The following is a 72,089-nucleotide window of genomic DNA, read 5'->3' as shown; positions in this document are numbered from 1 at the left end:
CCATCATAAGGAAATAAATAATAATTACAGAAACTGCAAAAGCTAATCAAATATCCTAAAATTTTTGCAATATTTTAGCTGACAACATTTCATCCTCACATGAAAACAAAGTCTGGCATGTAAACAAAGACCAGAGAACAAATCAAACGCTATTCTTCTTATTAGTTGTCCTCTGATACGATACCGTTTGAATGAGTAGGCTGATGAGCTGGAGTAGTACGGTAATTGCCAGCTAATCTAACCTCCAGCTAACTGACTTCCACATGCAAACATTTATCCTCGCAAACTAGCTATCTCACAACGGCTCAGCTGTTTTTCCTGCTCTTCAACTATGTGGACAGCTTGCTCCAGCTCATTAGCTTGCTTATTCAAACGGTATCGTATCATCCTCCATTGAAAAGCAGATGTCTATAAAATTTTAGGAAAAGTAATAATAATAATAATAATAATAATAATAATAATGTGATTTTACACATTTGCACGTGAGATATTATGATTTAATTTTTTATAAATTTAGACATCATTTATTTTATGAATAATATTTTTTTTAAATATTTTTTTAATTTTTTAATATTTGAGCATTCAGATAAATGAGTTAATAAAAAGTGTTTTCTTGGTCAAAGAAAAAATTAAATCATTTTTAACGAGATGATTTTTTCTTTTTAAAAGAGAAAAATATTTTTAATGGAGAGTATTTTTTATTTTATCAATTTTAATAATTTTATAAAGATATAAAAATATTTATATATACATTATATAAATACATTGCAACATTTTAATTAAATAATGAAAAATATTTTCATAAAAAATATTTTTTTAGAAAATATTTTTCATATATAAATTATTTTTCATAAAATAAATATAGTCTTACTTTATTAGTAAATATAGCTCAAACTATTAATTATTTTAAATGATGTTGACGTAACAAGAACATGACGCTAACACAGCAATATATGAGCATTAAGTTAGCTCCACGATATTCACCATATAAGCATCGTGTTTACTCCACTTATTCATCATTTTAGCACCATTTAAAAGTGACTCACGATTTAGACCATATTTACTAACGAAGTAAAACATAATCTATTAGATTGATCAAAATTAAACTATGATTCTTTACGTGTCAAAATGCAAAATCACAGAATATATATATATTTTTATTTATCTCCAAAATTTTTAAGCAACTGGATTCAAAAAATTCCAACTGATGCTGTCAAGGCAATTTGATTAATTAAGTCATTTGTCATTTTAACTAGATATTCATGAGACCTGGTATGCTTTGCTGGGTCAACACTCAACAGTTGTTCAAGGCTACCTGTCTCCAGGAAGTGGCTTCTACACTCAACAGTTGTTCAAGGCTACCTGTCTCCAGGAAGTGGCTTCTAGGACACAGTCTCATCCATTTTCAGAACAATATCCACCAGTCTCATTCCTAAAAACATGGTTTTAAATGTTATTCACCTCTCGTGTTTTTTATTCACACTCTTGCATACACCTATCTCCCTCCAGCGAACACCTGTCTCCTCCCAAAATAACCCTTTGAGCTGCTAGAACCTTGCTGCCATTAAATTTCATCACACCCATTTCAAATTTCTTCCTCAAAATCTATCAAACTCTATTCCATGCTAGTTGTTTAAGTTAATTATTAACAAAGAATATAAATAATAAATTTAAAGTGTTTTTTTAGTGTATTTATGCTTATCAATTAGTTAGCACAGAAACAGAAAAAGTGAGGTTTAAAATAACATAGAGAAAAATAGCATGAAAGAATTCACAAGTTTTGAATATTAATGCGGACCTATGTTTAAAAGAGTTGAACAACGGAAGAAATCTATATTGACAATCCAATTAGTTTGAGATTAAAACTTTATTATTATTATTATTATTTATAAATACACATTAATTTTTTACATTTTGTATATATTTTTAGTAAATTTATGTACCGTTAGGCTATTAACTAAACGACCGCAATCATTATTGCAGTTACAATCTTTATTTAAATTCTTGATGACCAAAGGAATCGTTTTCAAATTGCAAAGTCTCGAAATTCAAACGAAATTTAAAAAGGAAAAAAAATTGCAGAGCCCCAGTTGGAAAGTTTATAATTGACAACTTAGAGAGTAGTTGTCGTGCCAACTAAAGAAATGGAGACAGAATGCACATGAGGTTTAACCATCTCACTTGAATAACAATGGCCAAACCTCAGCAAAAGCAAAACTCCAGTGGAAGAACAACCTCTTCATGTTACCACTGAAATATACAACACATCACTAGAACCTAGAGTATTAAAATGACACCGTACATGTCTTAAATCCTCATCAACTATGAACGAACATGGCCACGAGTCACTCAGGAAACATTGAGAATTTGAATGACTTATTGATGGACTAATATGGTACATCAAGCATACAAAGACTAGCATAGCCTGCATGTAATCACAACCTAATCATTTGAGCATATGCAGAACATAGAGACATAATCAGCTTGAAAACAAATATATTTGATCTGTCTCGCCTTGAATTCCGTCAAAAGAAATTGTCATACACTTCATTTATCCGATATATAAGGTAGAAGCAAAGAGCAATCGCCATAGTCCACCTATAAATAGGTTTCAAGTGCTACCCCTGTATCCCCATATCAGTGTACATGATCTTTGCATATAGATGCTATGTTACATGAATATATATGGTTGTCTTAAAATTTCAGCTTATCCACTCAAATGAATTGGATGAAAAACAAATTAATACATATATTACACTTCATAAGCCTATTTTAATATAATGACCAATTGATATCTGCATCAATAGATCAATAATAATGAGAATATTTACCCATATTCTACCAGTGCAGTGTAGGGCAAGGGCGTGAGGCGAAATATCATCCATTAGAATTATATAAAATGCACCAGGTAATGCCCAGGAAAGATGGTGGAGTCACAATGGTTTCACTTAAGTACTACCTCCTTAGACAGCATTTCCTAGACATGCACTTCATACAATCCTAATAGAATCAAATCACTGGTAAGTACCGTCTTCCCATAACACTACCACAGTACTAAGGATTTATGCCACGAAGGCATAGATAGACAGGAGTCGCCACCCGGGTAATAACCGGGACATATTCAGTGTTTCTTTCGAGGGTCATGGATGGCAACTTACTCCTTGCAGAGTTTCCACAACCGTCATTACCATAGCCCAATGTCTAGGTTCGGGATAGTGGGTGCGTAAGGGGAAGGTGTTAGACACCCCTTACGCCTGGTCTAACCTCGTTAATTCGAGTGCCAGTCCTCTACTAATGTTTCTAGAAGTCTTGTTTATTATTCCTTTATTAAACTTTATCCTAAAAAATGCAATTCTAATCCTACACATGCAAGTAATTCACAAAAAGGGTTGTTGTTTACACACAATTTTCATGCACAAGTAATTCCTATATATGGGGTTGCTAATTATTTAAATGATATTTACCAGATGACTAAAATTAATTTATTATGGGGAATTTAATTTACAAACAAATTCAATTTCAAATAACCCTATGTTTCTATTTAACCTAAATAATTAATTTTCACCAAGTTATCCTAAGGATAATTGAACTAAGTTAATTATGTACATGTGTAATTTATTCTAATTTCACATAAGTCCCAAACAATCACAACCTAATAAAGATTTCTAACATGCAAATTTATTTTACAATTACCAAGTATTAAATTAAATTTATTTTACATGTCAATATTAGTTTAATTTACAAACAAGATTAATTTTAATTTACAAAGTATTTATTTAAATTAATTACATGCAAAAGTCAGTTAAATTAAAAACAAAGTTATTTTTAATTTACCAAATGAAAGTTCTATTATTACTACAATTTCATGCCAATGGTTATTCGAGAAGTTTAGAGCTACTTACTTGTTGGTAAATGCAGTTGCCATTGGGGCAAGCTACCCTTAAAAAAGGGTCTTCTCTTCTAGTATGGCAATGATATCCCTGGCTTACTCCCGTTTAGCTCCATATAAGGTCCGCGCAAATGCCCTCTTTGGTACTTATCTTAGGGCTACTTACCAATTTTGTTTGTAATAAAAAGTAAAGAAAATAAAGAAAAATAATAAAAGTACGAGAGATAGAAACTAAACATGTGCAGAGTTGTGTATCCCCCTCAAATTAAATATGATTACATGATCTATATGAACATATAAAATAAATTGAAGACAAAGAGCATAGAATTAAAATATTGCGTGGCATAGATCTTGAAAAGAAAACAATAAAAACTGACCTTCCAGAAATCTTGTATGAAAATCTTCTTGAAAAAAAAAAAAAGGAAGAACTCAAAGAGTCTTAAATATCTCTAAATTTCTTATAGCTCTGAATTTTCTCTTCCTCTTTCCTCCCATCATCCCTTCTTCCCTTCTCTAGTAGGGTACTTATAGGGTTTTGGGAGAGAGGTGTGATAGGGTTTGGAGTCTTAGGATGATAAAGTTTAGATGACTTAAACAACTACAATTGCAGAATTCAAATAAGACTGGGATATGGGTGAGGTGTTTCAACCAATAGGAAGACAAGAAAAAATGGAAGGCACCAATAGGGAATGAGGAAGAGGTGTGGTAGGATTTGGAGTCTTAGGGTGATAAAGTTTAGATGACTTAAACAACTACGATTGCAGAATTCGAATAAGACTGGGATATGGGTGAGGTGTTTCAACCAATAGGAAGACAGAAAAAAATGGAAGGCACCAATAGGGAATGAGGAAGAGGTGTGGTAGGATTTGGAGTCTTAGAGTGATAAAGTTTAGATGACTTAAATAACTACGATTACAGAATTCGAATAAAACTGGGATATGGGTGAGGTGTTTCAACCAATAGGAAGACAGGAAAAAATGGAAGACACCAATAGGGAGTGAGGAAGAGAGTGGGGCCAAGGAGGAGAGAGATATTTTATTATTTTAATTTTCAGAAAATAATTAAATGGGTCCCATTTAAAATTTCTAACTAGGCTTTCTTAGGCTCATGGAGCCCAATTAAACTTAATTAGATCCATTTAAGAACTACCCATATTAAATTTAAACAAAATAAAATTTTATTTAAATTTAATTAAATTAATTTCTCCAAAACTTTATTATTATTTTTATTTTTTCAAGATCAAGCCACGGAATTAATAATTCAGCTCCATGCCTCCAATTACATCTTATAGTCATATAATTTTTCATCATCGGGTTTCCCACGGCCTCAATGCACATACTCATCACAAAATAAGGGTCTACAGTTTGCCCCTCACTTTGGCGAAAGCTGAAATCAATGCGAAAGCACTGCTCAAGTTTCGTCAAAGTGAAACTCAAATTTCTAATAACTATAAAACATTGGCTATGAGGATCAAGTATATCTTGCTCGGTCGACATACTCTATGTTATGAGACTAGCTACGGTCTCATAACAGTAATAATTGTGTCATGTGAAAAATGAGTATATCTTGCTTTGTCGATACACTCTGCGTTATAAGACTAGCTACGGTCTCATAACAGTGATAACTGTGTCATGTGAAAATTGAGTGCATCTTGCTCTGTCGATACACTCTGTGTCATGAGACTAGCTACGGTTTCATGACAATGGCAACTGTGTGATTTGAAATGTTGTGGATTCGTATTTAGGACCGCAGTCCTAAACTACCTACGTATCCTCCTCATTATCCTGAGGAAGAATCAGACCCACTTGTAGTTCGACACTTGAAACTGTGGTGATGCATGTTCTTCTACGCCTTACACACCTACAGGTGACATGTTAATGCGTGTTCTTCTACGCCTTACACAACTATGCCATATGCCCTAAACAACGTCTAAGGACTTACCAAAAAATATCTGTCATGAAATGTTGTGGGTTCGTATTTAGGACCGCAGTCCTAAACTACCTACGTATCCCCCTCGCTATGCTGAGGAAGAATCGCACCCCGCCCCGTAGTTCGACAATTGAAACTGTGGTAATGCATGTTATTCTACGCCTTACACACCCACAGGTGACATGTTGATGCACATTCTTCTATGCCTTACACAACTATGTCATATGCCCTAAACAACGTCTAAGGACTTACCAAAAAATATCTGTCATGATTTGAAAAATTTAGAATGATTGGGTCTCAAAATTCTCTCTGATTTTTATGTTTCCTGTATGCTACTTCCTATCATGGGCATGTTGATTTTGCTAGAGATTCTAAAAAAACTTAGTCCTCTGGGGGACCTCTTTTTACAAAAACTTTCTTATAACCTCAAAATTTTTTAGAAGAACTGTTCACCAAAAAAGACTTCCTCAAGGTCACAATACAATTTCCCTCTGATTTTTCTTTTTCTTCTCTCCCCCATGCTTCATTATTCTACTGCTATTTCAAAACTTTTCTGCCTTGACTCCTTTATCTTCCATGAACTCAATTCTTTGTGCTCTAACTTTTGCCTGAAATGCTCTTTCAAGTTTTCATTTCAGCGAGCTTGCTTTAACTTTTGCCTAAGCGGCCCTTTCGGGTTTTCCACTTAGCGAGCTCTCTTTTTTCTTTTCTTTTTCTTGTTCTTTTTCTCTTTTTTTTTTTTTTTGAAATTAGACAATCACCAGGATATTCATATCAAGCACCTATTCTATCATGCTCATAAGGCAATAGGTTAAATTAAAACAATGCAGTTCAATTACTTAATCTTTTGATGTATCCTTCAAGACACAAACATTCACAATCATAATTAAATAAAACCTATTCCTGGTTAATGCAATAAAAACTTCTTTATTTATTCAAGTACACCATTACTCCCTCTTACATTTAGTTTTGCCAAATTTCTAACCTTCCAAAGTTAGAAATAAGCTTTATAACCTGCCAAATGGCCTTTTCAGGTTTTCCATCCAGATCTTCTCTCATCTCTCCTTTTGCCTAGACTGCCTTTTGCAGGTTTTCAATCTAGCATTTTGTCTTTTCTTTTCTTTTTTTTTCTTTGACCCTTACTTTTGCCTAGACCATCTTTTGTAAGTTTTCAGCCTAGCGGGCCTATCTCACACAAAGTACCATTTGAGCTTGTCTAAGTTGACTGGTTCTTGAAATTCATTCCCATCCAGGTCTGATATTCTTACAGCACCTCTTAACAATATCTTTTTGACTATGTATGGACCATCCCAGTTTGGCTTAAACTTTTCTCTTGGATCAAAAGGGATGGGCCGAGCTTGTTTCAAAACCATGTCTCCCTCTTTGATCTTTCTTGGCTTCACCTTCTTATTAAAGGCCCTTGCTATCTTTCTTTGATAAGCCTGCATATGATACAAGGCTCGCATCCTCTTCTCATCAATCAAAGCTAGTTCTTCATATCTTTTATGGGCCCACTCATTTTCCAGAATCTTAGCTTCTAGTATCACTCTCAAGGATTTGACCTCTAGCTCAATGGGTAGCACTGCTTCAGTCCCATACACTAAAGAGAATGGGGTTGCCCCCGTAGATGTCCTTGCAGTACTACGATAACCTTACAACACATAAGGGAGTTTTTCAGGCCAATCCTTATCTGTTTCGAATATTTTTTTTTTCAACTAGAACCTTTCCATTCATATGGGGACCACACATCCCTACATGTACTTCTTTCATTATTTGCTTAGCCTATTTTTCTATCACACATAAGAGTTTGTAGAATTGCCCCCCCAGCTAAAGTAAGTTGAGCAGCTAATCTATGAATTGTTGCTCTATCTTTTTTGTTGGCTTATTGTGAGTATTCTCTCACTTCCAGAGACCTCCTTATGTCTTCATATCATTTTCCTTCTCCCTCTAGGTCCACATGTGCTACTACTAATCCTTCATAGCATAAAATTTTACTCCTCATTAGGATAACTAGCTAAGTCAACTTTTGATCACTCTTTTTCCTATAGGGACACCAGCGTGGCTTGGGAATCGGCCATCTGATTTTAAGCTCAAGGCATGTGCTTCTTGGTACTTTGTTAATAAGGCTATAAATTTATCTCTTTCTTCTTGGGTTAAATCTTCAGCTAACTTAATGTCTTTAGGACTATTTGGTGTACTGAAATTAATAAAGATCGATTTTGATGCATTAATAGAAATTGATTCTAAATGATCATGAATGCCATGCATATGCCCATTAGAATAAACATCAAACAAGTAAGCAGAAGGACTGGTCATATTATTGATCTTCACCTTAAAATTGAAGGAACGGAAGCGTGAAAAACACAAGTTTATACCATTGAATTCAAAAATTTTCACCTAGGGTCACATGCATCATGCAAGATTTATTTTTATCTATTTGATTTCAATGATAAATAACATATTAAAACTCTTTTAATATGTTTTTGGATCTGTATTTGTCATTTAAGATTTTAAAATTAATCAGATTAATTTTAGAATCCTAGATTAAATCAAGAACGATTACACTAACCTCTTGATGCACTGCAGCGTGTCTGCGCCTTTGAGATTCGTCTTCAGGACACCAGATGTTGTCCCTCTAGCTTGTCCACACCAAGAACACCTATGGCAGCCCTTGAACAGCTTCTAAAGCCTTTTCTATTAATTAGAAATTCAAGTTCTGCCTTTTAAGATATCAGAGATGTAAACAGGACACTAGAAACAATATCTAGTGTTCTTAATTCAAGAGATTGATGGCTAATCTCTTTGAATTGATAAGAGATGAAGAAGAAAAGATAAAAACCCTCAAAGTGGCGTGACAAAGGAGTGTGGCTGCTGGTTGTGTTTTATTTTCTCATAACAACACTTAAATAGCTAGGTTAACACATTAAACCCTTGCCACATGTCACCCTTTGATTAGCTCTAGGTTTAAGTGACCTAATCACATTGTGCCAAGTGTCAAACCTATATTTAATCTTGATTTTAATCATCTTACATGATTAAAAAACATTTGGCAAGCTTATGTGTTATGCCATGTGTCACCATCTCATGGTGTCACGTGTCACACTGCAAAATGACCAAAATGCCCCTGTGTCTTAATTTTGAGTTCTTAACCCAAAATAATTATTTTCTTCTTCTAATTAATTTATATCAAATATAAATTAATTAATTAATCTCTATTAATTAATTTCTCATTAATTAAATTCATATTTAAACACTTTAAATATAAATTTAACTTATATTATACATCCAATAATCTAGATTTGGTTTCAAGTCATGCTAGGGACTTTGCAATCTAATTGCAAACCAAACCTATTTAATTAATCAATTTAAACTCTTTAATTAATTAATTAAATCATATTTAATTAGGTGATAACTTGTGTATGTGTGTGACTTACTAGGCTCATCACTAATTAGCAATGAGACATGATATCAACTCTTAATATCATCAGAACTATTTCTTACCATAAATGATTTCTCTAAATCATTTTATGAACCTCATAGACCATGGTTAACACTTAGCATAGCATGCCATGGCCACCCAATTAGTAATAAGGTTTACCTTAAATGAACCTATAATCATATGTTACCATGCACTAGAATCTCTCTGTTACAAAATCCCAACTCAAGCTGGAGTCATGGTTTATGTCAAACTCCATTTGCTATGAATATTATGTTCTCTTTTAATTCCAGTTCTTGATTAAAAAGATTTTCTCATCGAAACTCTTTCTCGAATAAATCTATCTGTCTGCCAGAACTTGAAACATCAAGAACAATTAAATGAACATAGCATTTTATCTCTATTTACTTAGAGGAACAGATTCCATCTTGATCAACACCTACCTCCATATATAACTAGTAGGAGCCAACACATGCCCATATACCCATACACAGTACAATTATGAAAGCAGTATCAAACTCAAACTACCTATATACAAGATAACTGTGCTATCTCAGGTCTAAAGATTATATGCACTGATATGATTTATGACAAAACATTGACAAGAGTAAACTCCATGTGCTTGTCATAAGTGTCACTGGTTCGGCCTACTTATCATTTATAAGTGCCTATCATGTTTGTCATATGGCATGAGACTCACCATTCCATCTTATTTATATCTCATATAAATAACTTGGGAACAAACATGAATACAATCTTTCTGGATAAGTCATGTCCTTATTATGAAGTATCCTCGATTGTGAACCTATTTATGATACTTTGTGCTAGAAATATTGTCACTCATATTCTTAACAACTTAAGAATAATATTTCTAACAAAATATCAATGGACCTTTTCTATTACACATAAATATATTATGTAAACGGAAAAGTGGAAATGCCTTTTATTAATAAAAATATATACAAGATACATACTAAATGATATGCTCTAGGGCATACTACTAACAAAAATCAGCATCAAGTATATTAGAAATGGAAACATCAGTACCACTACTGTGAGCATTACAAAAGACAAACTTGTAACATCCTCCCGGTAGCAATTCCGCACAGTCTACTGTTCCGATGACCGGTGTCGGTCCGGACAGCTAGAACGTCCGGAAAAATATTCAAATCAAAGTGAGGGACCATAATTAACTCACATATTAATGAGAAAAATTTAGTAAAAATTTTAGAAATAAAATACAGTTAAGTCAAAAGAGCCGGTGCCCAAGCGATGGGTAACCAGAGGTAAGTTGCGGTTCTCGCAACGAGGAGCCCTAGACCCGAGGGAAAAATTATAAAATAATTTTTGGGACTCCAGAGAAGGGTTATTGAGGTTCCCATGGCATTAGAATGCCAAGAAAATACCTAGAAAATTTTTTCAATCGGTACAAACAATTTTGACCCGTTAAGCCAAATGGAGGGCATTTTGGTCATTTCGCCTTCAGAGGTGATTTTTAGCCGACTTGTCCAGTTAAGTAAATAATTAATATGACATAAAATATGAAGAAATATTGCTAAAAATTAAATTGAAATGTGGTAGAAAAGAAAAGAAAAGAAAAATGAAGGAAATTAGGGATAATGACATCACATGATGTCATTTACATACCCTCCACCAATCACCATTCAATAAGTCTTTTTTTAAACAATTAAAAGAGACAAATGGACTCAAAATTCTGCTGTTTCCTTCTTCTTTTTTAGCCAAAATGTGAATCTCTCCCTCTTCTCCCTCCATTGATTTTCAAACAAAAGCTTCATTTCTCATGCTTCCTCACCATATTTCCTCAAGACCCCAACACTAAAATGAATCCTTGGACCTAGAGGAAGTGTTTGGCAGCCAAGAGAGTACAAGAAAATGAAGATTTAACTTGGAGAAATCTGCCCTACAAGAGGTTAAAGTGAGGTTAGTGCCTACTTATATATATACTTCTTTGATTCCATGTTAGAAGCTTGAAATAAGCGAGAAATTGTAAATTAAATGAATAAAAGTTAAGTGTATGCATCCCTTGAATTTTTGGCAGCCCTAAGGAAGGATGAGTTTGATTGTTTTAATGAATTTAGAGTGGATAGAAATGATGTTTAAGGTATGAATATGCATGGATGTTGAACTAGTGTGCTAATTGAGGTTTATGGGCAAATTGAATTGGACATTAGGGTTTTGAGAAGTGAAAAATTGATTTGGCTTATGAAATTGTTAGAGCACATTTTAATGGTCAATTAGTGACCATTTTAGGTAAGTTGACCATATTATGGACTGAAAAATAGGATTGCAAAGTGAAGTTGTAGGCTGCCCTAGGACAGCAGCAGAGGGACTGAAAATTCAGTCCACTTGCACTGTCATAACTTTGGCTGTGTAGGTCCAATTGATGTTTGGCCAATTGGACATGAAACTAGGCTTATAATGGCACATTTTTGCTGAAGAAACCATGTCCAAAAGACCAAAGCAAGAGGACCAAAACTTGGCCCCAATCCAGATACCCTGCAAACAGCCCCTGCAGAATGACCAAATGAACAGTAACTGTTCATTTGCTCATAACTCACTGTAGATTTGGTCAATTGACCTGAAATTTTTACAGCAACATGTTAAGACATAGACAAACAACTTTCATGAAGAAACCTACCCCAAATTATGACCAGAACCTAACCCAAATGGCAGTCACAGTCACTGTTCAAACCTGCAACTCTGCAGATTTTGATTTGAGCAGTAATGTTTGGATGGCTATAACTCTCTCTAGAAAACTCGGATTTAGGCGATTCTTGAACCGATGGAAACCTAAGGCATAGTAGAACATTTCATATGAAGAAAGTTAGACCAAATTACTAACTTAACTTGATCAAATTACTGACCAAAGTTGGACCAAAAATCTGCGGACCAAAATCTCGGCATGAGCGATTGCACGTGAACAGTAAACTTATTTTGGCCATAACTTGAGCTACAAAACTCCAAATGGAGTGATTCAAAAAAGGAAATTCAACTAGACAAAATAAGGAACAACTTTCATGTTTACCATTTCTTCAAATTCCCACTGTAAAAATAACAAATGGAACAGTAAAGATGAAGCATGAAAACCGAAAATTTTGCTCAATTAGCATTAAGCTTAAAAATGATATTGGCAACCAATACCAACAAGTTTGAAATACAAAATGTGGTATGTTTGAGGTGTTAAGACCAATATACCTATTTTCTATCCAAAAGTCAACATTTTTGTTGACCAATGAGGTGAATAGTGACACCAAAACTAAAAATTGGCAATTTTGCCAAAATGACCTAAACTTTGAGAAAGTGACCAAAACCAACAAGTTTTGAATACAACATGTGGTATGTTGGGAGTACTGAAACCAATGTACCTATTGTTTATGCAAAAGTCAACATTTTAGTTGACTAATGAAATGAATAGTGACATGAAAACTTGAAATTCAAAAATTGTGAAACTTAAAAATGCAAAATGCCCTAGTAGGCCTAATGTGATTGGTTTGGATAGTTTGGCATGCCAATAGGGTATTGTTTTAGCAGTACTGCAAAAGGAAAGGCTTTATGCCTGTATTCATGGCTTTATGCCCGTATTCATGGCTTTTATGCCCGTATTCATGGCTTTTATGCCGATTATGTGATATCATGGCTTTTTAGCCATACTGACTGCATACGTGGTTGGCGTTACTGCGTCCCATGGTATGACGCCCGAGGCACGCGGTGTCGGTGCCAACGACCGTTATCCATCCGATCGTCAAAGATAGGTTACTTGGGCATGGAAAAGTATAACTGTGATTGAACTGATTATTAAAGAAAATACGAAAATTAAGTATCAGGAATGATTACAAAAATACAAAGAAGCTCAAGATCATGAAGAAAATAATTAACGAAATGCATGAAGAAGTTAATATCATAAAACATGATTAGCCCTCGACTAAACAATAAGTTAGTAATTATTCATTTCTTATGAACACAATAGCTAGGAAATTATTATTTTTACTTGCATATTATATTTTCTTGTATTATTGGCACCACTAAGCTTTATGCTTAGCGCGTCGCTCTTGCAACGCGTAGGTACTGAAGATACTGATCGTGAGCCAGTAGACCACAGATTGGGTAAGTCCATCCTGCAGCTCTGCATAGTGTCCGTGTCACCTCAACTTCTGCAGTGTATTGGTAGGACACTAGGTGTCATTTTGGCATTCTGTAATAAATTTTGATTTTCTCATATGTAATGAAACTTATGTAATGTATTTTGATTTTCATCTAAATAATGAAAAATTGTGTTTGTAAATGGAAAAGTGAATATTGATCTGTAACTGGTACATGATTATCAAATGAGGTGAATGATTGAGAAATGAATGTGAACTGAAAAATATTGAGATTTTGATAAATGGAGTTGAGATGAATGAATAAGAATATAGGAAGTGTTTTGCACAGGTTCCGAAGAACGGTTTTCTCCATTTTTAGCCGGTACTCTGCCGGATTTTCTATAAAATTTTCGGAACCTCAAATAAATTATAATTTCGACAAAAGGCTTAAATAAATTATATTTCACAAGTTATATTAAAAAGGAAGAATAAAAATGAATTAAGATAAAATAGAGTGCTTGGCACACTGAGTGGCATAACTTGCTCGGCTACACTGTAGTCGGGTAAGGGGTGTGACAAAACTCCTTAGGGGTGTAGCTTTAGGTGCTTGTGTAACACCCCTAAGTTCGGTAGTGCGTTCTGCTGTTCCGGTGACCAGTGCTGTCCGGACAGCTAGGATGCCTAGAACTACACTTCAATATGAGTGAGGAGACATAAAATAATGAAATACAAGAAAAGAAAATACAAGAAAAACAAAGGAAAAATAATAGCAAAGAAATGTGATCAAGTTAAGCGAGCTGGGAAACCTAGCGATGGGTGACCGCACCGGGAAGTCACGGCGTGGACCGTTGACTAGCCCTGGACTGCGGGGAACCCTGGAAAATATTTTTAGGACTTAAATAGACCCTTATTGAAGTATAAATATCATTAGAAATATCAAAGAAAAATTAAATAATTAGTACAAAGAAAAGTGAGAAATCGAAAAACAGACAAAACCCGGTGTTACCGAAAAATCGGGAATGCAACCCGAACAGGGGCATTATGGTTAATTGACATCCCGAAGTGTCTTTTGACCTAAATGTCCACTAAAAATAAATAATATTACACTTGGAAAATAAAATGAAAAATTAGTTTAGTGGTACCTAAAGTAAATAGCTAAAATCATGGGTTAATGTGGGATAAATGAACAATTAACATATAATATGATTTAAATGGTGTGAGTGGGGCACTATGGGATTAATATATACTAAGTGGGGCAGGTGTAAGTCCACTATACCCATCAGAAAGTTCATCTTCTCCATTTCCATTAAACATGCCGAATTGAAGGTGAGAGAAAACAACCATGGCCGTTTCACTCAAGCTCTCTTAACTCCCTCCATTTCAACTCCAATCTCTTAGGTTCCTTCATGAAAAATTGTCTACACATCACAAGGAAGGGTTTGATACTAAAATCAAGAAGTTTGGTGAAGGTTTAACAAGTCCCAACTATAAGGTAAGTTAGCATTTTTGAAGATTTCTTTGTTAAACTTTGTGTACATGTTATGGGTGTTGGTTTTGTGAAGGAAATTTTTAAGTTTGAAGAGTATTGAGATATCCATTTTTGGGCAGCCATGTAATCATGTATTGATGAAGTATTTGTACATATAATTGATGAGAATTATGTTGGTTGTGATGATTTAATAACCTAGTGAATTACTTCACATGTATAAGGTGATTTTTGCACTTGGAATGGGATTTAATGAATTGTAGGACACTTGGTGTTGAAGGACAATTTCGGCAGCTTGGGGACACTTGAATAAATGTATGTATTCATGGAAGTGTTGGCAGAATATTGACATAGAAGGATTGATGGATATGTGTATGAAATTATTTTGTAAAGTGTATGTGAGAATTAGTGATGTTTAGGTGTGTATGTGATTGTATTTAGACTTTGTAAATGTGAACTTTAATTGGTGTATTGAAGATAATTGTAATCTGCCCAAAGTGAGGATAATGTAAAGTGGGATGTGGTTTTAGTAATGTACCAAAACAGATTTGGTAGGGAAGTAAACATATTGCAAGGTAAATGTGTGTAATTGATGTGTGTTATGCAAAGTAACCAAGGGCAGTGTACATTTTAGCCAATAAGTTTAAATGTGTAACCTCAATTGGTATGAGACCAATTGGAGGTGGAACTAGGCACAAAATGTGCCAACTTTCATTGAGAAAGCATACCAAAATTCTGCTTGCAAGGTGACCTAAGACAATGACCAATTCGGATTAGGTGCAATTAGGACCTAAAAAATGACCAATTGGGCAGCAGTGAGTGTTTAGGCCATAACTCACTCAAAACAGGTCCAATTGACCTGAAATTTTAACCATGAATAGTTAAGACCCATACCTACAAGTCTTATGAAGAAACCAAAACCCAGAAATGACCAGAAGCAAGTCAAAAAGCTTGCACAAGTTCGAGTCCAAAAACTGGCCGAACCAAAGTTGACCAAATTGACCTAAAATTGACCTAATTTGATGCCATTTGACCAGCAATAGTGTAATGACCATAACTTGGTCTACTTAACTCGAATTGACCTGAAATTTTGCCCAGTGTGCAATAAGACATAGATCTACAAGTTTGTAGTTTTGACCGAAAACCGAGAGAACTAGGTCGTCCGGCTAGGTCAAACTAGTATCCCGGAATCCAGCAAATTGCAAGAAAATGCACTAAACAAGGAAATGAGTTTGGTAAAACGTACCAACCCTAAAACCCTATCGAATGTGACATATTAAGGACACCAAAACCTAATTTACCTTAAACGCATCGAGGGTCGGTATATTAGGTAATTGAGCAAATAATAGTCTTCAATGAATTACTTATCGAACATTATCGTTAGAGACAGTTTAATTTAGTACTGAAACACTTCAAATTGTGTTTCTCAGTTACCAAAGACTCAGGAAAAGGGAAGGAAACACTGAGTCCAAACCAAGAGACAGTTATCAGAGGTTTGTGCACAACTAGTTTTTAACTGATTTTGTTTTGAATATTTCATATGATTAAATGACATATTTTTCTTATGTATTGTGTTTAACAAGCATTGGATTTAATTCAATGATTATTGAAATTGTTATAGTATGTATGAATTTAGCTTTGTGAAATGGTATTTCCACAAGTATTAAGCATTGTTATGGATTGAATAAATTATGTTTTGGAAAATTGTGATAGAACATGTTTTGAATTGTGATAGAACATGTTTTGAATTGTGATGGTAATTTTCATGGAAAAATGCAAATTTATGATTTGAATTGTGATGAGCATAAAAATTATTGGATATTGGAATTGACTTTGAATTGAATTATATTGTGATTTATGCTCACTAAAAGGATTGTAATATTGTTTTATATCTCACTATAGATGCTTGACTAGGTTATTACCCGTCTCTCTCATTTATTGAGAAGACAATGGAGTTAGTTGTGTTTTGATTACCATGGTACGTGCACAGGCTTAGATTTTCCTCTTATTTGAGGTTAGATCTAAGTTTATTTTATCGTTATGGCCCTTGCGGAAGATTCATTATTGTGATGGTACTGTGCACGATGATTCGACCTCCTCGACCATAGGGAGTTAGAATCTGATTCGACCTCCCCGACCATAGGGAGTTAGAATCACATCGAATATGGCCCTTTCAGATTAGTCTTGCATAGTTAGTGAGATAAAGATTGATTTTTGCGATAAAGATTGATTTTTGAGATACATAATGATTTTTGAGATACATAATGGCTTTTGAATGGTAAGGAATTGTGATTTCAATTATGGTTTATGTATAATTGATTTTGTTAGAATTACTTAAATGGATAGTCATGATTTGATAAATTGAATTTTGTGATCAAAGTCAATTATACAAATGATTTACATTATTGGCAATGAATATTTTGAGTTTTGGAATTTGATGATTATTCAGATTTTCAAATTATTTACTGTAAATTTTGTCAACATATATTGTACTATGTTTTAAATTATAGTTGTGCACCACTGAGTTCACCACTTAGCGATAGCTTTGTATGCTGTCGCAGGTAAGAAGAGCATAGAGCAGTAAGTAAATTTCCTTGAAGATATATTCAGATCAGCTCTAGGTATATCATAGGTATACCCATGTACATAGGTTTTGATGTATGCATGTAATAATATGTATGTAAATTATTTGAGCAGTTGTATAAAAACTCTTGTAAAACATTTTGGTATGTAATTAAATGTAAATTATTGTAAACGTAAATTTGAGATTTCATTTACTTGGATAGTTTTGTATTATATTTCTTGTATCTCAGTCTTGAAAAAATCATCATGGATTTGAGTTGAGAAATATGTTGTGTTGAGAAATATGTTGGAGTTGAGATTTGCAAATACATATTGAAGTGATTTTTTACAGGTTTTCTGAAGAACTGTTTTATCCAAAATACAGATGGCACTCTGCCAAAATTTTTACAGAAATTCCAAATAATTTAAATGTGTTAGTTCTATCACTTCAGTTGAAAAAGGTTTTTAACACCTGTAAATAGTGCTCACCACTGTAAAAGAAGTAAGAAAAGTTTTTAAAATCCCTTGTAGTGTATTTAATGGGTTATCAGTAGACGGAGTTGGTAATTCATTAGGTATACTACGGGATCATGTTATGCCTTACAGAGGCGTAGGGTGTGACATGTTTTAGTGGTATCAGAGCAATGGTTTTAAAGTGAATTTCGAACTGTGAATTTGAAATCTTTTTGTCAGAACTACAACTGCTCAAATGTTTGATACATATAGTACATTTACATTATAAATGTGAACTAATGGAGAGGAATCTCCTTGTGTTGGTTGTACAGGAATAGAAAATTCTGTGAAAAGAATGGAAGAGAAGAATGAGATAATAGAACAGTCCGTGGTGGCAGAAGTACAAGTTGAGGCCCCAACTCCACAAAGTGTCGAAGGCCCGACTGTACCAATTTTACCAGTACAAATTACTGCACAAATGGCCCAGCAAATGGCCACTTTCTTCCAACAAATGGCTGATAATCTGTTAGCCCAAGCCCAAGTACAGACCCAACCCCCACAAGGGCAATATGAAATAGAGAAGAGGGAGAAACCTATGGGTCAGAGCTCGAACAGTAATTTGAGAAAGAGAAAAGAATTTGAGGAACCCCGAGCTCAGGGATACGATAGAGATGGATCATTAAGACAGAGACCACCAAGGTCCAGTCGTCGAACAACTAGAAGTTCCTACCCTCCCCGCCAATGTGAAACTTGTGGAAGATATCATGGTGGGATATGCTATAAGGCCTCTGGAGCCTGCTACAATTGTGGAAAACTTGGACATTTTGCTAAAGATTGTACTAAACCACCTCGATCTGCTTTCCGGAGTTCACAGACCGTCAGTCAGAGTCAAGATAGAAATAGAGTTGGTACTCCTCACCACTATAACACAGTGAATCAACCCGAATATAGTAGCGCACCAGTCAGAGCATCCACTATGCGCCAAGGAGAAAGAGCAGAAATTTCAGATGTAGCTGCTGGTAAGTTCTTAATCTTGGAAAGAAACAATTAGTTATTATTTGATCCCAGCACTACTTAGTTGTGTGTTAGTGTCAGAACTATATGTTCTGTTGTTATTCCTTTATATGGAAATGAATTTTGATGTATTAGTGACTAGTCCTTTAGGATAATAACTATAATAACAAGTATGATTGACATTACTTTTGGAAGAATTGTTAGCTAAAAGTATTTTCTAACATACCATAGATTATAAAGCTAAATGGCGAGCCTACTTAATGTAAGGCAAGAGGACCTAAAAGTAAGTTACAGTAATAGAATTGCTCTAGATGAGGGCAAAGATGTTACTGTTAGTAATTGTCAAAGGAAATTGTAATAAGAATCGGTTAGGGATATTAGTGGATTCGAGAAAGATAAGATGTTAGAAAACCTAGTCCATGAGGTTATAACATAGTGACTATATAATGTTCTCGATGTTTGTATTGTAAGCTGCAGATTACAAGATCGACTGGATTATTGTGTAGAGCTACGTGTTTCCTCGTGGTACAATAAGTAAGAATATTTGTAAGTAATCTATAAATTGATACAGTTGCACCTGAATAGGGTACTATTACTGGAAATAAATGTGAAAATTTTAGTCAGAAATTTAAAACTTCAGAACTAGCCTGTCGAAAGACTACACTTGTAAGGTAGCTAGAGTCAGTAACTCGGTTACAATAATGTGAACTACCAAGATTACCACGAATTGCTATAAGCTTAGAGATATCGATTACAACGTATCATCCTCGACATGGATGGACAATTGAAACAAGTAATTCAGTAAATTCGAAACTCATTGAGTTCCTATAAATAATGAAATGAAATGATAAAAATAACTCAGAAATGTGATAAGCCCTCAAGAATATATCGAGAACTTGTGTCATTGAATCCGAGAGGAGATGGGACAGATACATCCCACTAACAGAATTTGTATACATTAATAAGTGTCAAGCTAGCATACAAGTGGCACCCTATGAAACATTGTAAGGGAACAGATAACTATTGATTTGTGATGAGATTTTTGAGGACACAGAATAGTCATGATGCAGTATAGGTTATAATTGATAGACTAACCAAGTCTGCTCACTTTTTGCCAGTTCGAATGGACTATAGCTTGGAAAGATTGGCCAGATTGTACATATATGAGATTGTAAAACTGCATGGAGTGCCAGTATCAATTGTGTCTGACAGAGATCCTAGGTTCACTTCTAGATTCTGGGGTAGTCTTCAGAGAGCCCTAAGAACTAGATTGAACTTCAGCACAGCATTCCACCCACAGACAGATGGCCAATCTGAAGGGGTTATTCAGATATTGGAGGATATGCTACGGGCTCGTGTGATTGAGTTTGAAGGTAGTTGGGATACACACTTGCCTTTGATTGAGTTTGCTTATAACAACAGCTACCAATCAAGTATTGGGATGCCTCCATATGAAGCTTTGTATGGCAGAAAGTGCAGAACTTCCTTATGTTGGTATGAAGTTGGTGAAAGGAAGATGATTGGGCCAGAGATTGTTCAGCAGACAGAGGAAAAGATCAGATTGATCAGAGATAGACTCAAGGCTACATCAGATCGTCAGAAGTCCTATGTTGATATGAAGAGAAGAGATATTGAGTATGCAGTGGGTGATAAGGTATTCCTCAAAGTTTCTCCTTGGAAGAGAATTATGAGATTTGGCAGAAAAGGAAAACTGAGTCCTCGTTTCATTGGACCATATGAAGTTCTGGAAAGAGTGGGTCCTTTGGCATATCGGTTGGCATTACCTCCAGAGCTAGCAAGGATACACAGTGTCTTCCATGTGTCTATGTTAAGGAGGTACAGATCAGACCCATCTCATGTATTATAAGTTGAAGAGATTGAGGTAAATCCAGACCTCTCATATGAGGAAGAACCCATAAAAATTTTGGCATATGAGGTGAAGCAGCTGAGGAACAAACAGATACACCTGGTCAAAGTGCTGTGGAACCATCATTCAGGCCAGGAAGCTACTTGGGAACGTGAAGAGGATATGAGGAGACAACACCCACAGCTGTTTAGAGACTAATGCCAGGTAAAATTTTGTGGACGAAATTTATTTAAGGGGGGGAGAATTGTAACACCCCTAAGTTCGGTAGTGCTGCGTCATTGCATTCGGTGACGAGTCTTGTCAGGACAGCTAGGATGCCTAGAACTACACTTCAATATGAGTGTGGAGACATAAAATAAAGAAATAAAATAAAAGAAAATAAAAGAAAAAAAAAGGAAAAATAATATCAAAGAAATGTTATCAATTTAAGCGTAGGAAACCTAGCGATGGGTGATCAGACTGGAAGTCACGGCGTGGACCGTTGACTAGCCCTGGACTGCGGGGAACCCTGGAAAATATTTTTAGGACTTAAATAGACCCTTATTGAAGTATAAATATCATTAGAAATATCAAAGAAAAATTAAATAATTAGTACAAAGAAAAGTGAGAAATCGAAAAACAGACAAAACCCGGTGTTACCGAAAAATCGGGAATGCAACCCGAACAGGGGCATTATGGTTAATTGACATCCCGAAGTGTCTTTTGACCTAAATGTCCACTAAAAATAAATAATATTACACTTGGAAAATAAAATGAAAAATTAGTTTAGTGGTAACTAAAGTAAATAGCTAAAATCATGGGTTAATGTGGGATAAATGAACAATTAACATATAATATGATTTAAATGGTGTGAGTGGGGCACTATGGGATTAATATATACTAAGTGGGGCAGGTGTAAGTCCACTATACCCATCAGAAAGTTCATCTTCTCCATTTCCATTAAACATGCCGAATTGAAGGTGAGAGAAAACAACCATGGCCGTTTCACTCAAGCTCTCTTAACTCCCTCCATTTCAACTCCAATCTCTTAGGTTCCTTCATGAAAAATTGTCTACACATCACAAGGAAGGGTTTGATACTAAAATCAAGAAGTTTGGTGAAGGTTTAACAAGTCCCAACCATAAGGTAAGTTAGCATTTTTGAAGATTTCTTTGTTAAACTTTGTGTACATGTTATGGGTGTTGGTTTTGTGAAGGAAATTTTTAAGTTTGAAGAGTATTGAGATATCCATTTTTGGGCAGCCATGTAATCATGTATTGATGAAGTATTTGTACATATAATTGATGAGAATTATGTTGGTTGTGATGATTTAATAACCTAGTGAATTACTTCACATGTATAAGGTGATTTTTGCACTTGGAATGGGATTTAATGAATTGTAGGACACTTGGTGTTGAAGGACAATTTCGGCAGCTTGGGGACACTTGAATAAATGTATGTATTCATGGAAGTGTTGGCAGAATGTTGACATAGAAGGATTGATGGATATGTGTATGAAATTATTTTGTAAAGTGTATGTGAGAATTAGTGATGTTTAGGTGTGTATGTGATTGTATTTAGACTTTGTAAATGTGAACTTTAATTGGTGTATTGAAGATAATTGTAATCTGCCCAAAGTGAGGATAATGTAAAGTGGGATGTGGTTTTGGTAATGTACCAAAACAGATTTGGTAGGGAAGTAAACATATTGCAAGGTAAATGTGTGTAATTGATGTGTGTTAAGCAAAGTAACCAAGGGCAGTGTACATTTTAGCCAATAAGTTTAAATGTGTAACCTCAATTGGTATGAGACCAATTGGAGGTGGAACTAGGCACAAAATGTGCCAACTTTCATTGAGAAAGCATACCAAAATTCTGCTTGCAAGGTGACCTAAGAAAATGACCAATTCGGATTAGGTGCAATTAGGACCTGAAAAATGACCAATTGGGCAGCAGTGAGTGTTTAGGCCATAACTCACTCAAAACAGGTCTAATTGACTTGAAATTTTAACCATGAATAGTTAAGACCCATACCTACAAGTCTTATGAAAACACCAAAACCCAAAAATGACCAGAAGCAAGTCAAAAAGCTTGCACAAGTTCGGGTCCAAAAACTGGCCGAACCAAAGTTGACCAAATTGACCTAAAATTGACCTAATTTGATGCCATTTGACCAGCAATAGTGTAATGACCATAACTTGGTCTACTTAACTCGGATTGACCTGAAATTTTGCCCCACGTGCAATAAGACATAGATCTACAAGTTTGTAGTTTTGACCGAAACCCGAAAACCGAGAGAACTAGGTCGTCCGGCTAGGTCAAACTAGTATTCCGGAATCCAGCAAATTGCAAGAAAATGCACTAAACAAGGAAATGAGTTTGGTAAAACGTACCAACCCTAAAACCCTATCGAATGTGACATATTAAGAACACCAAAACCTAATTTACCTTAAACGCATCGAGGGTCGGTATATTAGGTAATTGAGCAAATAATAGTCTTCAGTGAATTACTTATCGAACATTATCGTTAGAGACAGTTTAATTTAGTACTGAAACACTTCAAATTGTGTTTCTCAGTTACCAAAGACTTAGGAAAAGGGAAGGAAACACTGAGTCCAAACCAAGAGACAGTTATCAGAGGTTTGTGCACAACTAGTTTTTAACTGATTTTGTTTTGAATATTTCATATGATTAAATGACATATTTTTCTTATGTATTGTGTTTAACAAGCATTGGATTTAATTCAATGATTATTGAAATTGTTATAGTATGTATGAATTTAGCTTTGTGAAATGGTATTTCCACAAGTATTAAGCATTGTTATGGATTGAATAAATTATGTTTTGGAAAATTGTGATAGAACATGTTTTGAATTGTGATGGTAATTTTCATGGAAAAATGCAAATTTATGATTTGAATTGTGATGAGCATAAAAATTATTGGATATTGGAATTGACTTTGAATTGAATTATATTGTGATTTATGCTCACTAAAAGGATTGTGATATTGTTTTATATCTCACTATAGATGCTTGACTAGGTTATTACCCGTCTCTCTCATTTATTGAGAAGACAATGGAGTTAGTTGTGTTTTGATTACCATGGTACGTGCACAGGCTTAGATTTTCCTCTTATTTGAGGTTAGATCTAAGTTTATTTTATCGTTATGGCCCTTGCGGAAGATTCATTATTGTGATGGTACTGTGCACGATGATTCGACCTCCCCGACCATAGGGAGTTAGAATCTGATTCGACCTCCCCGACCATAGGGAGTTAGAATCACATCGAATATGGCCCTTTCAGATTAGTCTTGCATAGTTAGTGAGATAAAGATTGATTTTTGCGATAAAGATTGATTTTTGAGATACATAATGATTTTTGAGATACATAATGGCTTTTGAATGGTAAGGAATTGTGATTTCAATTATGGTTTATGTATAATTGATTATGTTAGAATTACTTAAATGGATAGTCATGATTTGATAAATTGAATTTTGTGATCAAAGTCAATTATACAAATGATTTACATTATTGGCAATGAATATTTTGAGTTTTGGAATTTGATGAGTATTCAGATTTCCAAATTATTTACTGTAAATTTTGTCAACGTATATTGTACTATGTTTTAAATTATAGTTGTGCACCACTGAGTTCACAACTCAGCGATAGCTTTGTATGCTGTCGCAGGTAAGAAGAGCATAGAGCAGTAAGTAAATTTCCTTGAAGATATATTCAGATTAGCTCCAGGTATATCATAGGTATACCCATGTACATAGGTTTTGATGTATGCATGTAGTAATATGTATGTAAATTATTTGAGCAGTTTTATAAAAACTCTTGTAAAACATTTTGGTATGTAATTAAATGTAAATTATTGTAAACGTAAATTTGAGATTTCATTTACTTGGATAGTTTTGTATTATATTTCTTGTATCTCAGTCTTGAAAAAAAATCACTACGGATTTGAGTTGAGAAATATGTTGTGGTGAGAAATATGTTGGAGTTGAGATTTGCAAATACATATTGAAGTGCTTTTTTACAGGTTTTCTGAAGAACTGTTTTATCCAAAATACAGACGGCACTCTGCCAAAATTTTTACAGAAATTCCAAATAATTTAAATGTGTTAGTTTTATCACTTCAGTTCAAAAAGGTTTTTAACACCTGTAAATAGTGCTCACCACTATAAAAGAAGTAAGAAAAGTTTTTAAAATCCCTTGTAGTGTATTTAATGGGTTATCAGTAGATGGAGTTGGTAATTCATTAGGTATACTACGGGATCATGTTATGCCTTACAGAGGCGTAGGGTGTGACAGCTTGGCTTTCATGTACTCTTTAGATCAATAGTGCTGATTTTCTGCTCTAATTCTTTCACATGTTGTAACCCCTAATCATATGTCAAGGTAATTGCCCCCTCTTTCAAGAACTTAAAAGGCTTTGGCTCTTTTTCCTCTTCTGTTGGCTCATAGCCCAAACCATGACTTGTGATCTGCCCCTTCATGTCAAGAAAAGTCACCAGACCATCTATACTTCCTCCTAGGTCTATGCTAAGAAAAAACTTCATCCCTTTCTTCATAGTAGCCACTTTTAGATCCATCTAGTTTTCATAGATCCCAACAACTTAAAAATCAAACATTAGTGGAACTGAACCATCTAGTTATAATACAACTATCTCCTCATCAGAATTAGTCCAAACATCCAAAGGACCCTCATCATAGCTAGAATTATCACAAATATCAACAACCATTATAGACTGAGGTTCATTAGGCTTTTGGATGGGTTGGATAGGTTCATTGGGCTTTTGGATGGGTTGGATAAAGTCAATAATTCTGTTAGGGTTATTTGAGGTGATGGAGATCATATAGAGACCTGGTGTAGGTGAAAATTTTGGATAGGTATGGGGCTAGTGTGGTTTTTTTTTTTTGTTGATTTTCTAGGTCAATTATCCTTTTGGCATCAATTAGGTCTTAGATATCATGCTTAAGTTGAAAGCATCAGTCGGTGTCATGATTATGGGTTTGGTGGAACTGGCAGTATTGGTTGATATCATAGCTAGGTGGGAGTGGATTTGATAGTGGTCTGGGTGTTAAGAGCTATAGGAGGTCTTGAGCTTTGACAAGCTCCAAAACTTTGGAAAAGGGTTGGCTGAATTGGAAAAATCTCCTTTGGGTGTGGGACATAATTTGAACCTCAATAACTTTAATGCCACTTAACTAGCCAACCTCGGGGTCTCTTTCTAAAGTTGACCACAATTTTCTCTTCTAGCTAAAATATCTTAGCGTTTAATATTTCATCAAGCATGGCCATAGTTTCTTCCATCTTAAGTAGTGCAGGTGAAATCTTTACTAGTCTCTTCCCTTCCCTAACCCAAATGACCTGATTGGAAGTCTCTTTGGTGTGTTTTGAGGCTATGTTTTCTCAAAAAAAAAAAAAAAGGATTTAAGGATTAGCCTAAGCATGCTATGTACATGAATGGACCATTTTTTTTCTTTTTTTTCTTTTTTTTTTTGGCCTTTACTTTTACAAAACCAAAACTGAACCATACCAATAGAACGAGAACTGAACCAAAACCAGACCATATAAACTGAACTAAAATCGAACTAAAGACTGAATCAAAACTAAAAAAAAAAAAAATCTCCAGAACTGAATCTTCGCCCCCTTATACCTTCAACTCTCACGTGCAGGGTAAGAAAAAATTCTATCCTAGGCTATGGTACACTGGACACACCAACAGGGGGTGGTCCAGGACGATCCTTCCCTCACAAATAAAGGATTTATATCCTTAAAGTTTAACCATAAGTAAGCATCCTCTTGCTTAATATGAGTTTTGAAATGGACTTAGGCCTATACACACATTGGGCCTATGCATAGGCCTAGGTTTATCTCAACTACCACTAGAACTTATGGTTTGAACAGTAAGGTTATAAATCTAGCACAACAAAAATCTATGGGGTACCTAAGGTTAAAATTTATGGCTCATGGGCTTCATCGGGTAGGAAAAGGGTCACCCATGCGAGAGCTTGTCCATTAAGCACAACGGCCGGAGCTGTGGCTCTTTTATATACTCGAAGGTATGGGGTGCTAGCATTCACCAATTCGTCATAGCTCGAGTAGAACCATGGTCTCATTGGCTAGTACTAACGAGGCTGAAAGGGTAAGGGTGATCCGTGTGATAGTGTAGTGCAATGCAACAAGTTTAACAAAGGAATAATATTAGACTAATAGAAACATGTTGGAGTAACTATCCATTTAGTCCCCAGTGGAGTCGCCAAACTGTAGGGCAAGGGTGTGAGGCGAAATATCATCCATTAGAATTATATAAAATGCACCAGGTAATGCCCAAGAAAGATGGTGGAGTCACAATGGTCTCACTTAAGTACCACCTCCTTAGACAGCATTTCCTAGACATGCACTTCATACAATCCTAATAGAATCAAACCACTGGTAAGTACCGTCTTCCCATAACACTACCACAGTACTAAGGATTTATGCCACGAAGGCATAGATAGACAGGAGTCGCCACCCGGGTAATAACCGGGACATATTCAGTGTTTCTTTCGAGGGTCATAGATGGCAACTTACTCCTTGCAGAGTTTTCACAACCGTCATTACCATAGCCCAATGTCTAGGTTCGGGATAGTGGGTGCGTAAGGGGAAGGTGTTAGGCACCCCTTATGCCTGGTCTAACCTCATTAATTCGAGTGCCAGTCCTCTACTAATGTTTCTAGAAGTCTTGTTTATTATTCCTTTATTAAACTTTATCCTAAAAAATGCAATTCTAATCCTACACACGCAAGTAATTCACAAAAAGGGTTGTTGTTTACACACAATTTTCATGCACAAGTAATTCCTATCTATGGGGTTGCTAATTATTTAAATGATATTTACCAAATGACTAAAATTAATTTATTATGGGGAATTTAATTTACAAACAAATTCAATTTCGATAACCCTATGTTTCTATTTAACCTAAATAATTAATTTTCACCAAGTTACCCTAAGGATAATTGAACTAAGTTAATTATGTACATGTGTAATTTATTCTAATATCACATAAGTCCCAAACAATCACAACCTAATAAAGATTTCTAACATGCAAATTTATTTTACAATTACCAAGTATTAAATTAAATTTATTTTACATGCCAATATTAGTTTAATTTACAAACAAGATTAATTTTAATTTACAAAGTATTTATTTAAATTAATTACATGCAAAAGTCAGTTAAATTAAAAACAAAGTTAATTTTAATTTACCAAATGAAAGTTCTATTATTACTACAATTTCATGCCAATGGTTATTCGAGAAGTTTAGAGCTACTTACTTGTTGGTAAATGCAGTTGCCATTGGGGCAAGCTACCCTTAAAAAAGGGTCTTCTCTTCTAGTATGGCAATGATATCACAGCTTACTCCGTTTAGCTCCATATAAGCTCACGCAAATGCTCTCTTTGGTACTTACCTTAGGGCTACTTACAAATTTTGTTTTAAATAAAAAGTAAATAAAAAAAAGAAAAATAATAAAAGTACGAGAGACAGAAACTAAACATGTGCAGAGTTGTGTATCCCCCTCAAATTAAACATGATTACATGATCTATATGAACATATAAAATAAATTGAAGACAAAGAGCATAGAATTAAAATATTGCGTGGCATAGATCTTGAAAAGAAAACAATAAAAACTGACCTTCCAGAAATCTTGTATGAAAATCTTCTTGAAAAAAAAAAAAAGGAAGAACTCAAAGAGTCTTAAATATCTCTAAATTTCTTATAGCTCTGAATTTTCTCTTCCTCTTTCCTCCCATCATCCCTTCTTCCCTTCTCTAGTAGGGTACTTATAGGGTTTTGGGAGAGAGGTGTGATAGGGTTTGGAGTCTTAGGATGATAAAGTTTAGATGACTTAAACAACTACAATTGCAGAATTCAAATAAGACTGGATATGGGTGAGGTGTTTCAACCAATAGGAAGACAAGAAAAAATGGAAGGCACCAATAGGGAATGAGGAAGAGGTGAGGAAGAGGTGTGGTAGGATTTGGAGTCTTAGGGTGATAAAGTTTAGATGACTTAAACAACTACGATTGCAGAATTCAAATAAGACTGGGACATGGGTGAGGTGTTTCAACCAATAGGAAGACAGAAAAAAATGGAAGGCACCAATAGGGAATGAGGAAGAGGTGTGGTAGGATTTGGAGTCTTAGAGTGATAAAGTTTAGATGACTTAAACAACTACGATTACAGAATTCGAATAAAACTGGGATATGGGTGAGGTGTTTCAACCAATAGGAAGACAGGAAAAAATGGAAGACACCAATAGGGAGTGAGGAAGAGAGTGGGGCCAAGGAGGAGAGAGATATTTTATTATTTTAATTTTCAGAAAATAATTAAATGGGTCCCATTTAAAATTTCCAACTAGACTTTCTTAGGTTCATGGAGCCCAATTAAACTTAATTAGATCCATTTAAGAACTACCCATATTAAATTTAAACAAAATAAAATTTTATTTAAATTTAATTAAATTAATTTCTCCAAAACTTTATTATTATTTTTATTTTTTCAAGATCATGCCACGGAATTAATAATTCAGCTCCATGCCTCCAATTACATCTTACAGTCATATAATTTTTCATCATCGGGTTTCGCACGGCCTTAATGCACATACTCATCACAAAATAGGGGTCTACATGCAGCTCAGACACTCATACTATGTAGGTCTGTTTCGTATTCTTTCTTCCACGCTTTCTTCTTGGGTTGGCAGTGATCATGAAAGAGAAGGCATTGACAAGCTCGGGATCCTCCTCAGTTACCAGCATCTTAGCTGCAGATGGGTCTGCAAGTAAGAGCTTTGCCACAAGGTATCCAGCGATTGACCATGTCTGGAACAGATGTGCTTGTTTTCCAATGAATCTTGCTCTTTTAGTATCATAATATTCTGGCCACTTGTCTCTTGATAGGCGTCTTTCAGCAACTTCAACAGCTCTGGCAGCAATTTCCGGTCTATTCATCTTTATGCATGCAACTGTCAGCTGAAAACAGCATCAAATATGTAAGTATTTGTGATTTCTACTAACAAACAATAACATTCAGCCAAATACCAACATATTTATGTAATATAACCATAAAAAATCCCTAAGCAGTACATCATTGAATAAAAACATAGTATGACAACCAACGATAATGAGCATCCAATTGAATAAGTACTAGGCAGGAACAACCACACAGGGCAAAACATTCTAAGATAACACAATTTCTTCCTTCAGAATTTACACCCACATGACTGGTCTCAAAATTTGTGCTAAGACTACTATTAGCGGTGTTGCTTTTACCTGTCCCTTTATTAGTAGTATTTATTTACTTTTCTCTTGAAGATACTTTTAACTAAGAAACTTACTAAAGTCTAAACCATGTCAATGTAAAGTTTACACTGTAAACTAACCTGCCAAAGAAGAGTCGGCCAAGAACCTGCATTGTGGTAAGACCAAGGCCTGTATCAAGAACAATGAAACATCACACAGTGAAGACAGAAAGGTAAAGTAAATTGATCAAAATTTTTGAAGGAAGAAATTTTTAAAATTTTTACGTGTTCTTAGGATCACTGCCTGTGATAATCTGCCATTCCTGGCCTTCAAGAGCAGGACAACATATCTTCAATGGCATGTCTGCTACCAGATCTGTCCACTTGGCTTCAATGAGATCCAATATGGCATGTGACTGATCTATTGTTGCAAGACCACTTACAACAGACCATAAGTTTCCAAGAGAGAAGAATCTAAAATCCATATGCGCTGGTTGCAAGTTCCCAATTAGATAGCCCCCCTGGTAGGGCATCCATTCCACCAACCAAGGAGAAATCTGATCTGGATAAATGTTGAACTTATTAACTGCATCATAAGAGTACTCTTCAGTCTTGTAACAATAAATCTCATTTAGTCTTCTTAAATCAATCCAATAATATTCTCTGATATGGAATGACAAAGCAACTAGACGATTGTTCAAAGCTCGGATGAGATCAGCCGATCCATCCTCAGGAGCAAGCATCTCTCTAGCACAAAGTAGTGCTGAATAAAAAAGTGCCTACAAGAACAAATGCTTCATATCAGACAATCAAATTAGCAAATGAAAAATCATTTTCATGTTAACATGCTCATGATTCTAACACACAAATTTCTTAGTGGCAAATATTCCAATAAATGTGAAAGACATTGTTAGGATAATACATTAAGAATGCACTAAAACTTGATTGTTGTCAACCTACGGCAACTAATTATGTGACATAAGGTTTAGTTACTATGCAAATCTCCCTCCCAATCAAGACAATGACCATAGTATTCCCCTGCAGCCTGGCACAAGTCCAATAAGCGTCAGGCTATACCATTATCGGCCCCGGCAGAAGGACCAAATTGAAAAATTGGAGGAAATGTTGGCAGCAATAATTAGGCCAAGTTCAAGTCCATTTTTCGAGCCCGTTTTGTTAGTAAGGAAGAAATATGGCAGTTGGAGGTTTTGTGAGGATTGTTGGGCTCCCAATAAGGCCACAATTCTGGATAAGTATAGAAATGTTGGATGAGCTCCATGAGGCAAAGTACTTCTCTAAAATTGACTTGTGCTCCAGATACCATCAAATACAGTTGAAAGAGAGACATTCCCAAGATGGCCTTTAGAATGCATTCGGGACATTACGAATTTCTTGTAATGCCATTCGGGCTTACAAACGCTCCAGCCACCTTCGAAGCTACCATGAACAACGTCTTCTGCAAGTATTTACTTATGTTAGTCCTTGTTTTCTTCAACAATATACTGATATACAGTCAAACTTGGCAGGAGCATGTCCACCATCTTTGGCTATTATTGCAGCTGCTAAAAGAGAACCGATTTGTTGCAAACAAGAAGAAGACTCTTCTTGGCCAATTTCAAATTGAGTACTTGGGCCATTTAATTTCAGCTAATGGGGCGACCATAGACCCCTTCAAAATTAGTAGCATTCTTAGGTGGCCCAAGCCCAAGTCTATTAAAGGCATACCTAGGTTCTTGGGCTTGACTGGCTATTACCGGCGCTTCATCAAAGAATATGGCAAGATTGCTCAGCCATTAACGCAGCTGCTTTGCAAAGAACACCAAAGCTTCGGCCCAACATGCCTTCAAAGAGTTGCAACAGGCTATGGTATCAGCTCCAGTATTAGCCATGCCAGACTTTAGCAAAACCTTTGTGGTGGAGTATGACACTTCAGGAAGAGGACTAGGTGCCGTGTAAATGCAAAAACGACAGCCAGTGGCCTAATTCAGTAAAGCATTGTCTGAGAGGTCTCCAAAACATTCTTCCACTTGCGAAGATGGGCTTAAATAAACTGAACATAGAGAATTCTCTACCTATACAATCATTCAGTAGTTTTTTTTTTTTAATCTCATCCACTCAAAATGTTAAAGTTAATAAATGGCCATTTCAACTTATAATCAGTTCAAGTATGATTAGCTGACCATAATAAATGAAAGGTATGGGATTAACATAGATGAGTCTTACTGTTTGAAACATTACAATAGGAATAAACATCTATGAATTTTACTTGCTCAATCCTTGCTAGTTTCTCCTTAAAATCTTGCAGATGAGATGTTCAAAGAAAATTCTCATCAAGTAAAACAAGTTTAAGGGGGATTGTTGAGAAAATTTTCAGTAGCTTTTAACACCAAACAAAAATGAAAGCATAATCAAGACGAATATGGAAACAAAAATCTTAGCATTAATTTTTAACATAGCTGAGTCCAAAAGGCAATAACACCAACAAAGTGCGGCTTTCAAGAGACAATCAGAGATGAACTTACCTAGCAGCATTCTTACATCAAGTGGCATTTGTGCTTTATCCTAAACCAAGCAATCTCTCCTATAATATACAACTAGTAAAATCCTAACAAGTTCTTGCCCTACCAATGAGCTTTAGCTCAATAGTATTGGAGTTGTCTCTAGCGCTATGAAATCTCAAGTTTGAGTCCCAATTAGAGCCAATTGTACCCAAAAAAAAAAAAAAATCTTTCCCTTGATTTCATCACCATTTCATAAAGTTTCAAAGTTCTGCTAACATAAATAATAATATGGTCTTTTTTTCTTCTTAATTTTTGCATAACTGCATCAAAAAGTTTCTTTTACTTAAGCAGCCTACAGCTTCCCCTTATAACGAACTTTCTTTAATCAACAACACACAACAAATTTTCCTTCACTTCGAAAATTCTGATAAAATAGCAAGCAAGTCTATAGACTTCCTATAGAGCATCTCAAAGTCGACTCAAATTTTACAAACCCTTGCCCCAGATTTTGAACTTTTTACATTATCATTGTGTCCAGAAATCAGCCTCTCCACTTAACCATGCTCTTTGTAGCTCAAAAAGACTCGATGACCAGAGCTTGCTATTTACGCAAAGCGTAATGACAATTTATTTCACAAAATCAAGAGATATAATCAAGAGATATTGACGTAACAACCCAAAGCACAATTAAGATTTTCTTGCTCAAAATGCTATTAACTTGTGCGTACTTCTCCAACTCTTTTGAATAACTAATTTGTTATTGTAGAAAGAGATGATTCTCATTGATTTCAATTAATCTTTACATGGGTATATATATACAATTGATTCCTATAATTGTGTTCTACTAATTAGGAAGAAATCCTAAATAAGAAATCCTAAATAGGAATACAGAATACAAAATATACAGAGAAATAATATAGTGATTGACTTTCCATAACATAGTGATTGACTTTCCATAACACTCCCCCTCAAGTTGGAGCATAGATGTTAATCATGCCCAACTTGTTACAAATGTAGTCAATCCTAGCTCCATTCAGAGCTTTTGTGAAAATATCTCCTAACTGCTCTCCAGTTTTGATGTGTCATGTTGAGATGATCTGTTGTTGAATCTTTTCACAAATAAAGTGACAATCAATCTCAATATGTTTGGTCTGCTCATGAAACACCGGATTAGAAGCAATATGAAGAGCAAATTGATTATCACACCACAATTTCGCAGGCAGGGAGGTCTTAAAACCTGTCTCATCTAGTAATTGAAGTATCCACATTACCTCACATACTGATTGTGCCATGGCTCTGTATTCGGATTCAGCACTAGATCGAAAAACTACACTCTGCTTCTTGCTTCTCCAAGACACCAAATTTCCTCCAATAAAAACGCAATATCCAGTAGTTGACCTCCTGTCAACCTTAGATCCAAATTTCACCAAGATCTGAAAAACATTCAACATTCAAATGCCCATGATTACCATATAGCAAACCTCTTCCTGGAGCGCCCTTCAGATAACACAAGATTTGTTTCATGGCTTCCCAATGAGCAACAGTTGGGGAAGACATAAACTGACTTACCATATTAACGGTATAAGCAATGTCAGGACGAGTGACTGTAAGGTAGTTCAATTTTCCTACCAATCTCCTGTATCTCTCTGGATCTTCAAACAACTCACTATCCCTGCTAATAATTGTAAAGTTGGAGTCATTGGTGCGCTACAAGGCTTAGCACCTAATTTTCCTGTCTCTGTCAATAGATCGAGGACATATTTTCTTTGAGACAAGAAAATACCCTTCTTACTTCTCATAACTTCGATACCCAAGAAATACTTTAACAATCCCAAGTCTTTGGTCTGAAACTGAGTTTGGAGGAGGGTTTTAAGAGATGAAATACCTGCAAAGTCACTCCCAGTGATGACAATGTCATCCACATAGACTACCAAGAGAATTAGGCCAGCCTCAGATTGCCTATAAAATACTGATGATCACACTTACTCTTTTGCATACCAAATTCCTGTACTGCTTCACTGAATCTCCCAAACCATGCCCTAGGACTTTGTTTCAAGCCATAAAGAGACTTCCGAAGTCTACAAACTTTACCCAACTCCCCCTGAGCAACAAACCCAGGTGGTTGCTCCATATACACCTCCTCCTGAAGATCACCATGAAGGAAAGCATTCTTGATATCCAATTGATGCAGGGGCCAATCATATGTAGCTGCTAAAGAGATAAACAAGCGAATAGAAGTAAGTTTAGCTACAGGAGAAAAAGTATCAGAGTAATTAACCCCATATGTCTGAGCATATCCTTTTGCTACCAGGCGTGCTTTTAACCTAGCCACAGAACCATCAGGATTTACCTTTACTGTATATACCCATTTGCAACCAATAGCTTTCTTACTAGTGGGCAAAGGCAATAGTTCCTATGTACCATTAGCATCTAAAGCCTCCATTTCCTCTTTCATAGCATCATACCAGCCAGGATGAGACAGTGCCTCATCAACAGTATTAGAGATAGGAACATAGTCTAAAGAAGTAACAAAACACCGAGAACAAGAAGACAATTGATTATAAGAAACAAAAGAAGAGATAGGGTAAGTACATGAACGTTTACCTTTACGAAGAGCAATGGGTAAGTCTAGATCAGAATCATGATCGATGAGGTGCAGGATCTCCCAACGAAGTAGCGGTGGAGGATCTGAGTCAGAATCTCAATCTCTGGAATAAACATGAACAACGGGAGGTCGAGTAGGTCTAGAGACAGAAGGAACAGGCTGTGGGAGAGGACTAGACATTGGTTGGACAGTATATATTAAGAGATCATCCTCCTCCCCCTGACTCTCATACACAGATGATGGAGGAAAAAATGGAGTAGACTAAAAAAATGTGACATCTGCAGAAACAAGATAACGATTAAGAGTAAAAGAGAAACAACGATACCCTTTTTAGAGCCTGGAGTACCCAAGGAAGACACATTTGAGAGATTTTGGATCCAATTTAGTAACCTTTAGACGAATATCACGCACAAAACAGGTACAACAAAAAATACGGAGTTCAATAGGGAACAAAGATTTTGTAGGAAACAAAGTATTATAAGGAATATCCCCATTAAGGATAGAAGACGGCATACGATTGATCAAAAAACATGCCGTAGAAACTGCATCCGCCCAAAAGTGTTTAGGTACTTTCATCTGAAAAAGAAGAGCACGAGTTACCTCAAGAAGATGATTTTTTCTTTCGGCCACGCCATTTTGGGATGGGGTATCCACACAGGAAGACTGATGAAGAATGCCATTTTGTGTCATATAAGGCTAAAATTGTGCTGAAAAGTATTCTTTGGCATTGTCACTTCTTAATATGCGCACAGAAATATTAAATTGAGTTTTAATTTCATTACAAAAGGCACAAAAGATAGAAAACAACTCAGAACGATTCTTCATTAAATATAACCAGGTAACACGAGAGTAATCATCAACAAAAGTAACAAAATAACGAAATCTAGTTTTAGATGTAACAGAACAAGGACCCCAAACATCAGAATGAACTAATTCAAAAGGAGATGAAGCCCGTTTATTGACTCTAGACACAGAAGGCAAACGATGATATTTTGCAAACTGATACGACTCACATTCTAGTACTGATAAAGAATGAACTTGAGGACATAGCTTCTTCATGGTAGACAAAGAAGGATAACCCAATCTACAATGAGTTTCAAGAGGTGTTAAGGTACTGGAGCAAACAAGCGACCGCGGTACATGATTTTCCAGAATGTAGAGACCACCTGACTCGCGTCCTCTACCAATAATCTGCTTCGTCGTAAGATCCTGAAACAAACATTGGTCAGGAAAAAAGGAAACAGAACAATTTAAGGTACGAGTAAGTTTACTAACAGAAAGTAGATTAAAAGAGAATTTTGGTAGACACAAAACAGAAGACAAAGAAATTGACGAAGTCAGGTTTGCAGTTCCAAAACCCATGACACAAGAAGTAGAACCATCAGCTAAAGTAACAGTAGAGGAAGTGAGATTAGACTGAAAAGCAGATAGAAGACTAGAATTACATGTCATGTGATCTATCACACCAAAATCAATAACCCATTTGGATGAAGAAGACACAAGGCATGTAGTGGATTTACCTGACTCAGCGATCGCAGTGATAGGGGAACTGGTAGGCTTTAGAGATGCCTGATACTGGGAAAATTGTGCAAAATCCTCTGCAGATACCAAAATAGTTTTCTCAGAGGAAGATACTGTAGAATTCTCTACTGCCATATTTGCCATCTGTGATCGCTGATTTTTTCTCTGAAGTTGTGGACAATTATATTTTGTATGGCCAGGCTCATGGCAATAATAACAAATGACTCCTCTTGAGTCCTGATTAGAACTAGCCTCTCCATTACGCTGATTACTTCTGTTGCCTGTAATTCCTCATTTACTTCCTCTTCTATTACCCTGTTGTCCATTTGGATTATGGCTAATAAGAGCACTACTGGCAGGCTGTGAAGATTGAGTACTCTCTGTACGAAGGACCCGCGTGAACGTTTCATGCAAAGAGGAAATCTCAGAACTGGAGAGGATCTGAGATTTAGCAGTCTCATACTCTGAAGGAAGGCCTGCAAGAAAACTCATAACCGATTGCTCCGTTGGACCTGCTGAACTTTCACATCAGGACTAAAAGGCAACAATACATTAAGTTCCTCATATACCCGTTTAAAATCCATAAAATAAGCCGTGAGAGACTTATCCTCTTTCTTAACACGGTAGAATGCTTTACAAACATCATAAATACGGCAGATATTCCCTTTACCAGAATACAGAAAATCTAAGTAATCCATCAATTCCTTAACAAATTCACAGTGATTAATTAAACTAATTACCTCACTATGAATCGAGTTCCGAAGTTGCAAAAACAACCGAGCATCCTCCCTTAGCCAAGTTTGTCGTGTATCATCAGTGGGTGGATCTTTAGTAAGGTGATCATCCTTATCAATGCTACGCAAATAGACCCTAACAGTTTTACTTCACTCCAGGTAATTCGAACCATTAAGTTTGTGTTCCGTGATCTTAGTCATCACCGGAATCACATCAGAAATAACATTCTTATTATCTGCCATTTTGTTGAGACAAAGAAAACTAACCGAAACGCTAATCCAAAGTGCTTATAGCAGCAAAATAACCTAAAATCACAAATCAAGCAAATACCAAAATAGGATCTGAGAGCCAAACCTCAGAAGTCCTTTAATGGTTATACTGGATCGAACAAGACACGGTGGTGGAATGAGGGGTTGAGGCAGCCGCGATGTTGATCGGGGTTGAAACGGCCGGTTGGCGGCCAAGGTCTCTCCTGAGCTGGGTAGTGAGAACAAATAGTCACCCTAGATTGATGACTTGCTCTGATACCATGTAGAAAGAGATGATTCTCATTGATTTCAATTAATCTGTACATGGATATATATATACAATTGATTCCTATAATTGTGTTCTACTAATTAGGAAGAAATCCTAAATAAGAAATCCTAAATAGGAATACAGAATACAAAATATACAAAGAAATAGTATAGTGATTGACTTTCCATAACATAGTGATTGACTTTCCATAACAGTTATAATAGTCATCCCACATAAAGGCATGACATAAAAATATGCATAGCCAAAGTCTAGTGACCAAATATAGACCAACAGAACTAGTGTGTCTCCTTTAAGATTTTAACACCTTTATCCTTAGGCCCAATACGTACATAATGTTTCTATTCCGGTTTCAAATACATCGCTTTAAGAATACAATTCCTTCATAAGATTAGAGTGTAATATAATATTCTTCTCCTATCCACCAAAAAGATATCAATTTTTTAAGCCACCATCATGTGATTACAACTCCCATCGAAAAAACCTTGCAAAACCCCTACCCCATCATTTGACAGAAACAGGACAAGATCTAAATTGTCTTTCTACAAAAGAAATCTCTTTACTTAGACAATGCTAACACTAAAAATTCTATTTTAATTACCTGGATTTCTAGAGGATGCCCATGAATTCCCATACGGCGATCTATCATGCAAGAACCATCTGTCACCAACAATGTTGGGAACATGTCAAAACCATCAGCAAGACATAGCCTCAGAATCATCTTAATTCCAGTCTGCACATCAATCCTCTCCTGAACTGAGAGATCACCAGAACATTTTCCATATGCACGTAATAAGATAATCCACCATAAACCTAATTTTGACATTTTAACATAAGAGGAAAATTCAGCATTGTGAAGGGTAAGCGAAATAGTTCCTGGTTCAAGAAAATTCTTGACCTGAAATTTTATTTACCAGAGTCAACTGGTGCAACACGACCTATTGCTGCCTCTCCAAAGTCAGGATCCAATACCTCTTCAGTTGTTGAGTCATCACCATCTAAAGGAACTGTACGCACCTTGAAACTAGCAGGCATCAATCCCTGACCGGGACTGTGACAGTCCATTGTTTTCTCCCAGCTCTGCAACATAAAGTTATATCACTATACTAGATAACTCCAGGAAAGAAAAAATAAAGAAAGATGAAATGCACCATTAACCCAGCAGCAAGGCAGACAATAACTATTCCCATTTCATGAAATTAAAAAAAAATAAAATAAAATTAAATTAATTGTTACTATAGCATTGATCTAGATATGTTGCCACTAATCCTTGCATATGAGCAAATACTATGCAAATTATACCATATTTTAGCTTCATAACAATTATAGAAGCAAGCAATTGCAAAATGCACTAGCACTTCTTCGTTATTCCTTTAAGGACAAACAAGCAACCACAAAAGGAATAGCATTCTAGCATATACATATCTGGTGGTAAATGTCATATTTTAATCACTTTTCTGACTTTCACAAGGACAATTAATCACATACAAGAAAACATACAGAAATTTGCATCATTAACTGTAGTAATGTTTTCCTCTTGTTTAGGGTGTAAGGAACTCTACCACATGCAGCACAAATCCACAATTTCTACCAGAAACTAATCAATAGTTGGACATGAACATTTCAAAGAGTATTTCACCGTAAACCTTACTCATTAGCGATCAACCATGTGGTATAAAAAACAGTCGCTATTAAAAAAAGTACTCTCTTGGAAAATTAAACACAACATAAAAAGAACATAAATAGACTGCAATATTCTTCAATCGGTTACACCCAAATGGGATTAACAATGCAAGATAATAATCTCAAGTGACATGCAAGATACGAAAATTATTAGTTTGAACAATAAAAAATTTGTCAGAATCAACCACCAAATTACCTGCAACTGAAGTGTGTGAAGGATGAAATTCCGAACAATATCATACTCTTCCTTCAAAAGAAATGCAATACCAGAAGATATAAAGTCTCTAATGAAGACCTGATCATAATTTAACACACTGGAACTAGTAGGATCATTGGCAGCAATTGTTCCAATCGGACTGCCACAATAATAAACCATGGAATTGAGCAATAGGTCCCAAGCTTCATCTTCAATAGAATCTATGATAACCTTGGGAGAGGTATCTTTACCTATTCCCAGTGCACCATTAGTTGGCAAATTCTCATTTTCCTGTTTAACTGTACCATTAGATGTTAAATTGCCATTTTCTTGTTTTGACTGCTGGACATTTCCAAACTCCAAAACATTTGGAGAATTTACCACACCATTAAGGTGTAATGCCCTTGCACTCTCTACAAACCATGTTCCATTTCCATCTTCTGCAGTTAAACCGCTAACATTTTCTGCTTGCTGGCATTTACAACTCAGCAGCTGCAATCTGTCAACTGTTGTATTCCCAAACAAACCATAGTCAGCTGTCGTCTTAAACCGATGGACTCTTATGTGATTCTGCAGAAAACTAGTACAGTTGAACATTTGCTTATCCCTTAAGGCCCTTTTCTTTACACATTTAATGTGGAATTTGGAAACAAATCTGAAATCTAAATTGTTAGCACATGGATCAGAACTTAAAATGCGAGGACCAGAAAACAAAACTTGCAGAACTGCCTCAGAAGTTCCCATCAATAAAATGCTTATCAAGTAAATCAAACTGCAATAAATTCAAAATGCCTTTAATCAAAGTGCTTCCAAGAACTCTGCTTTGACTCGAGGCACACCTAAACAATACACCTTGGATTAGAAAGTGTTACAACAATGAAAAAATCATTGCTTTAAATACATCATCAGACAACAAAGCATTCACATTGTTAAATGACTCGAATCATACAAACAAAGAAGGCTCAAAATTAATACCTAAGAATAACAAAAAAGGAAATACAGAAACTAAAAATCATTAAAATTTGTTGCTAACAACAACAACATAAGGATTCGTTTACTTGTGGAAAACTGGGGTAATTTTCTGAAAACATTCTTCTAAGAAAACTGAAAAATAAAGTTCCATGATTATATGTGCCAGTTTTCTAAAAGTTAACTAAATTTTGGAAAGCAGCTTTTTTTTTTTTTTTCATTGTTTTCCTTTATAACAAAAGTTTTGTTTTTCAAATGAAAAATAATGACATTTCTAGAACTAAAATTATAATATAAATTTTCCATAACTAAAAATAAATAATTATTTAGAAAAATACTTATTTACAACCAAAAAAAATTAATCAGATTATTATAAAATAAATAAAAATTTAAAATTAAAATGTTTTTAAATGTATTTTATAATGATTTATTTTTTAATTATAAAAATATGAATATTTTTAAAAATTTTTGAATTCGAAAATTATTTTCTATTTTTTAAGGGTTAACGCATGTTTTTACGTTTTTCTTATTTTTTATGGAAAATAAAAATTAGCTTTTTTAGAAAATAAAATGTAAAAAACATTGAACTATTTTCGCAACCATTAGCCTAAGCCAAATATAGCTGTCTTCTATATTTACTTTGATTTTAATTCACTTTGTTTATAGTTTGATAATTAACCACTGGATTAGATTTTAACAATTCATCTAATAGTAGTTATTGACAATGTAAGATTTACTTTGTAAAAAACATAGTTACCACAGAAACTCTCTGTAACCCAAGACTAAACTTGATCTAAGGAAAACAGATTTTCACTTCTTTACTCTCTGTTTTCCCAGCAAACAAGCAGGTACTTACCATTACAATTTCAAAATCAGAACAAAATTCACCACTATCCGCTCAAAACCATTAAAACAAAAACGATAATTCTACATCACCAGCATCAGAATCAACTAGCACCGCCACAAAACTCACAATAAACACTCGATTTAAATTGAAATTCAAAGAAATGAACATCATCATAAAGCAATCAATCAATTAAGACACAAAAGAACCTCAAAATCTAATGAGTCTTAGCCTTTACAATCATTAAACTAAAAAAATTCAAAAAAGTGAAAAGAATCAGGAAGAATCGAAATTAGCAAAACTAAACTCACCTGAAACCAAAAAACATTTGGTTGGGACCAAGAAAAAATCTCGAGGAACCAATAAAGAGACGTAAATTATGGTATAATCTGCACGAATGCTGTGGGATTTTTTATTGGGTAAGTAAATACATAACTCGTGCCTTGAACGAGACTAAACAAACAATCGCAATCAGAGCTCAAGATAGTTCATAGCCTTTTTTTTTTTTTTCCAGTGTGGTCGTTTTTTCTTTGTTTGCGTAAACTCGTAGGGGAAAAAGAGACCACATGAATATCCTACGTAAGCCTCTTTTTCTTTATTTTATTTTTTTCTTCGATGTTCATAAGGAATATCATTGAACTAGAAAAGTAAATCCCCTAGAAAGCAAAACGGAGAAGGAAAGTTAGGTGAACACCAACGAGCAACAAGATGTGAGTCTAACGAGTAATTATATGGAAAGCTGTAATTTCATGCCGTTTATATGCAATGATAAATTAAGGGAAAATTTTGTCTAAATTACTATTTAAATTTTATAATTTATTATAATTAATGATTAGGTTTTTAAAAATTAATTATTTAATTTCACTATTTAATTTTATTAATAAATCAACCATTTCATTTGTTTTTTTTATATATTTATTTCGCTAATCAAGCCAAGAGAATTTTTTTTAAAATTCTTAAAATACCTTTCTTAGCTTACCCCGTAGCTGTCCCACCCAAACATTCAAAAGCTTCCGCATAACTTAAGGCCTATTTGCTATTATCATTGAAATCGCTGTTTAAAAAATTAATTTTTTAGATATATTATTTAGAAAGTATTAAAAAATAATTTAAAATTAAATTTAATAAATTTTAATCATAAGAATACTAAAATAACAAAATAAATTTTTTAAATTATTTTTTTAACATCTAAGATGATATATTTATAAATGCGATGCCAAATAGGTACTTAGCCCATTCTTTAAAAATTAAATAAATAAAAACCAGAAAATGGGAAAGCTCGTAAATTCTTCCTCTAAGCTTGTATCATCATCTGCTACAAGAAAATGGTTAGTGATATAAAAAAAATAAAAAAAAAGCCAAATATATTATTTTAACCTTAAATTTTATACAAAAAATCTTATAGTACCTGATATTTCAAAACTCCTATTACATACTTGAACTTCTTAAAAGTGGCATTAAAATATCCTTATAATCCTCAAACCATGGAGGGTGAACACCAAGCATACTAACATGAACTATTTGTGTTGATATGGATAAGATATTAAATAAATATATATAATAAAATAACTAAAGTTCCAAAAACTACCCTAAATACATTATTATATTTGCCCAACGACATTCCTTTGTTCTCTTAATCCATCTTTCTTTTATCAGAGGAAAGACTTCCCTAAAACCCATCTGCAACTCCATTCAAATCAAAACCTCGCCCCTGCAGCTCAACTCACTGCAACCCATATTCCTAAGCTCAACGATACTGCCAACCTATATGCCCCATAGCAATTCTTCGGTTCCAAGTGGCCTCCCTTTACCTTGTCGTTCAGCAGTATTATGAAGCACACGTAATATCGACTTTAAGGCTATATCTTTTAACACCAACGCAAAAGACCCATTACATTCAATTCTCTCTTGCTTGCTTGTGAGCTTAATTTAGGAGTGTTATATTGTGCAAAATCCCATAAGTGCATGGATCGTTAAAAAGAAAGTGATGAGTAGAGCATTTTTATTACAAGGATCGTATTTAGTATTAAACTATAATGATTTTAATTATTTAGGCGATTGAATTCAAGGCAAGATTAAATTTAAAAGAAATTATTAAAACCTAATTTATCAAATAATAAGAATCAAATAAACTAACAACTAATAGATAAAATATTCTAGGACTAGGGTTTCACTAAATTAACTCACCATCACCCAAGACTTAAGTCACTCAATCATGCATAACATTACTTTGAAGGTGAATTATCCTAAAATATCTAATGTCCTCTCTTAAGACACAAAAGATGTGCTAGAATTAAAATCATACCTATTTTAATGGTATCATGTTAATTGAAACCCATTACGCTCTTCGATATTCAATTTACCCTCGAAGGATTTAAGCTTATCTCTAGGTCATAAATTTCTAAGTTCATATTCTAGAGATCCAATATCAAACTTCATCTTTTGATCCTTCATTCAATATCCAAAATCATGCAATTATGAGATCCAAACATAATGCAAGCATTAGGCTAATGAAGTCAAATTATATAGACATTTAGAATTAATATTCATTATATTTTGTTAGCATTTAGTCTCTTTTTATGTTTATTTTTATATATTTTTAGTAATATTTTAGAAAACTAGTTAATCCAACCTAATTCTTTAATTTTTATATTTTATCAGGCATTTTTATATGATTCTTGTGGTAAGGACAAGTTTGGAAGAGATTCTGAGGTCAAAAAGTGAAGAATGAAAGGCCAGAAGAATTACACGGGCCATGTAACCTACCTCGTGTAACCTCCTGAACCCCATGCAACCTTCTGGATAAAAGAAAACTAAAAAAATTCAAGCTATACAAAATTACATCGGGTACCCCATGTAACGTTATACGGCTCGTGTACTGTCCTCAGAGAGTAATTCTAATTCAACTTCTCTTCCTTCTAACTCGGCTCGGATGGACCTCTAAGGCTTTTAAGACTCTAAAATTAGAGTTTTTACACTAGATATAAATATAATAAGTCGATATTTGAGGGAGAGGAACCTTTTTACATTAAAAGAGAACTAATTTACATTCAAGAGTGCACATTAACTTCAAGAGAGGCGAAGGAGAAACAAGATCTGCAAGATTGCTAGAAGGGAATTTCAGTTAAAGTTTTAAAAGTCTAAGGCTGCAATTCTTCATCTGGGTTCTTTCATTCTATTTCTTCTCATGTCTTTTCTTTATTTTATAAACTTGATTGTAAAACTCATCATGTGTGAGTAGTTTCTTTACTCTAGGATTAGGGATGAAGCGCTCTCAATCTAATTATGGATCTTGTTTGATTTTATTTAATATATTAGGCACTTGTTCTTTGATTCAATTTCTTGTTATCTTAGTACATGCTATGTGTTGGTACCCACTTAGTATTGATTCTAGATATTAATTGAAAGGCTAAAAACTAAAGATTAATATTCAAAAATCAAGATTTTGAACTTAGAGCTCTTGATCTAGAGATAGGCTAGAGTTTTATGTGGATCTAATAATTAATCAAAGAACATAATGGATTTTAATTAGTTTAATCGCCATAAAAGTAGGGTTTGGTGTCACACCTTACTCCTCTGTAAGGCATAACATGATCCTGTAGAATACCTAATAAACTACCGAACTTCACCTACCGATAACTCATTAAGTACCCTACAAGGGATTTTAAAACAATTTAGATACATCATTCTAAATATTTACATTAGGAAAAATCCAATCCGAAATTTATTACAAGCTTTATACAACTGCTCATGACCATTTCCTACATTTACATACATTACATACATCAAAATAATTTTTACAATCAGAGTATAAAATATACCTCATAAACTTCAGAGTAGGTAGCTCCTCAATCCTCAGCAGCTCACTCTGCTGCTCCATTAGTCTCTATATCTGCGACAGCAATAACAGCCATCGCTGAGTACTAGGACTCAGTGGTGCATAACATACTAAAATAACCTTTATGCAAAATTTAAATCATACTTATTCAAAAATTAAAATGAACATGAAATATAAGTTCAAAACATGATTTATAAAATTTTAATCCAAACAATTTCATTTCAAAAGTCTCAAAACAAATTTCATTAAAACACACAGTTATATCATGCCATTCGAAACAATTATCATCTCAGTAGCCAGAGGCTAAGGAGAAGTTACAACACAAGGCTAGCTAGCTCAAATATATGGGAACCCATTCTTTTTCTTCTTCTATTGGCACACACCTCAACACTTCAGCCAGAGAAGGAATCGAAATTCGAAACTGATTTCTCCCACTAGTCATGGTAGTGAGGTACTCAAATATATGGTCATGACACTGTGGTTTCAAAACTATCTTAACAATTTACTAAACATTTGATGCCATTTCAAATATATACAATTAAACTTTCTACAATTTAAATTAAAAGCATAATGAACATTTCAAGACAATGATATCACAATTCAATATTTCAATTCATTCAAAACGATGTGCAGAAGAAAATTTACAAAAATTCTATGTTGTGCACAAACCTTATACGAGTCGCCTCTTGGCCTTGACTCGATCCCTCGGGTTCTTTCCCGGTATTCTTTTCAACTGAAACACATAGTTTCACAGTGTTTCAGTATCATAACTTATCATAAATCTAAAAATAAATTCAAATTTACTTTTACCTAGCTTTAATATGCTAAACTTGGCGTTCTTTAAAATTTATGTTTTGGGGTTATTATTCATGATACTATTCAAGTCAATTTGTTGACTTTCTAAGGCTTAATAGGTATGAGAATTCTAATTTCACTCACATACCACATTTTGGTTACCTAATTTGTTGGTTTTGGTTGTTTTCTCAAAACTTAAGTCTTTTAGACAAAATTTTAAATATTTAGTTTTAGTGTCTTATGTTGCACTATTTCATTGGTCATGTTGCTATTAGAATTTGGCTAAGTTTTCATAGAAATTGTTCCTTATTGTCTTAAATTTATTCTTCTTTTTTAATCAATCCAATTGGAGTTTTGTAGCTCAAGTTATAGCCATTTGAATCATGGCTGCCGGATTGCCCTAACCCAGATTTTCTAGGCACCAAAACTGGTTCTGGCAATTTTAGGTCATCAAAATTGGGTGGCTAAATGACTTAGTTAAGTGCATAATTTGGGTTTGTGTTCTTCATGAAATTTTTAGGTCTATATCTCAGCTTTCTACTGGTAAAATTTCAGGTCATTTAGACCTACCTAGCCCAAGTTATGTCTAAATGAACAAATACTGTTCATTTGGTCATTTTTGTACAAGGCAGAATACCTAAGTCTGGATTTGGCCAATTTGTTCACTATGCTATGGTCACTTTTTGGGCATGATTCCTGACTAAAAAATGTGTCATTTTGTGTCTAGTTTCATTCTCAATTGGCCTCACACAAATTGGGTTGGTAAATTTTCAGTTTTGGTCCCAGAAAGAGACTTTGGTCCTACTACCTACAGCATGTCCCTAAGCAATCCGAATTTAAACCTAATTCTAACACTTCCAACATACCACAATTGGTCACATATGACCAATTTTCAGCTCAAACAAGGTCAAGCACACCATTTGACCAATTCTCCAATTTTTGTCTTCCAAAACCCTAGGTCCAAACCCTAATTCATATAATTTATTACATTTAACCAATTCAACACATATACACATACTTCCTCAACGCTTAGATACACTTTTAATTCAATCAAAACACATGTATACTCATATCAAACCCTAGCTGGCCGAAATTACCCAAGTCCTCCAACACTTGTTTTCATTTCATTTTATGTTAATTTCTAAGTTCATTAAGCTAAAAACACAAGAATTAAACCAAAAGTTTCAAGTTTGGATCACTAACCTTAGTGCAAAATTTTCTTTCCTCTTCAACTTCCTCCATTCTTCTTTCTTTCTCTTGAATCTTCTTTTCTAATTGGCCAAAAAAAAATTTAGTTATGGTAGGATAATTTTCTATGGTGGGATTTTCTTATCTTCAAGCTCAAAGATGAGCTTTAATTGAGTTTTGGTGAGGGAGAGGGTGAGAGAGAAGTGGGGTGGCAACAAGATGAAGAAGATAACTTTTTGTTTGTTTTTTTTTTTTCCTTTCTTTTATGAACTTTTATCCTTATGGAAGACCACAATTATCCAAAATAAATTTTTTAACTATAATGTTTATTGCATCATGCATGATGTCATGCATGATGTCATCATTTTTCACTATTTCTTTTTCTTCTTTTTTTTTTTCTATTTATTTTCCCATTAGTTCTTTAATTTAATTCTTGATCTCGAAATTTTCTTTTCTCTGATTTTATTTGACAGTTAGGTCAAGAGTCAACTCCAGGGGTCAATTGACCAAATTGCCCCTCGCTGGTTTGACTCGGTTTACAAATAATTTAATATTTCTTTCGGATCCCTGACCTAATTATTTGACTGGCTTAACAATTCTTTTTTTATGATTTTCTCTTTTTCACTGTGTTCGCAATAGTCCTAAGGATTGCAGCGTCATATTTTACGGTTTGAAATTTGAGTTTAAATCGACTTCGCAGTCCTTCCCAAGAAGGTCACCCGTCGCTGTGACTCTCGGCTCATTTAACCTCTTATGTTCTGTTTTTCTTATTTATACTTAACTAATTGAAAATTACTATTTACTTGTGTTTAGGGCTTATCTAGTTATCTTAGATGTGGTTCTAACCCTCTTAATTACCCGGACCAACACCAGTCACCGGAATAGTGAAATATACTAGGCTATACAAATAGGGGTATTACAATTCTTTCCCCCTTAAACTAAATTTTGTCTCGAAATTTTACCTGGTATTAGTCTTTAAACAGTCGTGGGTGGTGTATCCTTATGTCCTCCTCTCGTTCCCAAGTAGCCTCCTGGCTTGAATGATGGTTCCACAACACTTTCACTAGTGGTATCTGCTTGTTTCGTAGATGCTTCACCTCATAAGCCAGAATCTCTATGGGTTCTTCCTCATATGTGAGGTCTGGATTCACTTCAATTTCTTCCACTGGTAGTACATGAGATGGGTTTGATCTATACCTCCTTAACATAGACACATGGAAGACATTATGTATCTTCTCTAACTCTGGAGGTAGTGCCAAGCGATATGCCAAAGGACCCACTCTTTCCAGAACCTCATAAGGCCCAATAAAATGGGGACTCAGTTTCCCCTTTCTGTCGAATCTCATAATTCTCTTCCAAGGGGAAACCTTGAGGAATACTTTCTCACCTACTGCATACTCAATATCCCTTCTCTTTAGATCAATAGGACTTCTGACGGTCTGATGCAGTCTTAAGTCGATCTCTGATCACCCTAATCTTCTCCTCGGTCTGCTGAACAATTTCGGGCCCAATCATCTTCCTTTCACCTACTTCATCCTAACACAGGGGAGTTCTGCACTTTCTGCCATACAAAGCTTTATATGGAGGTATCCCAATGCTTGATTGGTAGCTATTGTTATAAGCAAACTCAATCAAAGGCAAGTGTATGTCCCAACTACCCTCAAACTCAATCACACAAGCCCATAGCATATCCTCCAAGATCTGAATTATCCTCTCAGACTGGCCATCTGTCTGTGAGTGGAATGCCGTACTGAAGTTCAATCTAGTTCCTAGGGCTTTCTGAAGACTACTGCAGAATCTAGAAGTGAACCTAGGATCTCTGTCTGATACGATGGATACTGGCACTCCATGCAGTCTTACTATCTCATCAATGTACAACTTGGCCAATCATTCCAAACTGTAGTCCATCCGAACTGGCAGAAAATGAGAAGACTTGGTTAGTTTATCAACAATGACCAAAACTGCATCATGACTCTTCTGTGTCCACGGAAGTCCCATAACAAAATCCATCGTTATTCTCTCCCATTTCCATTCTGGTACTGGTAGTGGATGTAACAAACTAGCGGGTACTTGATGCTCTGCCTTCACTTGCTGACAAGTTAGGCATTTGGAAACAAATTCTGTCACATCTCTTTTCATACCCATCCACCAGTAATGCTCCTTTAGCCCTCTATACATTTTTGTGCTACCAGGGTGCATGGCAAAAGGAGACTCATGTGCTTCCTTCAAAATGATCTTCCTCAAATTAACATCATTAGGAACACACATTCTGCCCTGGTGTAACAGTAGGCCATCATCTCTTATTAAAAATTCTGGTTTCTTGCCCTGTCTGACTTCTTCTAATAGCTTCTGATACTTTTCATCATTCTAAGCAGCCATTCTGATCTGATCAATCAACACTGGCTACACATGCCATGCAACTGCTATCTGCCCTTCATCATTAATCTCTAAGCTGGCATGTAATGATCTCAATTCATGTACCATAGACAAAGGAGTAACCCATAGACTTGCCATAGTCTTGCGACTTAAAGCATCAGCCACCACATTAGCTTTCCCTGGCTGATAGTCGATCAGATAATCATAGTCTTTTATCAACTCTAACCATCTCCTCTGTCTTAAATTCAACTCTTTCTGGGTGCCCAAATACTTCAAACTCTTATGATCTGTAGCACTTCTCCCCATACAAATAGTGGTGATATATAAAATGGTGAAACTAATCACTAGAGGTGCCTTTTGGTGGAATGGCCTGGAGAGTTGGAAGAACTCTAGGGTTAAGCGTGCTCGCTTGAGAGAAATCCTAGAATGGGTGACCTCCTGAGAAGTTCTCCATTCCACCTATGGGACAAAACCGTAAGGCTTACGGCCAAAGCGCACAATTCCTCTAGTGGTTGGAGACCGATAGTTACACTTGGGTTAATTAAAATACAACTTGAGTGCCTTAAGAGAGGACTTAAGATAACTTAGGATTACTTTCCTTCAAAGTAATAATCTCCCACTTATTGAATCAATCGGATTGAATCTACAATTGATTAAAGTATGAATCCCTAATTCTGGAATGTTCTCATCCATTGGTATTTTAGTTTAGTTAATTATTTTAGATTTTATTTCTTTTAATTTAGATTTAATTATTATTTCTTTATAACTCGATCATCTAGATAATTAAAATCACTATAGTTTGGTACTCAATACAGTTATCGTGGGAATGATACTCTACTCATCACTTTATTACTTGTTAATGATCTGTGCACTTGCGGGGTTCTAAACCAATAAACAAGTTTTTTACGCCATTGCTGGGGACTTGTGCTTGGTATCAAACGATTAGTGATTTTATTAATCTAGCATTTTTTTATTTTATTTCTTTTATAGTTTATTTTTTGTTTTTATTTTTCCATGTCTAATTTTATTTTTACTTATTTTTTCTTGTGAGGATCATTGAGATGTTTCATCAGCAAGTCTTTATAAATTTTATTCAACAACACAGTGAACCTTTTTATGATGCTTGGAGAAGATTTAATAAATTGGTAAAGCAATTTGCCAATCATAATCTTTCAAATCATGAACTCACTCTCAATTTCTCCAATGGTTTGGATGAAACGACAAGGAATTGGGTAGATTATGGAGCTTGGGCTACTATTGATCACGTTCTTCAAAGAAACCATGAGGATGCCATTCGCTTGTTGAATGATATGGCAGATTTTGATTACCATTGGTATTTGGATCCAATACCCCCCACACATCTATCAACCTAACATTTCGCACTAACATTCGAGTTGTAATTAGAGAAGGGGGTGGGATTTGAAGTGTAACGCCATCACTTTAGGTAGTCCATGCATTCTACTGTTCCGATGACTAATGTCTATTCGGATAGATAGAATGTTTGGAACTGCACCTAAACTAGAGTGAGGAGGTATAAATTGACGAAATACAGACTAAGTAAAATTAAAGAAAAATAAAAGAAGCAAAGTACAACTCGGTTAAACGAGCCGGAGTCATAGCAATGAGTGACCTTATCGGGAAGCTGCTGCGAAGATAGTTGTTGACCCTAGATATAACACCCTTATTTGCATAGCCTGTTGTATTTTACTGTTCCGGTGACCGGTGTCAGTCCGGATAATTAAGAGGATTAGAACCACGTCTAAGACACCTAGTTAAGCCTTGAACACAAATAATTAGTAATTTCTAAATAGTTAAGTATAAAAAAGAAAAATAGAACACAAGAAGTTAAATGAGCCGGGAGTCATAGCGATAAGTGACCTTCTCAAGAATGACTGCGAGGCCAGTTTAACTCAAATTTCGAACCATAAAATGTGACTTTGTGGTCCTTAGGACTATTGCGAACACAGTGAAAAAGAGAAAATCATAAAAAAGAATTGTTAAGCAAGTCAAATATTTGAATGGATATCCATATATTTGAGGTGTGTGCCAGTAGAAGAAGAAATTTGAATGGATATCCATATATTTGAGCTAGCTAGCCTTGTGATTTCTCATAAGCCTCTGGCTATTGAGATGAATATGTTTCGAATGGCATGATATAACTGTGTGTTTTTATGAAATTGATTTGAGAATTCCTAAATGAAATTGTTGGACTAAAAGTTTATAAATCATGTTTTGCATATGTCTTCCATTTTCAGCAATGTGTTTGAATAAGTATGATTTATACATAAATGTTATTTTAGTATATTATGCACCACTGAGTCATAGTACTCAGCGATGGCTATTATTACTGTCACAGATATAGAGATTAGAGGAGTAGTAGAGTGAGCTGCCGAGGATCTAGGAGCCACCTTTCCTGAAGTTTTATCGGGTATAAATTTATACCCTGAATGTAATGTTTATATTTTTTTATGTAACTATATGTATATGTAAAAACTGATCATGAGCAGTTGTATAAAGTTGTAATAATATCGTTTTGGATTTGCTAATGTAAAGTGTTTGATAAATGTAATTTGTTTTTACTTTAATGAAAAATGAATGAAAATATTGAGTTGTGAATTATTGATTTGAATTTTGGAGTTTGAGAAATGATGTTGAAGTTTGTTGTGGTAGTTGTTGAGTTGATGAAATAAATTATTGGAAGTGTTTTTACAGGTTTGTGAAGAACTATTTTCTTAAAATACAAATGGCACTCTGCCGAAATTTTTTCAAAATTTGTGTAAAAATAAAAATGGACAAAAATTTTAACTAGCTTTTAAACTTATATTAAATGTAAGAAAATGCTCACCACTTCCAAAAAGTAAGAAAAAGGTTTTTAAAATCCCTTGTAGGGTACTTAATAAGTTATCGGTAGATGAAGTTCGGTAGTTCATTAGGTATTCTACGGGATCATATTATGCTTTACAGAGGGGTAAGGTGTGACATGTTTTAGTGGTATCAGAGCGAATTTTTAAAGTATGTTTTAATTTGTGAATTTGTGTCTTTTCTTTGATAAGTACAACTACTCAATGCCCTTATTTGTTACATACAGTGCATTACATCATAAATATGAACTAACGGAGGAAATCTCCTTATGTTATTTGTTCTGTAACACCCTTATGTTCGGTAGTGTGTTCTACCGTTCCAGTGATAGTGTCTATCCGGACAGCTAAGATGCCTAGAACTACACTTAGATATGGGTGAGGAGACATAAAATAATGAAATACAAGAAAAGAAAATACAAGAAAAACAAAGAAAAAATAATAGCAATGAAATGTAACCAAGTTAGACGAGCCAAAAACCATAGCGATGGGTGATCACACTGGGAAGTTGCGGCGTGGACTGTTGACTAGCCCTGGACCGCAGGGAACCCTGGCCAATATTTTAAGACTTAAATAGACATCTATTGAAGTATAAATATCATTAGAAATATCAAAAAAAAAAATTAATTAGTACAAAGAAAAATGAAAAATCGAGAAAATGACAAAACTAGTGTTACCAATAAATCGGGAATACAACCCGAATAGGGGCATTTTGATAAATTGATGCCCCGAGTTGTCTTTTGACCTAAATTTTCATTAAAAATAAATGATATTAAACCTTGAAAATCTCATGAAAATTAAAATGGTGGTACATAGATTAAATAGTAAAAGAAATGAGGTAAAATGTGGGAATTTAGAAACTTTGGATTATTAAATCCTTAACCAAACTTAGTGCTCCACTAAGTTAAGTTAGCGGACATTAAAATATCACAAAGAGGGGCAAAAACATCATCTTCAACCTTGCCTTGCAAACCAGCTGAAATTCTCTCAAATGAAGCTCCCATAGCCGCCCACCTTTCAACCCACCATGCACCCCTCATTTAGCCACCATTTCCTTAAGAGTTCTTCATTAAAGTTATAGTATACACCTTGGGTAGCATACTAGGAGCAAGAAAGTTAAGTTTTGGTGAGGTTTTGAAGAACTTCAAAAGTGGTAACTGAGTGTTTTCAATTCTTGTTTCATTAAAAGTGTAACCAAGGTTGTGGGTAGTTGATTTATGGAAGAATTTTTGAAGTTTGATGTTTTAATGGAGATGTACATTTTGGCAGCCATGGAAATTCAGTATATGTAGCTTATTTTTACTTGTTTATGGTTGTTTAGGATGTTATTGATGGCAGCATGGATATGTGTATAATGGTTTGGAATTGGGTATGTAAATGGGGTGTGTTCATGTGGTTAAATGATGTAAATGGACTTTGAAAAATTCTATATTATAGTGTGCTTATTGAGAATGGTTACAAGCTGTCCAAAATGACCAAAAATGTATTGTTAAAGGTGTTAATGGTAAGGTAAAAACCAGAATTGGCATGAAGGAAGTAAGTTGGTAAGTGTTGAATATGTAATTGGCAAGTGATGAGAAGTGTGTAGTAGGACAGTGTATGTTTTGGCTTAGAATTCTTAAGTGTGTGACTCCAATTGGCATGAGACCAATTGGAGGTGAAACTAGGCACAAAATGTGCCAACTTTCATGAAGGAAGCTTACCTAAATTCTGCCTAGAAGGTGACTTGAAAAATGACCAAATCCGAATTAGTGACTTGAAAGCCTGAAAATTGACCATTTGGGCAGTAGTTAGTGTTTTGGCCATAACTCACTCAAAACAAGTCCAAATGACCTGAAATTTTTACTATAAATATTTTAGACATATATCTACAATTCTTATGAAGAAACCAAAGCCCAAAAATATCCAGAACCAAGCCAAATAGCTTGCACAAGTTCAGGTACCAAAACTGGTCGAACCAAAAGTGACCTAAAAATGACCTAAAGTTACCATTTTGATGCATTCTGTCCAGCATTGGTAAATTGACCATAACTTGGTCTACACAATTTAGAATGACCTGAAATTTTGCCCCGCATTCAATAAGACATAGGCCTACAAGTTTGTAGTTTGGACTGAAACTCGAAAACTGAGGAAACTAGGTCATCCAGCTAGGTCAAATTAGTATACCGAAATCTGGCAAATTGCAATAAAATGCAATATACTTGAAAATGAAATTGGTAACATATACGAACACTAAAGGGCTATAAAATGTGACATATTGGTAACATTAAACCGAATTCACCTAGAATGCATCGAGGGTCAACATCTTAGGTTGACTAAGGAAATAATAGAATTCAATAAATTAATTATTAAGCCTTATTGTTAGAGACGGTTTAAATGAGTACTGAAACACTTCAAATTGTGTGTTTCAGTTAGCAAAGACTCAGGGAAGGGGAAGGAAACACTGAGTCAGAGCCAAGAGGCATTTATCAGAGGTTTGTGTATAACTAGTTTTTAACTGATTTTGTTCTGAATCTTTCATATGATTAAATGACATATTTTTCTTATGTATTATGTTTAACAAGCATTGGATTTAATTCAATAATTATTAAAATTATTATAGTATGTCTGAATTTAGCTTTGTGAAATGGTATTTCCACAAGTATTAAACATTGTTGTGGATTGAATAAATTATGTTTTGAAAAATTGTGATAGAACATGTTTTGAATTGTGATGGGCAATTTGCATGGAAAAATGCAAATTTATGATTTGAATTGTGATGAGCATAAAAATTATTGGATATTAGAATTGATTTGAATCGAATTGTATTGTGATTTATGCTCACTAAAAGGATTGTGATATTGTTTTCTATCTCACTATAGATGCTTGACTAGGTTATTACCCATCTCTCTCATTTATTGAGAAGACAATGGAGCTAGTTGTGTTTTGATTACCATGGTACGTGCACAGGCTTAGATTCTCCTTTTATTAGAGGTTAGATTTAAGTTTTTTTATGTTATGGCCCTTTCAGAAGTTTCATTATTGTGATGTGTACTATGCACGATGATTCGACCTCCCCAACCATAGGGAGTTAGAATCCGATTCGACCTCCCCAACCATAGGGAGTTAGAATCACCCTGAAGATGGCCCTTTCGGATTAGTCTTGCATAGTTGGTAAGATAAAGAATGTTTTTTGAGATAAAGAATGGTTTTTGAATAGTAAAGAATTGTGATTTCAATTGTGATTTATGTATAATTGATTTTGTTGGAATTACCTTAAATGGTTAGTTATGATTTGATAAATTGAATTTCGTGATCAAAGTCATTTTATACAAATGATTTATATTATTGGCAATGAATATTTTGAGTTTTGGAATTTGATGAGTATCCAGATTTTCAAATTATTTGCTGTAATTTTTATTAAGGTATATTGTACTATGTTTTAAATTATAGTTGTGCACCACTGAGTTCGCCACTCAGCGATAGCTTTGTATACTGTCGCAGGTGAAAAGAGCATAGAGCAATTGAGTAAGCTTCTTTGAAGAGACATTCAGTGTCACACCCTACTCGTAAGATGTAACATGTTCCCATAGTACACCTAATGAATTATCGTACTTCACCTACCGGTAACCCATTAAATATACTACAAGAGATTTTAAAACAATTTTCGTTCATTGTAGAATTGGTGGGTAAAAATTTTTTCAAATTAAAAAAAAAACTTTATTTAAAGTCCAAACATAAATTAAATTCTTAGATATTTAAAATCTCCGCAATTTTTACAAAAATTTCGACAGAGTACCGTCTATATTTTGAGAAAACAGTTCTTCAAAACCAGAAAATAGAAACACTCCCAATATATTTCTCAATTACAACTCCATTTGCAACCACCAAACTTCAAATCAACAGCAATAGCAACACTTCAATTCAAAATCCAAATTTCAAATCAAGAATTAATATCTCAAAACATTTCATAACTCATGCACATTGCATTTTAAATCATTAATTTACAATCATAAGTTAATTTACAGATGCAAAATCTCAAAAATAATATTATTATAATTTTATCTGTACAACTGCTCAAATTACAGAGATACATATGCATACTATCATATTTACATCAAACTAAACTACCATGGTATAGACAAATACCCATACAAAAATTCTTCAATTGTGCTCCTTTCTAACTGTAGCAGCTCACTCTGCTGCTATGTCCTTTTCTCTATCTACTACAGCAAGTTAAAGCTATCGCTGAGTATATAAATACTCAGTGGTGCACAATAAAGCATAAAATTTCAGGTTATTTAGACCTGCCTAGCTCAAGTTATTGTCAAATGAACAGACACTGTTCATTTGGTCAGTTTGTACAGGACAGACTGAGATTTTCCAAGTTTGGTCAATTTGTTCACTAGGTTTTGGTCACATTTTGGGCATGCTTCCTAAATGAAAATTGTGTCATTTAGTGTCTATTTTCATTCCCAATGGTCTCATGCCAATTGGACTTGTAAATTTTCAGTTTTGGTCCCTCAAAGGGATCTTGGTCATGCTGCCAACAGCATGACCACACTGAATCCGAATTTGGTTTCAACTCCAACACTTTCAACACACTTCATTTGGTCACCATTGACCATTTCTTACTTCAAATTATGTCAAAGACAACATTTACCAATTTTTCACATTTTTGTCTCTAAACCCTAAGGGTTTAAAACCCTAATTCACAAATTCTTGCATTTAACCAATTCAATGCATATCAATCTCATTACCACATCCATACAAGCTTGCTTAACATATTAAATTCAATCAAACCATGCAAATACACCTCCACAACATGCTGGCCGAAATTTACTCATGGTCTCTCAACAATTTATTTCATTTTATTTTAAGTTTATTTCTAAGTTAATCTAGCTATAAATACAACTAATAAACTAATTTTGCAACTTAAATCACTAACCTCAATCTTTGATGTCCAATTCTTCAATTCTCTTCCTTTTTCTTTTTCTTTGTTCTTCAATCTCCTCTTCTAGTTGCCAAAACAAGCTTTAACCATGGTAAAATAATTTTCTATAGTGAGATTTTTGGTTTTTCAAGCTCAAAGATGAGCTTTCATGGAGGATGAAGTGAGGGAGAGGGTGAGGCGGCAAAATGGGAAGAAGAAGAAGACTTTTGCTATTTTTTTTTCCTTTCCTTTTATGACTTTTATCCTTATGGAAGACCCAAAAATCAAATTAATTAAATTTATTAATTATAATCTTTATGGCATCATGCATGATGTCATCTCCCTACACCTTTTTCATTTTCTCTTTTTTTTTTCTATTAGTTCTTTAATTTAATTCCCGACTCCAAAATTTTCTTTTCTCCTATTTTATTTGACAGTTAGGTCAGGAGTAAGCTCTCGGGGTCAATTGACCAAATTGCCCCTCACCGGTTCAACACGATTTGTAAATAATTCAATATTTCTTCCGGCTCTCTGACCTAATTATTTGACTGGCTTAACAATTCTTTTTCGTGATTTTCTCTTTCCCAATATGTTCACAATAGTCCTAAGGACCGCAGCGTCACATTTTATGGTTTGAAATTTGAGTTTAAATCGACTTCGCAGTCATTCCCGAGAAGGTCACTTATCGCTGTGACTCTCGGCTCATTTAACTTCTTATGCTCTGTTCTTCTTATTTATACTTAACTAATAGGCAATTACTAATTATTTGTGTTTATGGCTTATCTAGTTGTCTTAAGTGTGGTTCTAATCCCCTTAATTGTCCGGACCGACTCCGATCATCGGAACGATGAAATATACTAGGCTATACATGTGACACCCCTTACCCGTCTACAGTATATCCGAGTAAGATATGTCACACAGTGTATCGGAACATTCTATTTTATCTCAATCATTTTTATTCTTCTTTAATTTATTTTTATCATAGTTTTGAATAGAATTTGTGAAATATAATTCATTTAAGTCATTTATTGAAATTATAATTTATTTGAGGCTTTGAAAATTTTATAGAAAATCCGGCAGAGTACCGGCTAAAAGTGGAGAAAATAGTTCTTCGGAACCTGTGAAAAACACTTCCAACAATCATTTCCAATCATTCTTAAACTCCAATAATCATCAAAATCTCAATATTTTTCAACAACATTTCCATTTCTCAATCATTCATTTCTCATGGTATTCATATATAAGCAATAAATAAATAATCAATTTTCCATTCATAAACACAATTTTCACTATTTACATTAACATCAAAATACATTACATAAGTCTCAATTACACAAGAGAAAATAAAAGTTAGTTACAAAATACCAAAATGAAACCTAGTGTCCTACCAATGCACTGAAGATGGTGAGGTGACACAGACACTATGCAGAGCTGCAGGAGGTCTCACCCAGTCTGTGGTCTACTGGACTCTCGGTCAGTATCTCTAGAACTTACGCGTGGCAAAAGCAACGCGCTAAGCAATAATGCTTAGTGGTGCTAATAATAAAATAAAAAGAAATAACAGGAAGTAAATATGCAGTGCATGTTTTGATGTCTTATGCAGACAAATTTTTTTTTTCATTATTGGTAATCTTATTTATTATGTACTTGTTCTATTCATTATTTCATTAAATTTATTCACTTTCAATTTTGGGTGCCCAAGTAACCTATACTAGATGACTGGACTGGATAAACGGGTAAACTGGCACTGGGTATCTAGTACCTCGGGCAGTCACACCATCGGTCACATATGCATCTCCCGGTGTACAACATAACAGCTGATAAGCTGTAATAACAATAGGCACAAGGCCAAATATCAACACAATGTCAGAATGGCTAAAAGCCATGAAATCACAGAATGGCATAATGCCATGTGCAGTACTGCTAACTGAACCCTATTGGCATGCCAAGCTATCCAAACCAATCTTGTTAGGTATACTAGGGCATTTCACACTTTTAAGTTTCACAATTTTTGGAATTTAAGTTTTAGTGTTACTATTCCATTCATTGGTCAAAAAAAATGTTGACTTTTGCATAGGCAATAGGTACATTGGTTTTAATATCATCAACATACCACATTTTGCATTCAAAATTTGTTGGTATTGGTTGCCAATACCATTTCTAAGCTTAATGTTAGTTGGGCAGAATTTTCACTTTTTATGCCTTATTTTTACTGTTCCATTGGTCAATTTTTCAGTGGGATTTTGGCAAACTGATCAACATGAAAGTTGTTCCTTATTTTGTCTAGTTCCATTTCCTCTTTTGAATCACTCCATTTGGAGTTTTGTAGCTCAAGTTATGGTTCAAAAACCACAACTGGCCGGATTGAAATTCTATCCAAAATTTCTGGATTGACCATATCTACAGTGCAATGAATAGTGACTTCAACTCACCTTTTGAATATGTTCTGGTCATAATTTGGGTTAGGTTTCTTCATGAAAGTTATTGGTCTATATCTCAGCTTGTTGATGGTAAAATTTCAGGTCAATTGGACCTTTATACACTGATTTACGATCAAATGAACAAACACTATTCATTTGGTCATTTTGCCCAGGCAGACTGCAGGTCACCCGGATTAGGGCAAACTTTTGGTCAACTTGGTTTAGTTTTCTGGGCATGGTTTCTTCACCAAAGTTGTGCCATTATGTGTCTAGTTTCATGTTCAATTGGCTTTGCACCAATTGAACCTCTACAATTCAAGTTATTTCTACCCAAACCTGCTGGACTCATGCCCAGCCCTGCAGGTCACTAAGGGCAGCTTGCCTAACCTCAATTCCATTATCCTAAATCACTTCAATTTCTCCTCACATATAGTCAAATGGTCACTAATTGACCATTAAAATTTTCATATTCCATTATATGAGAAAAAACTAATTTTGTTCAAGTCTCCAACTTTTCTAGTTCCATACATACACTTCACTTGCACTTAAATGTTTAAACACTCACTCATGTCATGGCAGCTCACATACCATTTTGTTTCAAGGAAATTTATGAAACCCTTAACATCCCTAAGCTGCAGAAATTGTATAGATGAATACACATAAATTATATTATGTTTTTATGACAATTTCCACTTGACTCATGGCCTTAAACATGAATTAAGCAAGAAAAGGAGGAGATTGGACACTAACCTTGTGAGCAGAATTTTTCCACTCAAAATTCCTTCACTTTCTTTGGCTTTCTTGGTAGCCAAACACTTGCTCAAGATGTAGAGACAAATTTTATTGAAGTGGACTTAGGGTTTTAAGTGAGATTTGGGTGGGTTATAAAGCTTTAGTAAGCTTTCAATGGTGGAATGGGTATTGAGTTTGGGGGATACGGCTGAATTTTTGTGAAGGTGATTGCTGCTGAGTTTTTTGAGTTTTTGCTGTATTCTTATCCACATTTTATTAGTTAATTTAAGTGTTGATTAAATATGATTGGTGGGTAAGTGTTTAATGACATCATATGATGTCATAATTGGTATTTTCTTCCATTTTCTTTTCTTCTCTTCTCTACTCATTTTCAATTTAATTTTTAGCATTATTTATTCACATTTTATGTGATAATAATTATTTACTTAACTGGACAAGTCGGCCAAAAATCACCTCTGAAGGCGAAATGACCAAAATGCCCTCCGTTTGGCTTAATAGACCAAAATTGTCTGTACCGATTGAAAAATTTTCTTAAGTATTTTCTTGGCATTCTAATGCCATAGGAACCTCAATGACCCTTCTCTGGAGTCCCAAAAATTATTTTATGAATTTTCCCCTGGGTCTAGGGCTCCTAGTTGCGAGAACTGCAACTTCCCACTAGGTTACCCATCGCTAGGACACCTACTCATTTAACTTGGTTGTATTTTATTTCTAAAATTTTTCTTATTAATATTTGAGATAATTATGGTTCCTCACTTTAGTTTAAATATTTTTCCAGACATTCTAGCTATCCGGACCGACACCGGTCATCGGAACAGTAGAATATACTGAATTGTTATAGGGAGGGTGTTACAATACAAATAGGGGTGTTACATTCAGATTAGCTCCAGATATACCCATATACACAGGTTTTGATGTACGCATGTAATAATATGTATGTAAATTATTTGAGCAGTTATATAAAAACTCTCGTAAAATATTTTGGTATGTAATTAAATGTAAATTATTGTAAATGTAAATTTAAGGTTTTATTTACCTGAATAGTTTTGTAATATTAATTTTTGAGTCTTGTAATCAATAAAATGTTTATTTTATGATGAGGTTGGTTTGAAAATGAAATGATTGATTATTGAGATTGTATTGTGAGATGAAATGAAGTTTTTGAAGTTGTATTTGAGAAAACATATTGGGAGTGTTTTCTTTTTTTTTTTTAGGTTTGAAGAACTGTTTTCTCAAAATACAGCAGGCATTCTGCCGAAATTTTAAAAAATTTTTATAACACCAGATTTTAATCGATGATTTAAATTTCACGAATGTCACACCTTACCCCTCTGTAAGGCATGACATGATCCCGTCGAATACCTAATGAACTACCGAACTTCACCCACCGATAATTTATTAAGTACACTACAAGGGATTTTAAAACTATTTTCTTACATTTTGGAAGTGGTGAGCATTTTGGTAGGAATTAAAATCATTTATTCAAAGCTTAAAAACTAGTAAAAATTTTTGTTCACTTTTATTTTTCCACAAATTTTATAAAAATTTTGGCAGAGTGCCGTCTGTATTTTGAGAAAACAGTTCTTCAAATACCTGAGAAAAACATTTCCAATAAATTTTCCACAACTCCCAACCTTCAAATAATCTCAAGTCAACACAATTCAATTCATTCCACAATTCAACCAAAAATTAATCAATCTCAAAATATTTCATAACTTCATTCACAGTGCATATAATATGAAATTCACAAATACAAATCTTAATTTACAAAAAGAAAATCCAAAAAATAATATTATTACAATTTATTATACAACTGCTCAACTTTACATTGATACATAAAATATTACAATATTTACATCAAAATAACTACAAGAGTATAAAACAATACCAGTACAAAAAGGCCAATGTAGTTCTCAATATCATTAGCAGCTCACTCTACTGCTTTCTCCTTGCTCTTATCTGTGACAGCAAAATAAGCTATCGCTGAGTATAAAAATACTTAGTGGTGCACAATAAAAATTTAAAATACGATACATAAATCATTCATTGACAAAACACAATTTAAATATTTCTCAATCACATTTCACAAATTATCAAAACTCATAATAACACAATTTGGTCAAATAATTTAATAAACACAGTGTTGCCAATTCATACACAACTTAAGCCATAACACAAAATTTCCGATCAATGCCGTATTGTACACTACGACAAAGCAATCTACAACCCCACTAATCGAAATCAATGAGGAGGTGGCTAGCTAGCTAATGAGTACTCATCCAATCTACAACCTCAACTGGCAAACAAGAGAGGGAGGAAAAATAATTGATCTCACCCCATAAATGGAGGAGTTATAATAAGGCACTGTGATGCTAAGTGTGAATCAAAAATCTATTTCAAACATTTTATTCAAATAATTCATGAGAAATCCGATAAATTTCCAAAATCATAGTTTCATTCACAAAGTGGCAACACAATTCATGAGTAACACCAAATTTTCATAAATCATACTAAATCAATTTTTCAATGACAAAATCTCAAATAAGGTTTATTGTGCACAAACTTGACGTGAGTTGCTCTAGGCCTTGACTCAGTCTCTCAGACTTTCCAAGCCTTTTTCAGCTGAAACACAAAATTTATAGTATCTCAGTATCCTTGCTTCACAATAATTCCAATAATTAATCCTAATATGCTTAAACTTACATTCTTGTAAATTTTCATGTTGTGGTTACTATTTATGGTACTATTCAAGTCAATTTGTTGACTTTCTAAGGCTTAATAGGTATGGGAACTCCAACTTCACCCACATACCACATTTTGGTTACCAAACTTGTTGGTTTTGGTCATTTACTCAAATTCTAAGTCTTTTAGGCAAAATTGTCAATTTTCAGTTTCGATGTCTTAGGTTGCACTATTCCATTGGTCATTTTTCTATTAGAATTTGGCAAAACTTCCTTCATTGAAAATGTTCCCTATTGTCTTAAGTTTATTCTCCTTTTTGAATCACTCCAATTGGAGTTTTGTAGCTCAAGTTATAGACATTTGAACCATGGCTGCCGGATTGGACTCAACTCAAATTTCTGGGCAATTTTTGGTTTTGGCAGTTTTAGGTCACCAATTTTGGGTGGCCAAATGACTTGGTTATTGGCATAATTTGGATTTGTGTTCTTCATGAAAGTTTTAGGTCTATATCTCATCTATCTACTGGTAAAATTTCAAGTCATTTAGACCTGCCTAGCTCAAGTTATGGCCAAATGAAACACTGTTCATTTGGTCAGTTTGTACAGGGCAGACTGAGATTTTCCAGATTTGGTCAATTTGTTCACTAGGTTTTGGTCACTTTTTGGGCATACTTCCTAAATGAAAATTGTCATTTAGTGTCTATTTTCATTCCCAATTGGTCTCATACCAATTGGACTTGTAAATTTTCAGTTTTGGTCCCTCAAAGGGACCTTGGTCCTGCTACTAGCAACATGACCACATTGAATCCGAATTTGCTTTTGGTTCAAACACTTCTAACACACTTCATTTGGTCACAAATGACCATTTCTCACTTCAAACTAGTTCAAAGACATCATTCACCAATTTTTCACATTTTTGTCTCTAAACCCTAAGTGTCCAAACCCTAGTTTACAATTTCTTTGCATTTAACTAATTCAAAGCCTTTAACTATAATCACTTAACTCCTAAATGTTCATATCCCCATCCAAATCAATCAAACCATGAAAATCACTCTCCCCACCATGCTGGCCGAAATTTTAGTTTGGTCCTCCATAAATATTTTTATTTCATTTCATTAGTTTCTATGTAACACCCTAGGCAAATCCCACATCGACAAAACACGGGAGAGATGCTGGGTTCATAAGTTGATAGTTCGTAACCCCTATTGATGCGTTTTAAAACCGTGAGGGCTTCAGCCCAGAGCGGACAATATCACTAGTGGGCCGGGCCATTACATTTGATCAAATGTAATGGCCCGGCCCACTAGTGATATTGTCCGCTCTGGGCCGAAGCCCTCACGGTTTTAAAACGCGTCACTAGGGGTTACGAACCACCAACATATAAACCCGAGATCTCTCCGTGTTTTGTCGATGTGGATTTGTTACAATCCACCCCCTTATGGGACTCGGCGTCCTCGCGAGGTTTGCCCCACCATCGTTCAAGGTTGCACGCGAGCGCTCGATACCACAAATGTAATGGCCCGGCCCACTAGTGATATTGTCCGCTCTGGGCTGAAGCCCTCACGGTTTTAAAACGCGTCAATAGGGGTTACGAACTATCAACTTATGAACCTAGCATCTCTCCCGTGTTTTGTCGATGTGGGATTTGCCTAGGGTGTTACATTCTAAGTTACTTTAAGCTACAAACACAACTAATAAATCTCAAATTTTCAAATTAGGGTGTTTACCTCCACTTGGATTTGAATTCTCTAATTTCCTTCTTCTTTTCTTCTTTCTTTGGTGATCACTCTTCTTTTCAAGTGACTAAAACAAGTTTTTATGGAATAATTATGGAAGAAATTGAGGTTTAGTATGGATTTAAAAGCTTGAACTCAAGCTTTAATGAAGTTTAGAAATGGAGAGGGAGAGAGAGTGTGGTGGACGTCAACTTGAAGAAGATAAGTGTTTTTGTTTTTTTTTATTTTTTTTTTATTTTTTTTTGTCTTAGGAAGACCATAAATCACTTTAATTAAATTTATTAATTATAATCTTTATGGAATCATGCATGATGCCATGCATGATGTCATCTTCCTTCACTTTTTCATTTCCCTTTTTTTTTTTACTTATTTTTCTATTAGTTCTTTAATTTAATTTTTGACTCCAAAATTTTCTTTTCTCTGATTTTATTTGAAAGTTAGTTTAGGAGTCAGCTCTCGGGGTCAATTGACCAAATTGCCCCTCGCCGGTTCAACCCGGTTTGTAAATAATTCAATATTTCTTTCGGCTCCCTGACCTAATTATTTGACTGGCTTTGTAACATCCTTATTTTAGCTAGTAAATGCATCTCTTTATTCGGTGACGATGTCGGTCAGGACTAGAACGTCCAAAAAAAAAATATATATATTTAAACTAAATTGAGGAACTATAATTAACTCAAATATTAATAAGAAAAATTTAGAAAAAAATTTTAGAAATAAAATACAACCAAGTTAAATGAGCCGGTGCCCTAGCGATGGGTAACCTAGTGGGAAGTTGCGGTTATCGCAACTAGGAGCCCTAGACCCGGGGAAAAATTCATAAAATAATTTTTAGGACTCCAGAGAATGGTCATTGAGGTTCCTATGGCATTAGAATGCCAAGAAAATATTTAGAAAAATTTTTCAATCGGTACAGACAATTTTGGCCCGTTAAGCCAAACGGAGGGCATTTTGGTCATTTCGTCTTCAGAGATGATTTTTGGCCGACTTGTCCAGTTAAGCAAATAATTATTATGATCTAAAATATGAATAAATATTGCTAAAAATTAAATTGGAAATGAGTAGAGAAGAAAAGAAAAGAAAATGAATTAAAATTATAATTTTGACCTCATGCTTATGTCACTAAGCACTCCAACCCAATCACCACTTGACAAAATAAATAAAAGGGATAAAAATGAAGCAAAAATGAGATAAAAACAAAAGAAACCAGCAGTTTCCTTCTTCATATGGGCTGAATCAAGAGAGAAAGAGAGAGAAAAGGAAAAGAAAGAAAGAAAGGAAGAAGGAGAAGGAGATGAACAAGAGAAAGCAGGGGTTCAGCAGGGCAGCATGTTTCTCTTCCGTCCAAGTGAGTTTGGCTCAACATCTACGGCTGATTTTTGGATATGTCTGAGGTATGTATGTGTGGAAGTTATGGTTAAAATTTGGTGATTGTTCAATGGTTGGATTAGAACAAATATATTGTTGAACACAGGCTGTCTGTAGGTTGAATTCTGAATTTTGGCTACTGAAATTTGAGAAAAATAAATAGTTAGGATGCTTATAAAATTATGAAATTTAGTAAAAATGATATTTGGGATGTTGAGGCTGCTGGGTTAAAATTTGGTGAATTTTAGACTTGTGGTTTATGAGATATAAATTGTTTTGCATGAGCTGTCTGAGTAAGACTGATTTCTGCAAAAATTCAGATTTTGAAGGGTTGAATGAACGTTTTGATATCTCATGATATTGAGATTATTTGATGCTAAAATTTTTACTGATATTGTATAGGGATGTCTTGAATATATGGTTAAAATTTGGGATTTATCTAACGGTAGATCATTATATATAAATTTGAATGCATAAGCTGCCAGATTGGGTATTAATGGGTGGTTGTGGATTTAAGATTTATGATAGGAGTTTAGTCCAATTTAAGGGGAAATGCTGTTGAATTTTTATTAGATATTTAATTTAGGAAAGTGAAGTTATAATTGATTATGATTATTATGGTTCTAGGAGAAATCTTGAAGAATAACAAGCTCAAGGTTGGTTTCAAGAAGGTTAGTGCTAATTCATCCTTAAAACTTTGTATATATATATCATGTGGAGTATAAAATGAGGGTGAAATTAAGAGAATTGAAACAAGTTTGCATGAATAAATTCCACCAATTTTGGCAGCCTTAGGATACATTAGGGTTTCATTGATTAGATTGAGTTATAGTTGTACATGGCTGCCATTGAACATAAATTAGATACTTTGATTCATTGATTGCATGTATATGGAGAATTGAAATGGTAGAGTTAGGGTTTGGGCACAAATTTGAGATTTTGTTTATGTAATGATGAAAGTGAGTTTTAATGGTCAATTAGTGACCATTTGGTTATGTGTAAACAAGAAATGAGGTGGTTTGATTAGTGGGAATTGCAGTTGGTGTGGCTGCCCATGGTGACCTGCAGAATTAGACATGAGTCCAGCAGGTTTGGGCAGCCATATCTTGAATTTTATGGGTTAAATTCGTACAAGGCCAAGTGGACATGAAACTAGACACATAATGGCACAACTTTGGTGAAGAAACCATGCCCATAAAACCAAACCAAGTGGACCAAAAGCTTGCTCAAATCCGGGTGACCTGCAGGCTGTTTCTGCAGAATGACCAAATGAATAGTAGTTGTTCATTTGGCCATAACTCAATGTAGAAAGGTCCAATTGACTTGAAATTTTACCAGCAACAAGATAAGATATAGACCAACAACTTTCGTGAAGAAAGCTACCCCAAATTATGACCAGAACCTATCCAACAAGGGAGTTGCAGTCACTGTTCACTACACTGTAGATATGGTCAGTCCAGAAAAATTCCAATCCGGCCAGTTGTGGTTTTTGGACCATAACTTGAGCTACAAAACTCCAAATGGAGTGATTCGAAAAAAATAAAATTAAACTAGACAAAATAAGAAACAACTTTCATGTTGATCATTTTGCCAAATTCCCACTGTAAAAATGACTAATGGAACAGTAAAGATAAGGTATAAAAACTGAAAATTCTGCTCAATTAACTTTAAACTTATAAATGGTATTGGCAACCAATACCAACAAATTTTGAATGCAAAATGTGGTATGTTGGGAGTATTAAAACCAATGTACCTATTGTCTATGCAAAAGTCAACATTTTAGTTGACTAATGAAATGAATAGTAATATTCAAACTTGAAATTCAAAAATTGTGAAACTTAAAAGTGCAAAATGCCCTAGTAGGCCTAATGTGATTGGTTTGGATAGGTTGGCATGCCAATAGGGTTTTGATAGCGATCGCGTATGATGTATGGCTTCATTGCCATTCTGTGATGTGATAGCCTATGGCTATACTGATTATGATGTTTTACTTGACTTTATGCCTTATTGCTCTTATGGCTTATTAGCCATTCTGTTTGCACACCGGGAGACACATTGTGACCGATGGTGTGACAGCCCGAGGTACCTGGTACCCAGTGCTAGTTTACCCGTTTATCCAGTCCGGTCAATTTGTATAGGTTACTTGGGCATGGAAAAGTATAACTGTAATTGAACTGATTATTAAAGAAAATACGAAAATTAAATATCAGGAATGATTACAATAAAATACAAAGAAGCTCAAGATCATGAAGAAAATAATTAACAAAATGCATGAAGAAGTTAATATCATAAAACATAATTAGCCCTCGACTAAACAATGAGTTAGTAATTATTCATTTCTTATGAACACAATAGCTAGGAAATTATTATTTTTATTTTCATATTATATTTTCTTGTATTATTGGCACCACAAAGCTTTATGCTTAGCGCGTCGCTTTTGCAATGCGTAGGTACTGAAGATTTGGACAGAGGGCCCAGTAGACCACAGATTGGGTAAGGCCGTTCACAGTTCTGTATAGTGTCCGTGTCACCTCACAGACTACAGTGCATTGGTAGGACACTAGGTCTCATTTTGTATTTTATGATTTTTTGTAAATTTTGTAATTAAACTCTTATTTTATCATGTGTATTTGAAACAAATGTAATATAATATTGTATTAATGTAAGTACTTGTAATTTGTGATTATAAATAACATATGAGAATTTATTTATGATTTGAGTCTAATGATGAGGTGAAATGAATGAATGACAAATAGAGGAATTGTTAAGAAATTGTTGTAAATTGATGTGATACAAATGGAGCTTGTGAATGATTGGAAATTATTGGAAGTGTTTTTAAACAGGTTCAGAAGAACTGTTTTTCCAATTTACAGCCGGTACTCTGCCGGATTTTCTATAAAAATTGCGTAAAAATTTAGATTTATCAAAAATTGTAAACAAATGATTTAAAAGGGATAAATTGTAATAGAACTATGAATTGGTGCTCCGGCACACTGAGTGGCATAACTTGCTCGGCTACACTGTAGTCGGGTTAGGGGTGTCACAGGCTTAATAACCTTTTTCCGTGATTTTCTCTTTTCCACTGTGTTTGTAATAGTCCTAAGGACCGTGGCGTCACATTTTAGGGTTCGAAATTTCAGTTTAAATTGACTTCGTAGTCGTTCCTGAAAAGGTCACCCATCGCTGTGACTCTCGGCTCGTTTAACTTCTTATGTTCTATTTTTCTTATTTATACTTAACTAATTGACAAATACTAATTTTTTATGTTTATGGATTATCTATTTGTCTTAAGTGTGGTTCTAATCCCCTTAATTGTTCGGACCGACTCCGGTCACCGGAACAGTAAAAAATATACCAGGCTATACAAATAGGGGTGTTACAATTCTCCCCTCCTTAAAATAAATTTCGTATCGAAATTTTACATGGTATTAATCTCTGAACAGCTGTGGGTGTTGTCTCCTCATATCCTCCTCTCGTTCCCAAGTAGCTTCTTGGCCTGAATGATGGTTCCACAGCACTTTCACCAATGGTATCTGCTTGTTCCATAGCTGCTTCACCTCATAAGCCAGAATCTCTATGGGTTCTTCTTCATATGTGAGGTCTGGATTCACTTCAATTTCCTCTACTGGTAGTACATGAGATGGGTCTGATCGATACCTCCTCAACATAGACACATGAAAGACATTATGTATCTTCTCCAACTCTAGAGGTAGTGCCAAACGATATGCCAAAGGACCCACTCTTTCCAAAACCTCATATGGCCCAATGAAACGAGGACTCAGTTTCCTCTTTATGCCGAATCTCATAATTCTCTTCCAGGGAGAAACCTTAAGGAATACTTTCTCACCCACTGCATACTCAATATCCCTTCTCTTCAGATCAATGTAGGACTTCTGACGGTCTGATACAGTCTTAAGTTGATCTCTGATCACTCTGATTTTCTCTTCAGTTTGCTGAACAATTTCGGGTCCAATCATCTTTCTTTCACCCACATCATCCCAACACAACAGGGTTCTACATTTTTTGCCATACAAAGCTTCATATGGAGGCATCCCAATGCTTGATTGGTAGCTGCTGTTGTAAGCAAACTCAATCAAAGGCAAGTGTGTATCCCAACTGCCCTCAAACTCAATCACACAAGCCCGTAGCATGTCCTCCAAGATCTGAATTACTCTCTCAGACTGGCCATCTGTCTATGGGTGGAATGTAGTATTGAAGTTCAATCTAGTTCCTAGGGCTCTCTGAAGACTACCCCAGAATCTAGAAGTGAACCTTGTCTGATACGATGTATACTAGCACTCCATGCAGTCTCACAATCTCATCAATGTACAACTTGGCCAATCTTCTAAACTGTAGTCCATTCAAATTGGCAGAAAATGAGTAGACTTGGTCAGTCTGTCAACAATGACCCATACTGCATCATGACTCTTCTGTGTCCTCGGAAGTCCCATCACAAAATCCATAGTTATTCTCTCCCATTTCCATTCTAGCACTGGTAGTGGGTGTAACAACCCAGTTGGTACTTGATGCTCTGCCTTCACTTGCTGACAAGTTAGGCATTTGGAAACAAACTCTGCGACAAATCTCTTCATACCCATCCACCTCCTTTAGCCCTCTATACATTTTTGTACCACCAGGGTGCATGGCAAAAGGAGACTCATGTGCTTCCTTCAAAATGATCTACCTCAAATCAACATCATTAGGAACACACATTCTGCCCTGGTGTAGCAATAGACCATTATCTCTTATTGAGAATTCTAGTTTCTTGCCCTGCTGGACTTCTTCCAACAGCCTTTGATACTTCTGATCATTCTGAGCAGCCATTCTGATCTGATCAATCAACACTGGCCGTACATGCCATGCAACTGCTGTCTGCCCCTCATCATTTATTTCTAATCTGGCATGTAATGATCTTAACTCATGTACGTAGACTTGCCATAGTCTTGCGACTTAAGGCGCCAGCCACAACATTATCTTTCCCTGGCTGATAGTCTATCAGACAATCATAGTCTTTTATCAACTCTAACCATCTCCTCTGTCTCAAATTCAACTCTTTCTGAGTGCCCAAATACTTCAAGCTCTTATGATTTGTGCAGATGTAACACTTTTCCCCATACAAATAGTGTCTCCAGATCTTAAGAGCAAACACTATAGCTGCAAGCTCCAAATCATGTGTTGGATAATTCCTCTCGTGCAGTTTTAGCTGGCATGATGCATAGGCAATGACATTTCAATCTTACATCAATACACAGCCTAACCCATTGTGAGAAGCATCACTATAAACTGTGTATTCTTTACCCGGAGTAGGTAAAGTAAGGACTGGAGCTTCCGTCAAACATATCTTCAATCGATCAAAACTCTGTTGGCATTTATTCGTCAACTAAAATTTTACATCTTTCCTAAGTAGCTTGGTCAGTGGAGATGCCAACATGGAGAATCCCTTCACAAATAGATGGTAGTATCCAGCTAACCCCAGAAAACTACGAATCTTTGTGACATTTCTGGGTGGCTTCCAATTAAGGATAGCTTCTATCTTACTAGGATCTACCTCAATATCCTCTGCTGATACTATG

At 34.8% G+C, this 72,089-nt stretch overlaps 1 protein-coding gene across 1 annotated transcript; it reads right to left on the bottom strand.

The window, feature by feature from the left end:
• Window positions 1–28,263: 28,263 nt before the first annotated feature.
• Window positions 28,264–42,173, bottom strand: LOC110670986 (neutral/alkaline invertase 3, chloroplastic-like). The gene is made up of 7 exons (XM_021833343.2): window positions 41,903–42,173; window positions 39,779–40,617; window positions 38,814–38,979; window positions 38,501–38,712; window positions 30,289–30,782; window positions 30,145–30,193; window positions 28,264–29,734 (listed from the first exon to the last, which is right to left on the bottom strand). The coding sequence occupies exons 2-7, from the start codon at window positions 40,520–40,522 to the stop codon at window positions 29,408–29,410; spliced, it is 1,992 nt and encodes a 663-aa protein (XP_021689035.2). The 5' UTR covers window positions 40,523–40,617; window positions 41,903–42,173; the 3' UTR covers window positions 28,264–29,407.
• Between the last annotated feature and the right edge of the window lie 29,916 nt (window positions 42,174–72,089).

This window comes from Hevea brasiliensis, chromosome 8 (genome assembly GCF_030052815.1).
Source record: "Hevea brasiliensis isolate MT/VB/25A 57/8 chromosome 8, ASM3005281v1, whole genome shotgun sequence".
NCBI lineage: Eukaryota > Viridiplantae > Streptophyta > Magnoliopsida > Malpighiales > Euphorbiaceae > Hevea > Hevea brasiliensis.
This window is presented reverse-complemented; position numbering and strand designations above follow the sequence as displayed.

What these genes read in the sequence shown, in the direction of transcription:
- LOC110670986 (XM_021833343.2), bottom strand. Translation starts at nt 40,522, where the DNA reads ATGGGAACTTCTGAGGCAGTTCTGCAAGTTTTGTTTTCTGGTCCTCGC. An exon ending in TTCACACACTTCAGTTGCAG is followed by an intron (nt 38,980 to 39,778) that starts GTAATTTGGTGG and finishes TTTATGTTGCAG; the next exon opens with AGCTGGGAGAAAACAATGGA. An exon ending in TGTTGCACCAGTTGACTCTG is followed by an intron (nt 38,713 to 38,813) that starts GTAAATAAAATT and finishes TGTCAAAATTAG; the next exon opens with GTTTATGGTGGATTATCTTA.